Source organism: Cornus florida, unplaced genomic scaffold (assembly GCF_030987335.1).
Source record: "Cornus florida cultivar Cherokee Brave unplaced genomic scaffold, ASM3098733v1 CherokeeBrave_3.0.0_Hap2_Chr01, whole genome shotgun sequence".
In the NCBI taxonomy this organism is placed as follows: domain Eukaryota; kingdom Viridiplantae; phylum Streptophyta; class Magnoliopsida; order Cornales; family Cornaceae; genus Cornus; species Cornus florida.
In genome coordinates this window covers 59,147,167-59,219,255 of record NW_026775571.1, presented here as the reverse complement: position 1 = coordinate 59,219,255, position 72,089 = coordinate 59,147,167, and the positions used below count along the sequence as shown (strand labels likewise).

Here is a 72,089-nt window from a genome sequence, read left to right as displayed (position 1 = left end):
ACACTTGCGTGCATGCTCACATGATTACACATTAGCATATAATGTATATTGATCATGTCATAGGGGATGCAAATGAGACTTCAGCATTCTTTTCAGCCTTAGTGCATAACAGGTGATTTTTGCACTTTCCCGAGTCATTTCGGCCGACCGAAATGTCACTTCAGTCGACCGAAGCCTTTTGGACTTCATTTGCATAGTAAAACATGCATTCCAATAGCCAAAATCTAGTTTCAGGTCCATTTCAGTCGACCTAAGTGATTTTTCTTCGCTTCCAGGAGTTTTGGAGTTTTTTTGGTCATTTCGGTCGACCGAAATGGCTATTTTGGTCGACCTAAATAGCTTGCATTCAGCTGTCTTCCAGTTTTGTATCAACATTGTTGTTCTGACTTCAAACGGTCATATCTCCTTCATTTCTAACCCAAATGGGGTGATTCTTGAGCCTAAATTCATGGATTTTGAGTCAGCTTTCCAATGGTATTAATGCCATTCTTAGATTCAAATCTTAGTGGGAGTTATTCAAGTTTTAGTGAAGTAGTGTCAGTTTTCTCTTAAACCGGGAAAGGACATTTTGTGGGATTCTTGTCCAAAGTTCTTAGAACCTCTTGGAATGTTGTCAAATGATTCGTATAGGTTGTGTGGACCTTATTTGACTTGGTTGGAGTCAAATTTCCCTTCTTAGTTGCAAATTGACCATTTTGCCTTTGATTAACGGGTTTTACTCGTCTTTCTTCATCTTGTCATTTCTCCTTCGTTCGGACTCCGAATCATGTGATTCTTGAGTCCATCTTGATTTATTTTTTTCATTGTCTTTCCAATGGTGTGTTCGGTAGCACCCATTTTCATTTTGGCAAAATGACTACTTTGCCTCTGAGGGCTTAATTGTTACTTTTCTGATCTTTTACCTTCACACTTTGTTCCTTTGGGTTCCGTGACCTCATGGAAAGTCATCTCAGGGTCTTAGAGGTGTGTTGTGCCTTGGGAGACCATTGTCTTATTTCTTGCTTCCGCATCTGGACCCGTTATCGGGTCAATCTTCGAGTCATCACAGGACACACTGGGTTTTATAAAATCCAAGGTCGTTACAATTAGGGTAGTTGACTCTAAGTTAGTGTGTTAGTGTGCTTGGAGTATACTAAACTAGATAACCATAAGATCACACCATACAAATTACTGTCTTTATTTTGGTGTGATTCTTATCTACTAAATTCATTAAGCTTTAAATCCTGAGGGGTTTAATGGACTCAAGTTTCAGTGGTGGTCAATTTAACTTACTAATGTGTGAGATCTTTAAGGTTAATACCATGATATAAGGGTGTATAATGGGCTGGGCTGGGCTAGCATGGCCAGCAACTTTGGGAACCCGAGCCCGAGCCCACAGGTTTGGACTTTTCAACGAGCCGGGCCTAAATGCATTTGAAAAAGCCCAAGCCTAGCCCTTAGGCTTTGGATAGCAGCCTGTGGGCTTGAAATGGCTTGGGATATGGGCTTTTTCTTTTCTTTTTCTTTTTTTAACTATTGATTACATGAGTTTAAAACTTAAGCTAACAAACCAATAACTTAGTCAACTTAAGTTTCAAACAAGTTACAGGGCAATAACTAAGTTTGAATATAAACATGAAAAAAAGAACAATAAAAAGAAAAGTAAGTATAGATAAGTTTAAAATTTAAACATAAAAATAAAATACAATAAAAAGAAGAATAAGTAACCTAAACAAGTTACTAGAAGTTTAAACATAAAAAGAAACTTAACAGTAGCTAAGTTTGAAATTTAAACATAAAAAAGGAAAAAAAAAGCCAATGAAAAGAAAAATAAGTAACTTATTTTATATAATCACAAGAAAAAAAAATGAATAACTTAATTATATATAAATATATATAAAGATAGATATATTTTAAAAGTGTCATAAGCTTCGGTGGGCAAGCTAACGGACCTTTGATGGGCAGGCTCATGGGCCGAGCCGCAGGCCAATACCTGTACCCAAGCCCATCCCACTATCTTATAGGGCAGGGTTGGGCCATCCCTCCACGAGCTCAAGCCCGTAGGGCTCGGGATGCGGGCCATTTTCGCACCCTTACCATGGTATCTTGGGTGGCTAATGTTGGAGCTGTGGGAATATAAATGTTTAACATGGAATCCACACTATTTATAAGAGTTAGAATATCCCATTTATGTAATTTAATAAGTTTGATCAATGGAACCTAGCCAGAGAATTTTAGTAACATATTTACTAAATTATTTTTCTATTATTTATTTAGAAAAATATTTATTTTAAAAAATTCTTTTAAATAATAATTTAATTCAGTTTTCATATGGATTAAATTGGTTACTCAAGGAATATAAGATATAAATAAGCATTAGGTGGGACGTTATATTTTTTCCTAGGGTTACTTACGAATATTTTGTAGTAGAGGGGCTTATATGTAATTATTTAGTAGAATGTGGCCTTTATGTAATTTTTGAATCCTACAGTGCAATTACAATAATATTGTAGTGTTTATTGTAATTAATTGAATAGGATAGAGTAATGACTCTATCTCTATCCAATTAGAGATAAGAGAAGAATCATTTCTGATCCTAATTTCTTGCCCTATCTATTACATATGTATATCTCAGGTTATTATTTTTTTACACTGATACAGATCGTATAACATAGAATAACAAGAGTAAGAAAGAGGGTTCCACAAACTTGTATATTTTGGAGTCATAGAGGTGAAGATTCATGTGATGTTCAAGGATAAAGGATTGTGTACCTTTCACTGCCAAAGGAGAAAAAACATTCTTGTATTCAGTGATTTTTCAATCGTCCAAAGGTATAAATTTCTTTTAGACATTCTTGATCTGATGAAATATCACGTGGTTACAATCTAGATTTTTTTTCTAAATTGCTTCCATTTCGCCTTCAAGTGGTATCAGAGCTGTCCACATGCTTTTCATCAAATCATGGGTGCTATATGTGCTTTTAAGTGGTATTGGAGCCATCCATTACATACACGAAATATCAAATAACATCAAGATGCATGAATTTAACACAACTCACTCAATGCCCTTCTTAAAGCAAGATGTGTTAACTCACCCATATTGGAATCACATTCTAAATCACGATCAAATGGTGCTACCTGCACCCAGGGAATAGGAGGACGTCACTCCATGTTCCACCCTTGCTTTTTGGGCTACTGGCCCACTGATATACTACACCCGATTGGTGAGCTTTAGGCCCTTCATTTTTCCTTTTCTTCACAATGTTCATGCAAATATTCTACTGGATGCAAATGCTTTACCCATCTCATGCATTTATGCTGTGAAATGATCAACTCAACACACACATAGTACTAATGGGCCAGTGGCCTAGCGGTATCAATCTCTTACTTTCCAAAGGGAGGTTAGAGGTTCAAGTCTTAGAAGAGACAAGTGTGTGTGAGTACGAAATAGGGAAAAAACACACACACACACACACACACATGGTCAATGTGACACTCACACTGCAATCCACGTATGTTAACCACCAACTTGATGCCACACATTGCAAACTCCAATACAAATACCTTATGCAAACATTTCATCAAACACATAGTGTGCACATCATGATTTACATATGTATAAACTTAAATTCGTCATGAAAACATATAGTGCATTGATCGGTAGCCATATAGCATTACTCTGAGCCATTTCCCTTCCTTGTTATCATGTTTGTCAATTCTAAACCCATCCTAAAGGGAAGTATGCCATACACAACTCGAGTCCTATCTTTAAAGGGTCATTTTAAACAATAAGAATTACACTTAATCACATAAAGCATGGCATATCACACATATACAAAACATATCACTTAAGGCACACACAAACATATAACAAATGAGGTGCTAGTGTTTCGATAGAATTTTGGTTGAATTTGGAATTTTGTTTTAGTTGGGGTTTGGACCTAATTGAATATAGGGTAAGTTGCACTAACTTCTCCTGAGATTTGGGCAAATTACACACATATAGAGTGTTTGACCTTTATTACTTTGACAACCCCTAAGATTTTGTGCATGTGCTCAACGACACCTACTAACGTTAATGAAAATCCTAAAAATGACTAAGTTGTCATTTCCTTTTGTTAAAAGACCGAAGTAACCTTATGTTTTGACATGAAATGACCAAAGTATCATCAAATGCCATTAAAATACAAATATCAATTTTTATATCAATTTTATATTTTTAAATTTTACAATTTTTTTAATGACATTTGATTAGGTTACTTTTTTTAAAAGAAAATAAAAAATTAGGTAGGGTAATATAGTGTTTACAAGATGAGAGAAAAATAAAACGGTAATAGAGTCTTTTGATTTGATAATTTATTTATTTATTAATTATTAAATTAGATAAGAATATGAAAGAAATTTTAGTTAAAATAATAAAGGCCAAACCATCTGTATAATTTACTCAAAACTTAAGGAGGTAAGGACTACTTTGGTAGGTGGGAATGGAAGGAAATAAAGTGGAATGTAATGCTTTTAATTCTATTGTTTGGAAAGTAATTTTAAAGATGGAATGCCCATTCTCCACCTTTCTCGGAGAATGGTCGTTCCATCATAATCATTCCACTTTCCAACAAGAGGAATGAGCATTCCATTCCAACTTTAAAAAATAGTGAGTAAAAATAATACCAAAAATTGCTTTACTTAAACGATGTGATTGCTAACACATTTTTCTCAAACAACTCAAGCCCTATCAGTTTTCCATCAGAAATCGACATTGAAGGTGATCAACCATTGAAGATGGTCAACAACGAATCCGAAATCGGCGCAAAATTAGTAATTGAAGTCAATCGACGACCAATCCAAAATCTGCCAGAAATCAACCATTAAAGTAGATCGACGACTGATCTGATATCAACCAACAATTTGATCCATTGAAATTGATCGACGACGTCCAATCTGATATCAACTGGCGATTTGCATCCATTGAAGTCGATTGACGACAAACAAGCCGGCGATTTGTAGCCATATACAGTGATCGGTGATGAAGCACGTGGCAATTTTTTCTTGATATTCCCTCCTCAGTTTCAAAAATATATATTTACGCATATATATATATATATATATATATATATATTTGGTTTACATATATATATTAGTTTTCCTTTTTAAGCCATGCATTACCAAACGAAATAATGGGAATGGTCATTCCATTCATACCTTATTTCATTCCTCCGTACCAAACTAGCCTAATGCTCTATTCGGTAGGAAGAAAGGAAAAGGGGTGAAAGGAAAATAGGAGGAAACGAACAAAATTCCTTCGTTCGGTAGGATGGAGACATGGAGAGAAAGGATAATAGGAGGGATAGGCTTATCCCTCCTTCTTTACAAATTTTCATCCGCCCAAATTTTGACGGAAGACACGAGAGAAAACAAGTGGAGTTATTATAAAAATACTAAATTACAATATAATCTTTCCCAAATATTTTGTTTAAAAGACACGGAAGATTTTGTTTTTTGTTTAATATCGTTGACATCATCATCCTCGCCTTCTATCTCTGCTTGCCGAAAAGTATTACCTTATAGTCCTCTTTACTTCTATAGCTATAAGGAAGCAGAAGCACCATTTCCTTACATTTTCCCCCCTTTATTATATTTGTAGAGTTTCTGGGACTACGTTGAAAGGACCAGACATATTTTTGAGTTGCAGAGACTGATCAGTCTGAAGTCCGGAATCCTAGTTTGAAGCTGAAAATACGCGGTTTGCTTAACTTATATCAAATTAATTTGACTGCTAGGAGTGGCATCAAGTTTTACAAACCAGAAAAATAATTCCAGACCGTTTAACTAAGGACTTGTCTCTGAGTCCCTTCAATTTAGTGCCCCTAGTCAGTGTATAGTGGGGTACCTTTTTTTTATATTATTATTATTTATGATGAAATATGATTATACATACATACATACATACATATATATGTGTGTGTGTGTGTGTGTGTGTGTGTGTGTGTGTGTATAAATAAAACAAACAACAAATTAGAGTGAAATTAATGGTACTGTTCAAATGAATAGTAAAGAAAAAAAAATAATGAAGGGTATAATGATAAAAATAATTTTAAATTCTCTCTTTCCTTCTCTCATAACGACCAAAGGAATTTGGTATGTTCTTCTCTTCATTTCCATCCAACTGAACAAAACGAGGGAAGTTCATAGTCTCTTCCCTAGGAATGTCTCATATTCCCTTCTTCTCTCCCTTCCATCCAATTTTCTTCTTTCCTAACGAACGGGGCCTAAGTGTAATTATTGGGAAACGTGCAAGTTTTAAAAACTTTTTGAGGGATTTTCATGCATAGATCTTGATTCATCACATAGAGACAAGTTTTATACAAAAATAAAATATGATGTATCATTTAATTAATAGATCGATACTTACATTAAAGGTTTGAGAAAACATTTAAATCTTTCCACTAAAGTGAATGTTCTCACTTATTGTAGATCCCTTTGCTAGATGCCTCCTCCTTAGATCTCCATCTTCTTGGTAATGATCTTGCCTTTAGGAATCACCCATAAGCCTCCATGAATGACCTTGGAAAGCTAAGCTTGTGGGAGCCTCCATTAGATGAGAACATGAACCCTAGAATTCTAGAGAGAGAAAATATATTCATCTTTCTTCCAAAAGTATCCATTAGATATACATGGACCATGTATATATAGGTAACATAAAGATAAGAAAAGGAAACAATAAATCCTTCTCAATCTCTAATTCACATATCTCAAATCTAATAGGATTCCAATATCAAGTTGGGTTATGATTAAGAATCATTTATGCTTATTATTTTCTTGGTTACAATGAATTCATAATTGGCCCGATCCATGGACCCAATTCAATTAATTCATAAATTAATTTCTACTCCACTAAAAGAAATTAATTGAACTCCAATTAAATAATAAATAACCTCTAAGTCAATGTTTCACTTTGACCCCTCTATGCATAATTATTTATCGGATTATAAAGCCATCAATCTGACAACATAATTAATATAATTATTTTGTTACCTTTCATTATTTCTGGCTTGATTACAATAAAATATTTGTTTAACAAAAATAATAATTTACTAAATAAATATATAGAAAACATTTTGCCTAAAACATACGAAGACATTCGAATTTAATTTGTGATCAACCATAATCAATACAAAATAAATACAAGTAACACTGATGCAAATATTGAGAATATAACCTTCTAACTATTAATTACATAACTACCCAAAGTGTCAATCTAAGGATCTCGAAGTATCCGCCGAACAAATCAAAATAATTATTAATTAATAAAATAGTCTATATCCTTCTCATGCTTGAGAGTCAAATGACATAACAGTGATAGGGAGCAATTGCATACGACGGCTCTCACAATATATCTCAACCTAATGCGGATCCAGTTTAAGTCTTAATTAATAATGAGTCCATCCATAATTACCGACTATGAACAATTTATGATTACTATTTATATTTATGTATTGATCGCCATCACATGCATATATAAATATCTCTTGTAATCAAGTGGACACTATCAATTTTATAATGAATCGAAACATAATACATTAAATTCGCCAATTATATAAATCATAAATATTTCAGATCTGTCAAGAACATATGTCACTATAATCCAAATAGAAATTTGTTATGCCAGGGCATATAAATCCCAACAGCTCCCACTTGCCCTCATAGCCAATTCAAATTGCATCTAACTCCAATGTTATCCAGGTAACGATCAAAATTATTGATCGATGACACCTTTGTTAGTGGATCAACAAAGTTGTGTTCCAATGCAATGTTCTAGCCATGAGTACATTTTTTTGCCGAAAAATATCATGTAAGACATGATAATTCCTCTCAATGTACCTTGTTCCTCTATGGAGCTTTGGGTCATTGGTTTGGACTACTTCTGCACTATTGTCGCAATATAGCTTAATAGGCAAGCTAGTATGCTCCACAACCTGAAAATCATTGAGATCAAACCAAAAGACTTCATTTACTACCTTTAAGGCTGCAATGTACTCCACCTTCAGGTTTGAGTCAGTAGTTAAAATCTGCTTAACAATCTACCAACTGATTTTCCTTCTATTGAGTGAACATATACCAAGTCATGAACCTTATAATATCTACATCTGATTTAAAATCAGAACTAACATACCCGACTGGAACCATATCATCACATCCATAAATGAGTATGAGATTATTGGTTCTCCTAAGGTACTTTATAATATTTTTCACAAGAGACCAATTATCAAGTTCGGGATTGGATTGATATCTACTGACTATCCCTACAATGTAGCGGATGTCCTATTTGGTATAGACCATGGCATTTATGAGACTCCTACATGCTGAAGCATATTATTCCAGTCTCATTTGCTCAATCTCCTCTGCTAGTCTTGAAAACTACTTATTAGAAAGAACAATTCATATCAATAAAACAAGAACTCATTCTTTGAGTTTTGCATACCAAACCTAGTCTAAACTTTATCAATGTAGAATTGTTAAGATAAGCCTATTTTTCTTTTAATCCGATCTTGCAAAAGCTTGATCCTAGGAATATAGGTTACATCTTAAAGATTATTCATTTCAAAGTAATTGAACAACTACCTCTTTACTGATGACGAAACTTTCCATGTCATTCTAAATGAGTAGGATGCCATCAATATATATAGAATTAGAAAAATAATGACATTCCCTTTAACACTCATGATTTATTCACAAAGAAATCTTTGGGTATCCTTTTGTAGATTAACTTGCCTTCCATGGGTATCACCCTACTAAAAAGTTCTACAAGATCCCAGATTTTATTAGAATAAATAGATTTCAACTCTGATTTCATAGCAACTTGCCAAAACGATCTGTATCCATATCGGTTCACGCTTCCGTGTAGCTTACTGGGTTCAACTCATGTTTAACAGGGATGTCCATAAAGGTCTCACCTAAAAACATGATTTTGTCAAATTGGATGATAATCCTTCCATTACAACAATGTACCGATGCAGGAATCTGTGTACTAGATGATGCTGACGCATCAATAGGGAATTCACTTATAACTCTTAATTTCTATAATAAGTGTGTTCATTTGTGGTACAACTGATACTCTGACCATATTCTCTAACATTATGTTACTAGGTATGTGATTCATAATATAATCCTCCTATAGATACACAGTGAGTGTAAACAATCAACTTTTATTATTGAGATCATAAAAATAATCCATCCTAGTGCCTTTTGAGTAGCTTTCAAATCTATCATGCATATGATCTGCTTCCAACTTACTTGTCCATATCAAGCGCATATGTGCAAGACTACCCCATATGTGCATGTGATTCAAACTAAGATTTAGTCAAAAACACAACTCAAAAGATATCCTTGAGATAGACTAAGATGGAATGCAGTTCATAATGTGCATCGATATCATTATGGCTAAACTCTAAAATGAAAGAGATGATGTAGCTTAACTGATCATACATCTAACCATGTTAAGCAGAATTCTATTATTCCTATTTGACACCTCAATTCATTGAGTGTCAATTGCGAAAAACTGGTTCACAACACCCTCATTGACCATATAGTCTTTGTATTATCCCAAGAAATACTCATATCCACAATCAGATCGAATTTTTTTGATAAGTTTACCTAATATGTGCTCCACGTCAGTCTTGACACTTTCGGAATATACCAAAAGTTTAAGACTATCCAAAATGTGAGTAATCTTGCTTGGATGTTCATTAGATTACACGTGTCAGTGTGTACCTACTCCAATTGTTCTTTATGTCTATTTTATTTTGCTAATTAAAGACCTTAGGGTTATCTATCATTCAAAACAGGATTCACAAGTTGATTTAGGCTCCCCTATCTCACAAGGTAATAAACCTTCTTTGACTAATCTTTGAATTTCATTTTGGCTGATTATAACCCAATAATAGACACTAAAAAAAAAAAACAATGAGTCTGGAGTAACAGATATTCTCTTAACATTCAATCTAGAAGATGCAACATTAGTTTTTACATCCTGCAAATATTAAGAGCTTGTGGTTATAGTATATTAACCATCTTTCAATGCACCAGAAGCAATCACACATCTATTCAATTTTATAAAAGTAGTTTACCAAAAGTAACAGTACAATTTTTATAAACCAAAAGTGAAACAAGAATAAGATTGCATCTAACATCTGTGTATAAAGATAGTTATTTAATACTAATATCCCCATCTTCTCTAATTTCAGATGTAATACTCCCACTGACTTAGCTACAACCTTGGCATCAAGTCAAAAGACAAACATATATCCATATCATCAAGACTTCTAGATTCCTGAAATCCTTATAGCGAATTGCAAACATGTTTAGTGGCTCTAGAATCTATCCATCAGGAATTAATAGATACAACCATATAACATGGCTCAATGATTAAATATACATTTTCTTATGCCATGTCGTTGCTTGGACAGTTCGTCATTGAGTGTCTTAGTTGGCCGCAAAAGAACCAGTTTCATTCGCCCTCAACATACACCGCCTTATTTCCTTTAACCTTTTGGATCCCCATGTTTTGTGCTAGCCTGGTCCTATTATCATCCTTCTTGTTTTCCTTTGTCCATCCACTTGGGCCTAGAAGAAGATAGTATAGACTAGGTTAAATTGATAGGAACGCTTATACTCTTGATTATCCCTTCATATGTTACCAACTCTATAAGAATATCAGCGAATGCGAACTCAAACTGATTCCTTATTAAGTTCACTCTAAAAGATTTGAAAGAGTTTGGTAACAAGGCAATAATCATGTCAACTTGAAATTTACCACCTAAGTCAGCCCCATTGATCTCCAGTTAATTTTTAAATAATAAACAATCATTTTCATAATACGATCTTTTACTGGGGTTCCTTAGGTTATCTCAATGGTATTCAAGTCTGACACAGTATTAAGGCATACACTCTATCTAATCTCACCAAAACATCTCATTGACATTTAACATAATACTTGAAGAAAATGAAATAATGCAAATGTTAGCTTTGGAGCGTATTCGAGATAAACTCTAGAATATTGGACCAAGTCATATAATTTGCCTTATTTCACTTATTAAAAACATTAATGTCAAATTGGGTATCTTAAAGTAAAAGGATTAGGTATAGGAATAGTAAACACATTTTATATCCTTACGTTGTGAGTAAAATATCTAAGTTCCTTTTTCAGTCGTATAAATGAGGTCCAGTTGCATTGAATATATTTAGCAAGCAGATTAAATAGATTAGACACAAAATCTGAATATAAATGCATTCATACAATAAATAAGGTGAATTATTAATACTATCATGCATATTTAAAATTAAAATGAGTTTGTCAACCACATAGTATAATAAATCTCAAAAGTATAGGAATTCATTATCACTATTGGTAAACAATCCCTTTTAATTAATGTGGGTCCCTCAACTTCGTAGCATAATAAATCACACAATCAATATATCAATAACTTATCTTGATGGAGGAGTTCATTATTGCTATTGTTGAGATTCATTTGCTATTAGACGAGCACTTCCATTAAAATAATAATATGTGGGTCTCTTAACCACTTTGCATGAAAAATTGGATAACCAATACGCTAATAACTTATTTGGTTAGCGAAGTTCATTATTGCTATTGGCGGGCAAATCCCATCATTTCCATATCTCTTAAGACAATACTTTGCCTATATATATGAAATGATTTCCGATTATGTTTAGCCTTTCTAAAATCACCTAGTGTAAACCACTTCATTGGGGAGCTAACACTATTGATTTTAGATTGAGTGTATAACGTTATTAATGCTCCAACGAAAAATAAAACATTAAATATCTTGTCATTATAATCTAGACTCTTTAAATCATGTGTAGGGCCTTATTTTTAAAGATTTAATTACAATGAACATTTAATATTTTTATTTTCATGAGACAACCATTTTTGTAATTTTTAGACTCTTCAAATCATGCGTGGGACCTTATTTTTAAAGATCTAATTACAATGGTTATAATAACGAAGGCCATGGGGTAATTTATAAAAATCTCCGCTCCCACTCAATTTTTAATTATTTATAATTAGCGTTTTCAATTCATGATATAATGCATGCAAAACGCTTTGATTTTAATCCAATTCTATTTAGAAAATATCTAAACTTTTAAATGATTCACTAATATTTAATTTGAGGCACACTTTAAAAATAATTTTCAAAAATAATTTTTCGTTTCCCCTTGAGTACCCTCTAATTAATTAGTAATCAAATCCAATTAATTTTCATAATTTAATTAATATATATCAAGTCATTTAAATAAATATCATGGATCCAATGCATGAACAATAATTAATTAAAAATTATTTATTCCATGCATTTCATACATCAAATAAATAAATAAATGACAGATAAAGCAAATAAAATGGCCAATGGATTTAGCTTTTCACATTTAATTGCTCTAAGTATTGCGTGAGGGTCAATTATAGGTTTGTGTACACTTGCAGGCTACTGTAACCCGACCCCATGCGCTATCAGACACCATCGGACCCCCTTACGCACCTGTACGCGCCAGGGAAAGTTTCCAGCGCGTGCCATGTGCTCCCACGCGCCTGCAAGCGCTGGTGGGAAGTTGTTGAGCGTGTCACGCACTCCCACGCGCTTGTGGGAGTTGCCAGCGCGTGTCACGCGCTAGCACGTGCCTTGTGGCGCCTACTACATTGGCGCGTGCAGCTCACACGCCTCTGGATTGGGTGAGCCTTTAGCGCTCCATGGGCTGCGCTACACCTTATCATCTCTCCTCTGTTGACTGATCCTATGGCTGGGAATCCAGTTGCATCATATAATGGTGCACTGTGAAGCATGGGATCGGCCGTCCTCCTTTCTGGCGCCGATTTCGTCGGCGGCGGCACTCCAGCCGCCAAAAAAACGTCGGAAATTCCAAAAAAAAATAAAATAAAATAAAATAATTCTAGAAAATTAAATTAAGTTCAAAAATTCCCGAAAAATTCCAAAAAAGTTCCAGAAAATTCCCGAAGCCTAATTTAACTCTTTTGGACCTTCTTGAAGCTTCATAGCATCCTTTAATGACGATTACATGGCTTTAAATAAATTTTATAATTTGAAATACAATGGAAAAAATTAAATTACATCATTGAACTTTCAAATATCTAAATCAAAGCCTTAATTACATTTATCCAAAGATAGAATCATATTTATTTAACCTATAAGATTTATCCATGGCCCAAACATACATCAACATCATCCAATCACAAATATACATACATTATGATCATAGATTCAAATATACATATGCATATATAAATTTGGATCCTTGAATGATGATTTTTAGAAAAACATGATCTCTAGTAATGAATCAAACCATGCTCTCATACCACTGTTGGGAAACGTGCAAGTTTTAAAAACTTTTTGAGGAATATTCATACATAAATCTTGATTCATCATATAGAGACAAGTTTTATGCAAAAATAAAATATGATTTATCATTCAATTAACAGATTGAATACTTACATCAAATGTAACGACCCGGTCATTTGCCTCCCTTTCCTTTTTCTTGAAATTTTACGAATGAATTTTTTTTCGTTTAATTTTCTTTTCTAAGCCCTATTTCGTGTCGCTTAGTGTCATCTCGAGTGCTCGGAATTGGTTCTTGAGACTCTTTTCTGTGGATTGACAACTTCCTTTGAGGACCGAGTCATTTTCACGTTTTTCGTTTTTCGACACTATGCTTTATTTCGTCCTTTTCCCTATTTCGTCTTATTTCCGTTTGTTAGTTTTTGGCACAACCTCACTTTTCAAGCTCGAAGTTGGTTTTTGACTTCACGTATCCTTATCATGAGTGGTTTCCACGAAATACGTATCTTTACTTTTGCAAGAAAGTACTCTGGTTGCTCCCGGTGCCCATAGGGGCATAGATGCATAAATCTTTGAAATTAATTTCATTTCTTGGGGTGTTTTTCATAAATATCTTTTGAAAATATTTTATTTTAGGGGCATCTAAGAAAATATCTTTTGGAAGATATTTTCATTCTGGGGCAGTTTCGCAGTTAACCCTTTTTGTAGGCGCCATTGTGCAATTAACGAAAGTTATTGCAAAATGTCTTGTTTGGAGCCTGGATCCTCGTACGGGATTCATTTTCACTTTTTGTTGACTTGTAAATTCATAGAATTTCCTCCTGGTCGATGTTTTCCAGTTTCGGTTTCTGGCCCCAGTTTTTGCCAAACTTGTTTTGGGCATAACTTTCTGCTCGGGACTCGGTTTTTGATGCCGTTTCTTCCGTTGTTCATATTTTATCATTTTAAATCTTTTTCATTCACAAAGTTTTTCCATTTGAGTGCGTCTACTCAAATTTTACTTTTTCGGACCCGTTCGGGGCACTTTTTGAGATTTCTATAAAAAGGGGGTGAGATATTTAATTTTTTCATCTTCTCCCCTCTTCATGCACGACCTGGAGCTCCCATGGCAGCCCAAGGGGTGCTGCCATCTTCTCTCTCCTCTTTTGGTTCACTTTTCCTTGATGGAAAGTCTTCGGCCTTAACGTTTGTTGTTCCCCTCGCTGTGCTCTACCTTTCCCTCTTATTATAATTCAGTTTTGACCATTTCTTGAGTTTGGTTTTGAGGTCAAGTTATAATTTTGATGGGGCTTTCATGGGGGTTATGTTCACGGCGTTGTCCCCGACAAAACCTAGTAGTTTCGTCGGATTCGGAGCCATTCCATTTTGATGGCTTTTGAGATTTTCATCTCAAATTGAGGTAGGAGATGTTTTAGGTTTAAATTCTTGTTATATAGCATGCTTGTGATGCTTATACTACTTGTTTGCATGATTAAATATAAAATTTAGAGATTTTATTATTTATTTTTCTTGTACGGGATCTAATTTTCCCGGTTGCTCATGACTTGGTTTAAACATGTAGCATGATTTTAAATTGCCCCTTGATATGCTCATTGTCGTATATTAAAATTGGAACATTTGAATAAGTATTAAAGATTTTATTTAATATTTATCTTAGGTGAAAGATTAATTCACATGGCTTTAACTAGCTTAAAATCAATATGTGTTAGCATATTAAATTAGGCCTTTGCATGCTCTCCAACATAGTTGAATTTGAAAGGAATTGGAGGTGTTTTGAAAATTAGTAATTATTAATTAATTTGATTAATTAATTTGCTTCGAGTGCACTATTCACTCCATTTAAATTCCGACTTGATATTCTTGACTTACATGCCATATAGCTTCACATATGTTTGATTTAGAATATTCGGTTAGGTTTTCAAATCTTTCATTTAATTAAATTCCTTGTTTAAGATTTAATCCTCATGGTGATATACAACTTGGAATTGAATTGTGGCATGCTAAAAAATTAAGTTTTGGTGTGGTTGTTCACATATATTAAATTGGGATTAATTGCATGAGAATTGCAACTTTTAATTTATATTTAACTTTAGTGAAAGGTTAAGTCACATGGTATTAAATTGAATGAAATAAACTTGTAATGTGATATTACATTAGTCCTTGGCATATTCTCTAAGATATGTTAAATTGAGAGCATTTGGTTAAGTTTGAAAATCTAGAGATTTTAATTAAAAGAATTAATTAAAATCTATTTTGTGGTCCTATTAGCTTAATTAAGATTTTAACTTGATATTTGTATTGGCCATGACTTATTTACTAGTATATATTAATTGTGGACCATTTGAAGTTGCTTTAGAACCTTGGTAATTAAATTAGCATGATTTAATTAGAGTTCTACTTTGTTGTTCTAATAACCTAATTGAGTTTTAGAATGGATATAGGTGATGACCATGCCATATTCTTTAATATGTATTAATTTGAGGTTATTTGGAATTGAATTAGAATCTAGGGGATTTAATTATTTTTATTTAATTAAATTCTATCGAATTAAGCCATGGATTTAATTGTGTTTGAAAGTCGTTTCCATATCAAAATCATAGACTTGGACTTGTTGTATATTCATTTGGTTATGTTTTGAACATTGGATAACATAGTTGCTATGTTTGTATTCATGATAATATGTTTTCCTTATTGAATATATTGTTGCCTTGTGTAATGATTTGCACACTTCGTGTTTAACATCTTTCATGCATAACGTGTAACGAATCGCACACTCAAGATTCGACATTCATCATATCATATTAGTTGTGGATTTAGAGCATGTATTGTATAGGTTTCCAAATTTGGTTGTGCTTAGTAGATAGTTGATTATCTTGCATATTCCTGTTGATATATGCGTTGTTGTACAACTTGTTGATTTTGGAAACTTGGGGATGTCGTTGACTATGGCTAGGACGTGGTTCTAGTACGGGGGATAATCCCTCTATATATAGTCTAGTGCGCACATAGGGAGGTTACCCATGGGCTAGTAACCCTAAAGTAACTATGTTGTCGGTCTGATCCGGCGTGACGTCCGAGTATCCACTTTATTTGATTTCGCATTTCATTTTCAAGTTGATAACTAGATGATGTTGTAACTTGTTGTTTCTTATTTGTCGTTCCATTTTAAGTTACAGGATGTTAACTTTGCGAAATTATGCTTTATGCGTTGTATTGGAAGTTCCAATGTTGGTTAAATTGCATCGATATTGAAAATCGTGTTTTAACGTTCTAATAAAGCTTAGGATTGATCCTATTGATTCATTTATAACATAGACGTTAGGTGGCATGAACCACTACTGTTATTTTGTGCTTTAGATTCTAAGTTGATGGCTTTGAGAACTTAAACCTTGTTGCATTGTATAACATGCTCTTTTGTTGTTGAATTGCATGGATAATGTGATTCTTGTTAACTTGTATTCAAATATGCTTTTGTCATGTTGTATGAATTACTCTAGACCTAGTTCAATTGTATTGAAAATGCAATTCATGTTAATCTATGCTCAAGCATTCTTCTTGTCGTGTTCTTTGGATTATCCCAACCATGATTCGTTTCATACACGTATGTATATCATGATTCTTGTTGCTTAGACTCTAAGGTAGCTTAGGATGCTCCCCGAGTCTCACTTGGACATAGACGTTAGGTGGCATGAGCCCCTTTAACATGTTTCACCTTAAGGTAATAAATTTGTAAAATGCTAGGTCGATGCATGCTCATCTCCTACGAGTAGCTTTATGTTACTCACCCCTACGATACTGGGGCATATTTCAGGTACGAAGACTTGGTTCGTGAAGCCTGGCATTCCTTGGATGTCGTGTAGCTTTCAAGTTTCCATTTCATGCAAATGTTAGCATGAAATGTCATTTTGTAGACTTATATGTCAAAATATGTATATTTGATTCCATGTATGTAATGTGTACTTAAGTACACTCCTTTCAATGTATTTGATATGTATGAGATGAGGCCGGAGGCCAATGACATGTGTATTGTATTTTATACAACTTTTTAACTTCATGAAATATTATGAAAATCTTAAAAAATCGCAAGTCATTACTTCACCATGGTTGCATCGGGTATGGGAATTCCATTTTCATTCTTTCATAGGGTCTTATTAATCTTGTATGAAGTGTGGCCAAGGGCCAAACGGTTATTTGATCCCGTTTTGCATTTTTGGATTCCATGTTTTCCATTCCAAGTCCATTTTTGCCTTTTTGCCCGTTGGGGGGTCGGATTTTGCATCAGCTATATTTTTAAGCCATGGACCATTATAGCGCATCTAAATAGGTAAGTTACGTTTGCGTGCATAGTCGTTTCCGGGCAAAACCTCATCGTTTGTCTTTTGAGCCTCGTGTGAATTCATTTCGCATTTTTTTTGCATATTCTGATCTAGGGGCATTATGGACCTTTTACCTCAGTTTTATTTTCTTCTTTCGACATGGTTACTTAGAAAACGTGATTTTAGGGGGGGGGGGGTTTCTTTTTCGTGTTTTTCCAGAAAATGTCGTCTTGGTATCAGAAATTCCTCGTGAAGTTTCAGCTTCCAGTTTTCATTTAGCAGCTTTATGACCCTCATGTTCAGTTCTGATCTAGGGGCATTTTGGGGATTTCACAGTGAGTTTTTTTCGATTTTGTCCCGACAATAGAAAACTCGATTTTAGGGGGGGTTTCTTCTTCGTGTTTTTTTAGAAAAACTCGTCTTGGTCTCCGTTTCAAGCCTCAGTTCTGGGCAGATCAAAAAAAATGTAGCAGCAGCCAAGGGCTACCACCAGCCATGTTTTTGGGCTCCGGCATGCATGCCAATGGGCTCGCGCATGGGCGCTGTGTGTGCCATGGCCCCCTCGTCGGGCCGCCGCGACGTCAACTCTTCATTTGGGCTTTTCTCCTTCGTCCGGACTCCGATTCAAGTGAATTATTTTTTGAACTTGACTAATTTTTCGCTGTCTTCGAAACGGTGTGCTCGGTTGTACCCGGTTCTTCCTGGACAATTACCAGTTTACCCTTTTTGCCTTAAGTGCTTGTTTTTCTTCATTATGTCGTTTCTCCTTCGTCCAGACTACGAATCATGCGATTCTTGAGTCTATCTTGATTAGTTTTTCGTTGTCCTTCCAGCGGTGTGCTCAGTGGCACTGGAATCCACAGTTTTTAAAAATGACTATTTTACCCCTGGGGGCTTATTTGTCATATTTTCGATCTTTTGCTTCCGCATCAGTTCTTGTTGAGTTCCACGACCTCATGGAAGGTCACTTTGACTTCTTAGAGTTTTGTTTTCTGTTTTCGCTTCCGCATTCGGATCCGTTATCGGATCATCCTTACGGTTCATCACAGGACACGCTGGCCTAAAAACTAGGGTCGTCACATCAAAGGTTTGAGAAAACCTTTAAATCTTTCTTCTAAAGTGAATGTTCTCACTTATTATAGATCTCTTTGTTAGATGCCTCCTCCTTAGATCTCCATCTTCTTGGTAATGATCTTGCCTTTAGGAATCACCCATAAGCTTCCATGAATAACCTTGGAGAGTTAAGCTTGTGGGAGCCTCCATTAGAAGAGAACATGAACCCTAGAATTCTAGAAAGAGAAAATATATTCCTCTTTCTTCCAAAAGTCTCCATTAGTATACATGGACTATATATATATAGGCAACATAAAGATAAGAAAAGAAAATAATAAATCCTTCTCAATCTCTAATTCACATATCTCAAATCTAATAGGATTCCAATATCAAGTTGGATTATAAGTGAGAATCATTTGGGCTTATTATTTTCTTGGCTACAATGAATTAATAATTGGCCCGATCCATGGACCCAATTCAATTAATTCATAAATTAATTTTTACCCCACTAAAAGAAATTAATTGAATTCCAATTAAATAATAAATAACCTCTAAGTCAATGTTGCACTTTGACCCTACTATGCATAATTATTTATCGGATTATAAAGACATCAATCCGACAACATAATTAATATAATTATTTTGTTACCTTTGATTATTTCCGGCTTGATTACAATAAAATATTTGTTTGACAAAATTAAAAATTTACTAAATAAATATATAGAAAACATTTTGTTTAAAACATACGAAGGCCTTCGAATTTAATTTATGATTAACCATAATCAATACAAAATAAAAACAAGTAGCACTGATGTAAATATTAAGAATATAACCTTCTAACTATTAATTACATAACTGTAATGAGCCAATCATTTTCCTTCCTTTCCTTTTTTCTTAAATTTTACGGATAAATTTTTTTCCATTGTCTTTTCCTTTCTTAGTTCTGTTTCTCATAACTTAGTGTCGTCTCGAGTGCTTGGAAATGGTTTTCGAGACTCTTTTGTTCGGATTGACAACTTCCTTTGAGGACTGAGTCATTTCCGCATTTTTACTTTTTCTACACTATTCACTTTTCGTCTTTTTCTCGGTTGTCACATTGTTGGCATAACCTCACTTTTCATATTCGGATTTGATTCCGGTTTTTGCATGCATCCACGATATTTAAATTCCATGCTATGTGCATTTTACTTTTGTAGAAAAGCATGTTAGTTATGTACTTTCTTCCTTAGGGGTGTGGATGCACACTTCTTTGGAATTTTTCTTTCTTTTGGGGTCATTTGTGTAATTACTGTAAAGTAATTATTTTTTGTCTTGAGGACCATTTTATAATTTAATTTGGAAGCTATTTTCATAAAGGACCTTTTTGTAATTCTCAAAAAGTGTGACAAATGTCACATTCTCATTGGTCCACTTGTTGACATTTGTGTGGAAACACTTTGATACGTTGGATGATGACATGTAGAGGGTGGAGATTCACCCATTTGTTGGCTTAGGATTGGTGCACTTATTCGCTTGGATGGTTGACAAGTGCAGGCTTAAGATTAAGCCTAAGAAAGAGCCATTGATTTGTGACAACTGTAAGCTTACAATTTAGTCTTGCAATGATTTTTGGGCCACTTTGGAATTATGTTGTTAAGGAGGGTTTTTGTGCAATTAACCAATACTTGTGTGTATTGACCTTGGTGTAAGACCACATATTGAATAGAGGATTTATATTTCCTCCACTCACATTCTTTCACACTTAATTTTTATCTCTTCCCTCTCTTGTAAAGAAAACCCTAGCCACCATTAGAGAAGCTTAAAGCCTTAAGCTTTGACCTTGATTTTGAGGGCTTTCCACTCACCTTAGACCATGAAGCTTGGAATACTTTTTCTTCCCCTCATCTTCCTCTACAAAACCCTTAAAGGGTTTACCATTTTGTGTTGATTTGCCTTGAATTCTAGAGAGACTCTTCTCTAGTGAGGTAGGGGGTGTTATAATTTATTTTTTCCAAGTGATTTTACTTGCTTTTATATGAAATATAAGTCGTATGGATGTTTAATATCAATTTGAGAAATCAATGATTTATAATGGCTTGCTTGTAACTCACTTTAGATTTGGTACATGGCATGGCCATGACTTGATCTTTGTTATAGAATTATTTGGAACCATTTAAATGAGTTTTCAAATTTAGAGATTAAATGGATTTAATTTGATTTAAATTATAGTAAATTGTATTTTGCTTGTATTCCATTTTAGACTTGATATATGGTATGACCATGACTTAGTGCTTGGTATATATTAATTTGGAATCATTTGAACAACTTTTGAAAATTAGAGATTTAATTAATTTAAATTAATTAAATTCAACATGATGATGTCTTGCTCATTTTGCCCTTTTGATTTGATATATGTAATAAGCATGCTATGTTGTCTAACATATAATAATTTGAGGTTGTTTGAAATTGATTTGAAATCTAGAGAATTTAATTATTTTGTGTAATTAAATTCTATCTATTGGCTCCATAGACCTAGTTGCGTTTTAGAAGTTGTTTCTATATTAAAATCATGGACTTGGACTTGTTGTATATTTACTTGGTTATGTTTTGAGCATAGGATTACATTGTGGTTATATTTATATTCATGAGAGCATATTTTCTTTATGAATTATATTGTTGCCTTGTGTAATGAATTGCACACCTTGTATTTGACATCTTTCATGCCATAGTAATTATGGACTTAGAGCATGTATTGTATGTGTTTCCAAATTCGGTTGTGCATGGTAGATAGTTGATTATCTTGTATATACATGTTGATATATATACGTTGTTGCATGACTTGTTGATTTTGAAAACTTGGGGATGTCGTTATTTGACTACGGCTAGGGCTTGGTTCTAGTATGGGGGATTGTCCCTCTACAGTCTAGTGCGCACATAGAGAGGTTACCCATGAGCTAGTAACCCTAAAGTAACCATGGTGTCTGCCTGATCCGGCGTGACGTCCAAGTATCCACCTTGTTTGATTTCGCATTTCATTTCAAGTTGATAACTATATGATGTTGTAACTTGTTGTTCCTTATTTCATTTCCCATTTTAAGTTACAAGATGTTAACTTTAAGAATACGTGCTTGATGTGTTATGTTAGAAGTTCCAATGTTGGTTAAATTGCATCGATATGATGAATTGTGTTTTAAATGTTCAAATGTAGCTTAGGAATGAACCTATAGATTCATTTGGAACATAGACGTTAGGTAGCATGACCCACTTTGTTGTTTTCATATTTCAGATTTCAAGTGGATGGCTTTGAGAATCTATATCTTGTTACTTTGTATAACATGCTTTTATGTAGTTTGAATTGCATGAGGGATGTGAATTATGCTAGAAATGATGTAAGGTGGCTTAGGATGCTCCCTGAGTCTCACCTTTGACATAGACGTTAGGTGGTATGATTCTTTTGAATTGTTTCAAGTTAATGTAAAAATCTTTAAAGAAATCGAGTCTATGCATGCTCATTCTCTACGAGTAAACTTGTTTACTCACCCTGAAGTTACTGGGGGATTTGTTCAGGTACGAAGAATTGGTGCATGATGTTCATCATTGCTTGGATAGTTGTAGAATTGAAGGTTTTAATTCTTGTAAAGGTTAGCTTGAAATGCCACTTGTAGTCTTAATTGTCAAAATGTGTATTTTCGATTCGATATATGTAATGTGTACATAAGTACACCTTTTGTATTGTATTTGACATATATAAGATGAGGCCGGAGGCCAATGACATGTATTTTGTATCCAATGTAAATTTTGACTTCATGAAATATTATGAAAATATTGAAAAATCACAAATTATTGTTTCACCATGGGTGCATCGGGTGTGGGAATTCCGTTTTCATTCTTTTATAGAGTCTTATTAATCATGTATGAAGTGTGGCCAAGGGCCAAACTATCATTTGAAGTCATTTGTTGATTTTGATCTTCAAAGTTTCCATTTTAGGTCCATTTTCGCTTTTTTGGCTGTTGGTTTTTGACTCGGCCATTTTCGGGAGCCACTGAACATTCCTGCGTGCTCAAAATCACTATTTACGTTTGCGTGCATGATCGTTTTTCATGAGCACTGAAAAGTGCGTATTTAAACCCCTTAAGCTTAGGCATTCTAATACCTTCATCTTTCTTACTTTACCGCTTTAGATTGATTTCGTATTATTTCCATTTTCAGGCACTTGTCCCGAAAATAAGCTAACTCAGCCAAATAAGAGATTAATTGAAGCAATTCTGGGATTAAACAAAGAAAGGAGCAAAGTGGAGAAAGAAGGAAGCAAATGAAGCCAAAGGTGGAAAGCAGCAAAGTTCGATCGATCCAAGTCCAAGATTCGATCGATCGAACACTAATCGATCTCAGTACTTCAAGATAGATCCAAGCCTTGACCCAAAGCAGAAAGTCCAAAGTTCGATCGATCCAACACCACCCTTCGATCAATCGAACACTTTTGTCCTTATCCAAATGATTGATCCTATCCACAGCTGTACCACCCACTAACTACTTTTATCCTTTTTCCAAAAATATCTCGGATTTGTCTTTTCCCAAAAAGCTCAACCAGTTGGATCTATCCAGCCTCAGTTCGATGGATCTCAGCCAGTTCGATTGATCCAAGTTCAAGGTTTGATCGATCGAACTTCCTCTAGTGCAAAAAAGTTAAAAAGCCAGCTTATTCAGTTCGTCCTCTATCCAATCATTAGAGAATATTCTTTGCATGACCCTAGCTCATTTAGTGTGTCACTTAACCTACCTATAAAAGGAATATGATGCACTTTTTGAGGGGAGACTTAGCATTTGGTAGATACAACTTTAGAGGCTATTCTTAGTGTAGAAGAAAAGAGGAGGAGGCTAGAGACACCATTGGAGACTTTTCACCAACTAAGGAGCAAATCTCTTCTATGGAGTTAGCCCTTAAGGGTTGGAGTAACATCACCATGAGTGGCTAGACATCCTCTTGGGGTTAGAGTTAGCCCCAAGCATGCTTTCTATATCTTAATCTTGTGTATTATTGGGGATTAATGTTGTAGTTAATGTTTTGACACTTTGATATATATAGATCTTGTTTATTCAATGATTTATGTGGTTTAATGCTTCCAATTGATTATTTCATTATATCCATATGTCTATGTATGCTAAAATAGATGTTCATGTGTTTGCCTCTATTTCTTGTGTTATTGATGCATGTCTATGTGTATTAATGTTATAGATTTAGAGATTGTCAAAACATTGTACTTAAAAGAATGCTTTTGTGATTCTCTAGATGGTCCATGCTCATTTCTTGATGGATTATGCCTCTACCTTAGCTTAATTAGTTTAATTTTATATTATTAGCTTAATTGTAGTGTAGTGGTACCATAGTTGTTAGATGAGAGGACAATCCATGCTAGTTGTTTTGATGTTTCATACTTTTGAATGCAAGTAGCATATATCTCTAACCTTTTGGTCTATTTGGCTTGTGAGCTTAATGAAAGGATTAATGACTTACTAGATATGTTGTGCTTTTCACATGCTATTTAGACAATATATACTTAATTGCTAGATATATTGTGCTTTTCACATGTTGATTAGACAATGTATGCTTAATTGGTCACCCTTGCTAATTGAATCAACCAAACACACACACACACACCAATATTGAAACACACATTACCCTCATTAGTCACTAGTTAGAGGCGTAGAAAACATTGCTTGGTGGTGACCTCTAAACCCCAAGATTTTTCTCTCTCTTACTTACTCTTTATTGCATTCAATTATTTAGTTTAATTTGCTCTCTAGTTTAATCAATCAACCAACCAATTGTTTGATCACTCGACTTACTAACCCTAATTGTGATTCCACAACCAAGTACGACTCCAATCCCTTGGGACGATCCCTACTCACCCTAACTATATTTTTAGTGAAGGTAGTAGTGGCTTTTATAAATGTAAAACTTGGCCCTCACCTTAATGCACACTCTTTAAGCTTATGATAGGATGACACAACCATCAGTTTTTGGCGCTGTTGCCGGGGATTAGGCAACGTCGTATTTGTGGAATCAATTAGGAATTAGTACTCTTTTGATCGTGTCTTTACTTTGTTTTTATTTTTCTTTAGATTACTTATTGTGTTTGTTCATCTTTGACAAGGAGCATTAAGCTAGTGGGCAAGTAAAGGAGCATCTAAGCAAAGGAGCTAAGCAAGCAAGGAAAAATGCTAAAAATTTAAAAAAAAATTGCTAAGCTAAGCTTTAAATTTGGAGTTGAAGTGCTAAAGGACCTTTGTGAGACTTTCTTACTCAATCCCTTAGTTAAATCATCGGCCCGCGTGGAGGCTTGTTTTTAATTTCTTAGATAAATCGTGAGCCCGCGTGGTGGCAATTTACTTTTCTTTACATTGTTATCAAAGCATGGGAGTATGGGAACATTGTATGTGGAGGAAGTTTGTTGATTGTTGATTTGTTGCGAAGGAGAAGTGCTTGCTTGTTTTGTTGTGATTTGTGTGTCATTTGTAGTCTTGTATAGACCTTGTCATATCATACATTCTAGGCATTCACATGGAAAATCTAGAGGGTAATCTTGGCTACTTAGGCCCACGCTTCATGCAAAACCTACCTCTTAATTAACATGACCCCGGAGTTCAAGCTCCAATTCCTCCAATGGTCCTTCGTGATCATTATAATCTCCATGCATACCATGCACCTACTTGCATTGTGTTGCCTAATTTTGAGGCTAATCAATATGAAATCAAGCCTGAGACCATTCAAATGTGTTTACTCTTTTATGGCTTGGATGAAGAGGAACCATATAGGCATCTTAATGAATTTCTTGAACTATGTTCCACCGTAGGGTACATGGATGTCCCAAAGGAAGTTCTTAAATTACTCATCTTCCCTTTCACACTTAAAAATAAAGCAAAGTATTGGTTCAATACTTTAGGGGTAAATTCCATAACATCTTGGGCACAAATGCAAAATGAGTTTTTAAAAAAAATTTACCTCGTAAGTTTGACCAATGTAATGTGCGCTTCAATTAGAGAATTTTCTCAAAGGGAAGGAGAGTTGTTGCATGAGGCTTGGGAGAGATTGAATAACTTGCTAAGAAAGTGTCCACATCATGGTATTCCAAAATGGCAAGTTGTCCAATACTTCTATGAAAGCCTATCCGACATGCAAAAGGACATAGTTGATACCTCATGTGGAGGTTCGTATTTTGGAAAACATAAAGATGACATTTGGCACCTCTTTGAAAAAATGAGTGAAAACTCTTTGCACAAATATTACACTTTTCGGCTTGATCATGGTTTTAATTAACAGGAGAAAAGTGTAACAGTGTGTCAAATTGAAAGTTCAAGGGAAATTGTAGCCGAGGTTAAAACTTTTTCTCAAAAACTTGATCAATTCTTGTTGAATCAAAAACCGGCTATCAATGCATCTCTTTTTCATCATACAACTCATCTTTGTGAGCCTTGCATGACATGTTCAAGTGTTTTGCATACTACTTTCAATTGTCCCCATGGACATGTTGTTAATGAACACTTTGAACAAGTTAATGCTACATTTGCGCACCCTTATTCAAATGCATATGTTCCATTGTGGAATGAAAGCCCTTATCAAGCTAAAAATCTCCAAAGAAAATACATTCCACCTCATAAAAGAAATAGAGGTTCTCAAGGGTTTGTCTCTTCTTCTTTCCATCATCAAAGGATGAATGACCTCTCACCTTCTCAAATGTGTAATTCCCAAGTTGGCTTCCATTATCCTCAAGCACTATCTAGTAATTCTACATTTGAAGATAAGATTTTGATGGCCTTGGGTAGCTTAGAAAAGGATACCAACTTGTTACATTCCCACTCTCAATCCATATCAAAGCTTGAATCCCAAATCAGGACCATAGCTAATGCATTGAATACAAGAGAAATTGGGAAATTACCTAGTCAACCCGAGAGGAATCCAAAGGCCCAATTTTGTGTGGAAGCAAACCCTACATCGGGGTGTTCTTCCCAAGCTCAAGCGCAAGCCATCACCACCTTGAGAAGTGGTAAGCAAGTGGATAATAGGGTTGAACTACCAAAGGAAGATAGTGAATCAGTGCAACCTAAAGTTGTCACCTATCCAATTTCCAATTCCACTCTTACTCCTTTGAATAAAAATGTTCCTAACTAGAATTCTCAATCTTCTCCATCATCCTCTCAAATTGCAAAGTCTTGTGAGCCAAAAGCTCCATTTCCTTATGCTTTAAAAGAAACTTCGCCTTATGGGAGGCAAGAAGGGAAAACACATGACATGATGGAAGTTTTTAAGCAAGTCAACATCAATCTTCCTCTTTTGGATGCTATTAAGCAAATTCCACCTTATGCAAAATTCTTGAAAGATCTTTGCATACAAAAAAGGAAGAGCAAGGGACCAAGCCCTAAAAAAGTGTTCCTCACGGAGCAAGTGAGCTCCATTCTTCAACAAAACACCCCACTTAAGTTCAAAGATCCCGGTGCTCCAACTATTTCTTGTGTAATTGGAACCCATGAAATTCGTAGAGCTCTTCTTGACTTAGGTGCAAGTGTCAATTTGATTCCTTACTCCGTATATGTTCAATTAGGGTTGAATGAATTGAAGCCAACCTCGGTGGTGCTTCAAATGGCTAATAGATCCGTCAAAACACCTAGGGGCATGGTTGAGGACATTCTTGTCAAGGTGGATAAATTCTACTTTCCGGTGGATTTTGTAGTTCTTGATACCGAACCGATTGCTAATCCCTCCAACCACATCCCAATCATCTTGGGAAGACCATTCCTTGCCACCGCAAATGCAACAATTAATTGTAGATCCAAGATTTTGGACCTCTCTTTTGGCAATATGATGATTAAACTTAATGTTTTCCATGTAAGTCGACATCCCATAGATGAAGATGAGTGTTGCCTTGTAGATGTGTTAGATGAGATTGTTGAGGAATCGATTCCAACGATGCTAATGAAATAACTAATTGAGGATAATCTTTCATCTCTTTTATCCGATGATCCTCTAGCTTCTTGCCTTCTTGAAATGTATGGAAGTTGTGGATTTGATGATGAAAAATCAATGGATGAAATGAGCAATCTTATGGAATCTGTTGCAAGCTTGGATTTTCCATCTTGGAAAACCCCAATAGAACCTCTTCCTCCACTTTCTAGCACTCCACCGGTCTCATCTTTAGTCTCTCCACCAATTCTTGAGTTTAAAACTCTACCTTCCAATCTCAAGTATGCATTCTTAGGACCAAAAGAGACTCTTCCAGTTATCATTTCTTCAAGTCTTGAAAAAGACCAAGAAGATGCTCTCTTAAGTGTGCTTAAAAAAAAAAAGGAAACCATAGGATGGAGTGTGGCGGATCTTAAGGGAATTGACCCTTCTATTTATATGCATCGTATACTTATGGAAGATGATACAAAACCCTTTAGGGATGCCCAAAGAAGACTTAATCCAACCATGAAGGAGGTAGTTAAGAAGGAAGTTGTCAAACTCTTGGATGCCGGAATCATTTACCCAATCTCCGATAGCAAATGGGTGAGTCCAACTCAAATAGTTCCCAAAAAATCGGGGATTACAGTGGTTGAAAATGTAAAGGGTGAGGAAATCTCTAAGCGTACCGCCAATTCATGGCGTGAATGCATTGATTACCGCAAATTAAATGCCGCCACTAGAAAGGATCACTTCCCTTTGCCATTCATTGATCAAATTCTAGAGAGATTGGCCGGGCAACAATATTATTGCTTCCTTGATGGCTATTCGGGGTACAATCAAGTAGCCCTCGACCCATTAGACCAAGAGAAAACCACCTTTACATGTCCATTCGGCACATTTTCTTATAGACGGATGCCTTTTGGTTTGTGTAATGCACCTTTCACATTCCAAAGGTGTATGATGTCAATTTTCTCGGATATGGTGGAAGAGTATGTAGAGGTTTTCATGGATGATTTTTCTGTTTTTGGGTCTTCATTTAATGCATGCCTCAAAAATTTAGATCTAGTGTTTAAGAGATGTCGTGAAACCAACCTTGTACTTAGCTGGGAAAAGAGCCATTTCATGGTTTAATAGGGTATTGTGTTGGGTCACGTTATCTTAAGGAGAGGAATAGAGGTAGATAAAGCAAAGGTCGAGCTTATTTCTGAATTGCCTCCACCTTCAACGGTGAGAGAGGTTCGCTCCTTTCTAGGTCATGCTGGCTTTTACCGTCGTTTTATCAAAGACTTTAGCAAAACCCTTGTGCAATCTTCTTGACAAGGAAACTCATTTTGTCTTTGACCAAGCATGCCTAAACGCTTTTCATAAATTACGTGAATTATTATCATCTGCTCCTATCATGCAACCTCCCAATTAGTCATTGCTATTTGAAATCATGTGTGATGCTTCTGATTATGCCATGGGGGCAGTTTTGGGACAAAGAGTGGGTAAGCTTCCTTGTGCCATATACTATGCAAGTAAAACTTTCTCGGGAGCTCAATTGAATTACTCCACTACTGAGAAAGAATTACTTGTCGTAGTGTATGCTCTTGATAAATTTCGTTCCTATCTCTTAGGGTCCAAGGTTGTTGTTTATTCTGACCATGCCGCCTTGAGACATCTATTAACAAAAAGGGAAACAAAACCTAGGCTAATTAGATCGATTTTGCTTCTTCAGGAATTCAATTTTGAAATCAAGGACAAGAAAGGCACTGAAAATGTGGTTGCCGATCATCTTTCTAGGTTATCGATAGAGCCTTTCCCTAGTCTACCAATCTGTGACTCTTTTCTGGATGACCAACTCTTTCAAATTTCTAATGGAAAAATGCCTTGGTTTGCCGACATTGTGAATTATTTGGCAGTAGGCAAGCTACCAACTTCTTGGTCGAAGAACGAAAAGAATCGTTTCTTTTCCTACATCCGAAATTACTATTGGGAAGACCCTGTCTTATACCGATATTGTCCGGATCAAATTGTGAGAAGATTCCAAGCGTCCTAGTGTTTTGTCACACTCTTGCATGTGGTGGGCATTTTAGTGCTAAGAAGACCGCCTTGAAGGTTCTTCAAAGTGGGCTCTTTTGGCCTACTATTCATAGAGATGGCTACAATTTTTGCAAATCATGTGAGAGATGTCAAAAGATAGGGACAATGTCTAGAAAAGATATGATGCCCTTGACCAATATACTTGTTGTCGAGATCTTTGATATATGGGGCATTGATTTTATGGGTCTATTTCCTATGTCCTATGGTTTTCAATACATTCTTCTTGCCGTTGATTATGTTTCCAAGTGGGTGGAAGCATGTGCTACCAAAACAAATGACCACTCTGTGGTCATTCAATTCATTAAATCCAATATCTTTGCTCGTTTTAGTATGCCAAGGGCTATAATAAGTGATGAAGGAAAACATTTTTGCAATCAATTCTTGAGGCACTTATTTCTTAAGTACTCAGTTACTCATAAGGTAGCCACACCCTACCATCCTCAAACAAGTGGGCAAGTTGAAGTGTCTAACCGGGAAATTAAGTATATTCTTGAGAAAACGGTTAACACTACCTGGAAGGATTGGTCAAGGAAGCTAAATGATGTTTTATGGGCTTATCGGACGGCATACAAGACTCCCATTGGCATGTCTCCTTATAGACTTATATATGAAAAGCCTTGCCATCTTCCGGTTGAGCTAGAGCATAAAGCCTTGTGGGCGGTTAAAAAGCTCAATTTTGACCTTGATAAAGCCGAAAAGAATAGGCTACTTTAATTGAGTGAGTTAGAAGAGTTGAGACATAATGCTTATGATAATGCCAAAATCTACAAAGAACGAACCAAAGTCTTTCATGATAAGCATATTATGAAAAAGTCTTTGGAACCCGGTCAAAAAGCCTGGCTTTTCAACTCTAGATTGAAACTCTTTCGTGGGAAATTAAGAACCAAATAGGAGGGTCCTTATGAAATCATCTCTGTTGCACCTCATGGGGCTGTTGAAATCAAAAACTTGAAGAAGGGGAACATTTTCAAAGTTAATGGTTAAAGGTTAAAACCTTACATAGAGGGTCAAGTCTTTCAAAGACATTTGAAAGCTGCACATCTAGTTCACCCGGTGTATAAGCACATAGAAGATTGCATTGACAAGGAACCAAAAGCTCCTTTTGAGCTTAATCCAACAAGTTCTTCAAAGAACCATTTGTTGGGTGGAGTTCAAAGCATCTATCACCCCAAAAAGGAGGGGACGCATTATAAGATCTTTGATCCGGGCTAAAAGAGTCCAATGTCTTGCTAGAGACGTTAAAGACAAGCAAAAGCATTCGTAGGGTGTCAAAACCCTATTCCTCCCCCATTTCTATCTTACATTTCATTTCTTGCGAAGTCTAGATATTTTTTTTTGGTTCTCATATGCATTGAAAGGAACTTTGGTGAGGATTGCATGAGCTTTCATGTCATTATTGAGCATTCTGCATAGTTCGATCGAGCTCAAACCTGAATTTGATCGATCGAACTCCATTCTGCATCCAACACTAATTTTCGACCTGCAGAAACTTGCATCCAAATCACCTCTTATTCCCATCGTTCGAACTTATTCTTAGATCGATCAAGAGACCTTCGATCGATCCAACTTCAAAGTTCGATCGATCTCATGATTCAACACTCAGAAAATTTTTGAGCCTGCATCAACCTGCATATTTCACCTCTTTGTCTCATCGATCGAAACATCTCAAGATCGATCTGAAGTTCTTCGATCGATCAAACTTCCAAGTTCGATCGATCTCCAAGTTCCAACACTTAGCCAATTTTCTAAGCCAAAAACCTTCATATTTTTGCTCTCTGTCTGATCGATCGAACTCGTTCCGATCGATCTCAATTCTCCATTTCATTGTTTAACTTTATTTTGACTTTTTCAATTTTTAAAATCCAAAAATATTTTTATTTTTATTCTCATTTTACTTTATTTTATGTTATTTTATTTTATTTTATTTTATTTTATTTCTCAAAAATATTTCAAAAATACAAAAAGATTTTGTTTTATTTTATTTGTTTAATAATTAAAAAAAAAAAACTTTGTGAAGAGATCATTCAAAGTTCAATTGATCTGCAATTCTAGTTCGATCGATCGAACTTAAGAGCGACAGTTTTTAAATAGAGGATAAGATCTCATTCTCCCTCATTTCCAAACCCTAGTTCTTACGCCGCTGTAACCTCATCCATTTTCTCCATCTCTGGCGAGATCTCCAGAGTGAACCAGATGTCGATTTCTCCATCTTCTCGGATCTTCTTCCTCTTCCCATTTTATCTTTCCTCTCTTTGATTCAAGGTAAGATCCGAGACCCTATTATTGATGTCACACCTCCATTTGTTAAGAGTATGCTTTAAGTGTTTGATCCGTTCCAATATTCATGATGATTGTTAGCCATGGATGAAGTTTTAAGCTTTTCATGTCTATATGTCTATATTCGTCTTTATGCCGTGTCCATTGTAATGAGTTACTTTGATTTTCAGGAGTGTGAGCCATTCTAGGTGATTGGGATTAATGTTTGTTGTGTTAATGGACCCACGAACATGTTCATGTGAGTCCCGTGCTTCCACAGTCACAGATTTATGACTTTTCGTTTTTCACAGACCACAGTTCGATCGATCAAACTTGTGTCGCAGATCAATCGAAGTTGTGAGATCGATCTCACTTATTTTCGATTAATCCAACTTTTGTGATCGATCTCACTTCTTTTTCTGATCGATCGAATTTCACAGATCTCACATACACAAATCATTCATCTTGTGTTCACTTCATACTATCATATTTATGCCCAATGCATATGATATTCCACATTGGATGCATTTCATACTTATATTGCTTAGCATGCTTCACATCCTGCCACTTGCATAGGTTCATGTCGTATCTGTTTTGTCTATTTTACTTGACATACATGTTTCTATATTGTGCTTAAAATTTCTTATTCTGGCACTAACTCCCATTGCAAGATTTCCTTTCTGCAAACCATGACTAAGAATGACAGTTCTTCTACTTCAGCCACACCTGAGGCTCATAATCAGATATGTCGCTTAGAAGCGCACCTTCAGAGTTTGGAGGATATGCTGGTTGCCCTTAGAGCTGACATTGCTACCCTTCGTTTGAATATGATGGCTGCTATTCGAGCTGACATTGCTCGCCTCTGTACGGAGATCTTGACTGCCATTAATGACTTAGCCAGGGAGATCCGGGGAGTTCCCTCTGCCTGAGACTCCCAGTCTTTTTATCTTTTTATGCTCCTATCTATGTTGCGTGTCTACTACACTTCTGATACTATTATTTTTGCAGCCAGGTCTGTCGGCTTTAACACTTGATGTGTTGCACTTTATTTTTGTTTTTATCTATGATAGATGTCGTATGCTTTAATTGATACATTTGTCCTTTTAACTCCATCAGGTACATCATATTGACTTCAGTGAGAGAGTGCCACCCAATTTTCAGGACCACCCTTATACCTCTCTCATCTCTTTATCTATTTATCCCATTTACACTTGCATGTCCACAGTGCACTACTTATCCCATTTTGTTATCTGATGAGTTGATCCAAGTGCCAATTTTCAGGACCACAGTTCATCCCAAGTTTGGGGGGGGGGCCATGCCACCCACTTCGGATACTTCAGTCCCGATCATTCTTACTTAGTTGCACTGGTGTACTCTTTCCCTTGTTCTCTTTGCACATTGAGAACATTGTGCCATTTAAGTTTGGGGGGAATGGTGCTTTGCAGTGTTAACTTTAAATTTTGAAATAATTTTGAGCATGAATTGTGTATTTGAGGGATATTTCTATGATTGGTCCATATCTAGCTATGATTTTGATCTTTTGAGGACTATATTGCTTAAAATTTAAAAATCGCTTAACTTGAGTGTCCAATACTCCTTATATACCTTGTGGATGCCATTTAGGAGTAAATTTTTCGAAAGATTGATATCTTGCTTGCACTCGTGGTCCACATCATCTTGATTTTGTGATTGTTTTGAGATTCACTCTAGTATTTTACACTAGCACAGGCGCACACTAGCATTCATTTGTGGGGTACATGCTTTGTTGATTATTGAATTGGTTATATCCCAATTGGGCTAGTAGTGCATTGAAAGCTTTCATTCTTGATAAAGGTGGATAACAACCCCTTTTCACTAAGTAGCCGGGATTCTAGCCTCATCAAGCACTAAACTTCTAGCGCCGAAAGGTAGAGGGCCCAAACTCTAGGTTAATAATTAAAAAAAAAAATGTGAGGACTTCTCCCAAATGTTAAGAAGTGGGAAATGATTAGATGGTTATTGTCTTAATTTGTAGCCTAGTTGATTTGAGCTTGTAAGTCCGTAGGGGTATTTGAATGTCTAATGCCCTAAAGCCGTCTGGTTTGGGAGTCATTGACCTAACGCTCGACCTCATGAATCGCTAGAAAGCTTAATAGATTAACACATTGCACCATACTTCCATCTTTGATCCTTTTAAAAAATAAAAAATAAATAAAAAATAAGCGCACGTAGAACAATAAAGCTTTAATAAAAGGTCCACTTTTTGTCTTGATGATCGGTACTAGATTTGTGTGCTAGTTTGAGGGTAAGGATGTTATCATTTCTTTAGTTGGCTTAGATAGCAACATATTTGATGCCGGTCCACTCAAAAGGATTCTAGAGTTGTTTTGATTTGCATGATCATTTTCTTGATGTGTGGAGGACCATACTTACTTGCTTGATGTTGAGATTTTGGGAGATTGCTTAGAAATGTTTGAAAAATTGCATACTTGAGGTAGTTTTCTCCCAATGTTTGTTTGCAATATTGGTGCCTCTTTTGAAAGAATGAGCTTAATGTTTGTGGGTACCATTTCTGGAAACCCTCACGAGACTTCACTCATCCACTAGGGGTAACCTAGGGGTTTAAAAGGATTGTTGCATATGCTAAGTGCAATCGTGTTCTCTACGAAAGTGGTGTTATCCATTTATTATTTTCCAGATTCATACTTGTATAGTTGTTCATTTCATTCATTTACTTTCTAGTTCATTGCTAGGGACTAGCAATATTTAAGTTTGGGGGTGTGATGAGCGCTGAAAAGTGCGTATTTAAACCCCTTAAACTTAGGCATTCTAGTACCTTTATCTATCTTACTTTACCATTTTAGATTCATTTCGTATTATTTCCATTTTCAGGCACTTATCACGAAAATAAGCTAACTCAGCCAAATAAGAGCTTAATTGAAGCAATTTTGGGATTAAACAAAGAAATGAGCAAAGTGGAGAAAGAAGAAAGCAAATGAAGCCAAAATGTGGGAAGCAGCAAAGTTCGATCGATCAAAGTCCAAGGTTCGATCGATCGAACACTGATCGATCTCAGTACTTCAAGATAGATCCAAGCCTTGACCCAAAGTAGAAAGTCCGAAGTTCGATCGATCCAACACCACCCTTCGATCGATCAAACACTTTTGTCCTTATCCAAATGATTGATCCTATTCACAGCTGTACCACCCACTAACCACTTTTATCCTTTTCCCAAAAATATCTCCCAAAATATCTCATATTTGTCTTTTCCCAAAAAGCTCAACCAGTTGGATCGATCCAAGTTCAAGGTTCGATCGATCGAACTTCCTCTAGTGCAAAAAAGTTAAAAAGCCAGCTTATTCAATCCGTCCTCTATCCAATCATTAGAGAATATTCTTTGCACGACCCTAGCTCATTTGGTGTGTTACTTGACCTACCTATAAAAGGAATATGATGCACTTTTTGAGGGGAGACTTAGCATTTGGTAGATACAACTTTAGAGGCTATCCTTAGTGTAGAAGAAAAGAGGAGGAGGCTAGAGACACCATTGGAGACTCTTCACCAACTAACGAGCAAATCTCTTCCATGGAGTTAGCCCTTGAGGGTTGGAGCAACATCACCATGAGTGGCTAGACATCCTCTTGGGACTAAAGTTAGCCCCAAGCATGCTTTTTATATCTTAATCTTGTGTATTATTGGGGGATTAGTGTTGTAATTAATGTTTTGACACTTTGATATATATATATATCTTGTTTATTCAATGATTTATGTGGTTTAATGCTTCCAATTGATCATTTCATTCTATCCATATGTCTATATATGCTAAAATAGATGTTCATGTGTTTGCCTCTATTTCTTGTGTTATTGATGCATGTCTATGTGTATTAATGCTATAGATTTAGAGATTGTCAAAATATTGTGCTTAAAATAATGCTTTTGTGATTCTCTAGATGGTCCATGTTCATTTCTGATGGATTATGCCTCTCCCTTATCTTAATTAGTTTAATTTCATGTCATTAGCTTAATTGTAGTGTAGTGGTAGCATGGTTGTTAGATGAGAGGACAATCCATACTAGTTGTTTGATATTCCATACTTTTGAATGCAAGTAGCATATGTCTCTAACCTTGTGGTGTATTTGGCTTACGAGCTTAATGAAAGGATTAATGACTTGCTAAATATGTTGTGCTTTTCACATGCTATTTAGACAATATATACTTAATTGCTAGATATATTGTGCTTTTCACATGTTGATTAGACAATGTATACTTAATTGGTCACCCTTACTAATTAAATCAACCAAACACACACACACACCAATATTGCAACACACAGTACCCTCATTAGTCACTAGTTAGAGGTGTAGAAAAACATTGCTTGGTGGTGACCTCTAAACCCCAAGATCTCTCTCTCTCTTACTTACTCTTTATTGCATTCAATTATTTAGTTTAATTTGAGCTCTAGTTTAATCAATCAACCAAACCCTAATTATGATTCTACAACCAAGTACGACTCCAATCCCTTGGGATGATCCCTACTCACCCTAACTATATTTTTAGTGAAGGTAGTAGTGGCTTTTATAAATGTAAAACTTGGCCCTCGCCTTAATGCACACTCTTTAAGCTTATGGTAGGACGACATAACCATCAGTTTTCATGAAAAACCCTTTCGTTTGTGTTTTGAGCCCCTTATAGACTCATTTCACCTTTTTGTTGAAAAATTCGACTTAAGGGCATTTTAAGGATTTCCTTTGGGAAATAAATTCCGGTATTGACTCGGTCACGTAGAAAATGTGATTTAGGGGGTAGTTTTTCAAGACATTTTTCAAAAAATGTCATCTTGGTCTCGAAAACCGTGCTCTAATATCATTTTTTTACTTTTTCTGCAATTTTACTGTTTAAGTTCAACTCTGGTCAAGTTGAACCGGTTCAAGAAGGTTGAACCGGTTCAAGATGTCATTTTGGTCCAGCATGGGCGTACTACCCATGTTGAACCGGTTCAAGGAGGTTGAACCGGTTCAAGTCATGCAGAACTGTTTTGCAGGTTCAGCTTTGGTCTTCCAACTTTAAACTGATGTAACTTTTTCGTTTTAACTCCGAATTGGTCCGTTCTTGAGTCTAAATTGACCACGTCAAAGTAAGCTTTCCAATGGTACCAATTTAAGATTCCAATTCTTCTCTTAGCTCAAGATGTACTTGTTTTAGTGCGAAGATGTCAGTTTTGGTTCAAACCGGGATAGGGTTCATTTGGGATTTCTTTTCCTTTGGCCTTGGGACTTCATGTGAAGTACCAAAGGATGTTTTTGGATGTTTTTTATATCATTTGACTTGGAAGTCAAATTCCTTCCTCTTAGGGTAAAATGACCATTTTACCCTTGGTCCTTCTTTTGATAGGGTTTTGATACCCTTATCTTCGTTTTGCTTCCGCTGAGTCTCGAAATTCCTTGAAGGGCTATTCTTGTGTCTTAGGGATGATGTACATCTCTAAGGACTTTGTTTTGTTTTGCTTCCGCATTTTGGATCCGCTTCGGGTCATCATAGGACACACTGGGTTGAAAAATCCAGGGTCGTCACAGGTGGTATCAGAGCTCCTAGGTTCAAAAACCTTAGGACGACAGATTTTGGGTGCATATCATGCTTGTGTTGCCATGCTCTTTGTGTTTATATGCTTTATGATAACATGTTTTGGTTTGATAACATGTTTATGTGCTTATATGCTATATGTGGCATGTCATTGTTTAACATGATCTTATTCGAATGTAAAGAGCATGACATATGATGTATGCTAAATTAGAATTGTATATGCATGATTGTTTTGCATATTTGACAGGACTTGAGATTAGTCATGGGATATTTGAGTTGAGGTTGAGTTGCTTGGTGAGTTGGCACTTAGTGCGATGGTTGGTGTGTCTAGTTTTGTTTAGGCACTCTTCTTAGATGCTGTTAGCAGTCGTTAGTTTGGTTTCGTAGTAGAATAGGTTGTGTCGACCTAGCATTGGTTTTGAGGTAGGTGGTGAGACACCTTTTGTTTAGGCTCTCGTGAGGTGATTCATTTGGCGATGCTGTAGTGCTGGATTTGTTAGTTATGGACCTCTTAGGATCCTTGGTTGTTCGGGATCGTTCCTCTGAGATTGCAATTTTCGTGGGCAGGTACATTTGTGGGCTAGTGCATGGCATTGTCATGCAACCGTACTGGCTAGCTACGAGCGCAGTCCAAGTGGGATTAGCGTTGGTTTTGTTCCGATAGGTGTAGTCCTTTTGGTCAGTGATTGATGATCATTTTTAGGATGATTCTTAAGATTTATTTGGTTGTTGATGGTATGGCTATAGTTGCCATTTTCTTTGAGTTCTTCTTGCATGATGACGCTTTTATGGTCGAGTCGATTGATCGATGTTTCGGGTTGGTGAGAGCATTACATTGTTAGTGTCACTCATAGTGTCACCTCTAGATTTAGAGATGGATTGTTAGAGTCTTACTATTATGGTAAGGGCTCATGTTTGTTTTAAAACAGGTTGTTGTCGCCTTGGGTTTTGGAGTCAGATTATGGCTAGGACTGGTTTTTTTTTTTACCTAGACACTCTAGGACACGATGTCCATAGGGTTCATTGTTGCATCATTTTTATCTTCTGCAATTTCGTTTACTACCATGTTAGTAGCATGACTTATGATATTGTGATGCATGAGTAGGTGGAAGTGTGTCCACATTTGCTTTCTTGTTGTGTGGTATTAGCATGCCTTCTTTATATGCTTAGAGATGCCATGTTGTTGTTGTGCTTTAGTGACATGCTTTTGTGTTTACGTGGAGACGTGCCGCATGTACCCTTGATTTTATCTATATGAGTAGATTTATTAACTTGGTAGTTGCATTCCTTGTCATATGCAAGACGTCCATGTTAGTTCTCCCTTTTTGTTCCTTTTTCATATTTGTCATGTTGACACTTGTGGGAGAATAGGGTTCCTCTTCCTTTCTTGGTTCGAGTAAGGGACTTGACAAGGAGTGAGTCTTTTCGCTCCGTTACATTGCGCACAATTTTGGGATTGGCTGGTCCGTGAAGATAACCATTGTTGTCTTGAGTCCTTGGTGAGGATTTGGTTGATTTTGGTCAACGTACTTCCATGTAAGGGGTGAAGTCTTTGACCTTATTATCTTTCATTTTTGAGGCAGAATCGTGGTGTTGTCCTTCTTAGAACTGGTAGTTTCCTTTCTTTCGTGTTTTCCCTTAGGGAGTTTTGTCGTGGTTGTTGACGGAGTTTGCTGTACTCAGAGTGAGTTGATTAGTGTGAGATCATTTTATGGAGACTTGTGTCCATTTGATTGAGGATTTAGTTAACTCATTGTGTGAGTTTGACACTGTTTAGGGATGCCTTTTGGAGACTCGTTTCATTTTTGGAGACCTTGATGTGGTTGACTCTTAGGAGAAGTTTTTGGAGGATCGCCGTTGGATTTGGCTTGTTTGTGGAGTTTTTCTCGTCCTAGTTATGACTAGGCATAGTCTTGAGGAATTGTAGTTCCAATGGTTATTTATGGATCGATGGAAATTGAGGAATTTTGATTTAGCTTGGTGATGCCAAGCACGATTTTGAGAGACTTGTTTTGTGACCTTAGTTGTTAGGATTTTAATGTGTGTGCTACGTGGTGGACTTGTTTTTCGAGGAACTAGTTATTAGTGATAGGGATGTGGATCTGATGTTTGATCATAGTGATTGGTCTTATAGTTGATCTGTTTTAGGGAGATATGTGGGACTTTCGATGAAATGTCTTATAGTGAAGTTTGTTTTAATTCCTGGCAGTTTTGATTTGCTTTTCGAGCTTTGGATTCTTGATTGATGTTGTTAATAGGAGTGCTTGGAGACACTGAAGTTGTTGTTTTTTTTTTTTTGTACTGAGGATTGAGACCTTAAGCTGGAAGGTACCTGTAACATTGCCGTTAGGATTTTGAGAATGGCCAGGACATCGACGTCTTTGGACCATGTCTCAACTCTTGCGGAATGCAGGGTTACCAGATTGCTTTTGGTAATGATGATTTACGACATTGATGTCATTTGTATTGAGAGGTTTCATGGGTAGACCTAGTGGGGGCAGGTTATGAATTAGTGCCTTATACTGTCATGCTACCGTACAAAGTTGTGTGTTATGGGCGAATGCTAGTTGCCGTCGATGCTACCTTACTGACGAGTAAGTGTGGGCAAGCGCTAGGTACTGTCATTGTTACCACACATTTGAGTACGTCGTGGGTGGGTTCTGGACGCTATTCGTACTGCCATGTCGTCTTTGTTTTATACCCTGATTTTATATGTGGTTATTTTAGAGCTCTTTTGGTGGTTGTCTTTGGTTGATTACGATGGTTCTTCAGGAGGGATACTTTTGATTGTTGTCTTCCGTTCCCTCGTCTGACCTTAGTTTCTGTGTGTGTGTTCTGACTTGTTGTGTGGCTGCGTGATCACTTTCCTTTTGAGTGGTTGTCTTGTCGTGAACATATGGGTGCGCATGACATTGGTTTGTACATTGTCTTTCAGTTTTGGTATTGCTTTTATAGCCTGTTGCGTGGGACACCCGGAGATGTACTCTATAGTTACCCTAGTTTCGCCTTTTGTTTTGTTGGGGCTAGATTTCGGGGACGAAATCCCTTTAAGGTGGGAAGGTTGTAATGACCCGATCATTTTCCTTCCTTTACTTTTTCCTCAAATTTTACGGATAAATTTTTTTCCGTTGTCTTTTCCTTTGCTAAGTTCTATTTCTCGTCACTTAATGTCGTCTCGAGTGCTTGGAAATGGTTTCCAAGACTCTTTTGTTCTGATTGACAACTTCCTTTGAGGACGAGTCATTTCCGCGTTTTCACTTTTCGACACTATTCACTTTTCGTCTTTTTCTCGGTTGTCACATTGTTGGCACAACCTCACTTTTCATGTTCGGATTTGATTCCTTTTTTTGCATGCATCCACGATATTTAAATTCCATGCTATATGCATTTTTACTTTTGTAGAGAAGCATACTAGTTGTGTACTTTCTTCCTTAGGAGTGTGGATGCACACTTCTTTGGAATTTCTCTTTCTTTTGGGGTCATTTGTGTAATTACTGTAAAGTAATTATTTTTCATCTTGAGGACTATTTTGTAATTTAATTTGGAAGATATTTTCATAAATGACCTTTTTGCAATTTTCAGAAAGTGTGACAAGTGTCATGCTCTCATTGGTCCACTTGTTGACATTTGTGTGGAAACACTTTGATACCTTGGATGATGACATGTGGAGGGTGGAGATTCACCCACTTGTTGGCTTAGAATTGGTGCACTTGTTGGCTTGGATGGTTGACAAGTGTAGGCTTAAGATTAAGTCTAAGAATGAGCAATTGATTTGTGACAAGTGTAAGCTCACAATTTATTTTTGCAATTATTTTTGGGCCACTTTGAAATTATGTTGTTAAGAAGGGTTTTTATGCAATTGACCAAGACTTGTGTGTGTGACCTTGGTGTAAGACCACATAGTGAGTGGAGGATTTCTATTTCCTCCACTCCTCCACTCACATTCTTTCACACTTAATTTCTATCTCTTCCCTCTCTTGTAAAGAAAACCTTAGCCACCATTAGAGAAGCTTAAAGCCTTAAGCTTTAACCTTGATTTTCAGGGCCTTCCACTGACCTTAGACTATGAAGTTTGGAACACTTTTTGTTCCCCTCATCTTCCTCTACATAATCCTTGAAGGGTTTGCCATTTTGTATTAATTTGCCTTGGATTCTAGAGAGACTCTTCTCTAGTGAGGTAGGGGGTGTTATAATTTATTTTTTCCAAGTGATTTTACTTGCTTTTATATGAAATACAAGTTGTATGGATGTTTAATATCAATTTGAGAAATTAATGATTTATAATGGCTTACTTGTAACTAACTTTAGACTTGATATATGGCATGGTCATGACTTGATCTTTGTTATAATTATTTGGAATCATTTAAATGAGTTTTCAAATCTAGAGATTAAATTGATTTAATTTGATTTAAATTATAGTAAATTGTATTTTGCTTGTATTCCATTTTAGACTTGATATATGGTATGACCATGACTTAGTGCTTGGTATATATTAATTTGGGATCATTTGAACAACTTTTGAAAATTAGAGATTTAATTAATTTAAATTAATTAAATTCAACATGATGATGTCTTGCTCATTTTGCCCTTTTGATTTGATATATGTAATGAGCATGCTATGTTGTCTAACATATAATAATTTGAGGTTATTTGAAATTGATTTGAAATCTAGATAATTTAATTATTTTGTGTAATTAAATCTATCTAATTGTTTAAATAGAATATAGAAACATGCTCTCATGAAGTTGTTTCTATATTAAAATCGTAGACTTGGACTTGTTGTATATTCACTTGGTTATGTTTTGAGCATATGATAACATTGTGGTTATATTTATATTCATGAGAGCATGTTTTCTTTATAGATTATATTGTTGCCTTGTGTAATGAGTTGCACACCTTGTATTTGACAGCTTTCATGTCATAGTAGTTGTGGACTTAAAGCATGTATTGTATGTGTTTTCATATTCAGTTGTGCATGGTAGATAGTTGATTATCTTGTATATACATGTTGATTTATATACGTTGTTGCATAACTTGTTGATTTTGGAAACTTGGGGATGTCGTTATTTGACTACGGCTAGGGCTTGGTTCTAGTACGGGGGATTGTCCCTCTACAGTCTAATGCGCACATAGGGAGGTTAACCATAGGCTAGTAACCCTAAAGTAACCATGGTGTCGGCCTGATCCGGCGTGACTTCCAAGCATCCTCCTTGTTTGATTTCCCATTTCATTTCAAGTTGATAACTATATGATGTTGTAACTTGTTGTTCCTTATTTGATTTCCCATTTTAAGTTACAAGATGTTAACTTTGAGAATTTGTCCTTGATGTGTTGTGTTGGAAGTTCTAATGTTGGTTAAATTGCATCGATATGATGAATTGTGATTTAAATGTTCAAATGTAGCTTAGGAATTAACCTATAGATTCATTTGGAACATAGACGTTAGGTGGCATGACCCACTTTGTTGTTTTCGTATTTTAGATTTCAAGTGGATGGCTTTGAGAATCTATATCTTGTTGCTTTGTATAACATGCTTCTATATTGTTTGAATTGCATGAGAGCTATGAATTATGCTAGAAATGATCTAAGGTAGCTTAGGATGCTCTCTGAGTTTCACCTTTGACATAGACGTTAGGTGGCATGATCCTTTTGAATTGTTTCAAGTTAATGTAAAAATCTTTAAAGAAATCGAGTCTATGCATGCTCATTCTCTACGAGTAAACTTGTTTACTCACCCCGAAGTTACTAGGGGATTTGTTCAGGTACGAAGACTTGGTGCGTGGTGTTCATCATTGCTTGGATGGTTGTAGACTTAAAGGTTTTAATTCTTGTAAAGGTTAGCTTGAAATGCCACTTGTCGTCGTAATTGTCAAAATGTGTATTTTCGATTCGATATATGTAATTATACATTAGAGGCTTTGACTTTCAGGCTGGGTCTGGGTTCGTACTAAGGGAGTGAGAAGCATCTCCGAGCCTACTTAATGAAAGTACACATTTTGTATTGTATTTGACATATATAAGATGAGGCCGGAGGCCAATGACATGTATTTTGTATCCAATGTAAATTTTGACTTCATGAAATATTATGAAAATATTGAAAAATCACAAGTTATTGTTTCACCATGGGTGCATCGGGTGTGGGAATTCCATTTTCATTCTTTTATAGGGTCTTTTTAATCGTGTATGAAGTGTGGCCAAGGGCCAAACGATCATTTGAAGTCATTTGTTAATTTTGATCTTCAAAGTTTCCATTTTAGGTCAATTTTCTCCTTTTTGGCCGTTGGGGGGGGGAGTCGGATTTTGACTCAACCATTTCCGGGAGCCGCGAACTATTCCTGCGCGCTCAAAATCACTATTTACGTTTGCATGCATGATCGTTTTCATGAAAAACCCTTTCGTTTGTGTTTTGAGCCTCCTATGGACTCTTTCACATTTTTGTTGAAAAATTCGGCTTAAGGGCATTTTAGGAATTTCCTTTGGGAAATAAATTCCGGTCTTGACTCTGTCACATCGAAAATGTGATTTCGGGGATAGTTTCTTCACGACATTTTTCCAAAAAATGTCATCTTGGTCTCGAAAACCGTGCTCCAATCTCATTTTTCTATTTTTTCTGCAATTTTACTGTTTAAGTTCAACTCTGGTCAAGTTGAACCGGTTCAAGAAGGTTGAACCGGGTCAAGATGTCATTTTGGTCCAGCATGGGCGTACTGCCCATGTTGAACCGGTTCAAGTCATGCAGAACTATTTTGCAGGTTCAGCTTTGGTCTTCCAACTTTGAACTGATGTAACTTCTTCGTTTTAACTCCGAATTAGTCCATTCTTAAGTCTAAATTGACCGCGTCAAAGTAAACTTTCCAATGGTACCGATTTCCGATTCAGATTCTTCTTCTAGCTTAAGATATACTTGTTTTAGTGAGAGGATGTCATTTTGGTTCGAACCGGGATAGGGTTCATTTGGGATTTCTTTTCCTTTGGCCTTGGAACTTCATGTGAAGTTACCAAATGATATTTTTGGATGTTTTTGATTTCATTTGACTTATTGGAAGTCAAATTCCTTCCTCTATACCCTTGGTCCTTCTTTTAGTAGGGTTTTGATACCTTTGTTTTCGTTTTGCTTCCGCTGAGTCTCAAAATTCCTTGAAGGGTCATTCTTGTGTCTTAGGGATGATGTACATCTCTAAGGACTTGGTTTTGTTTTGCTTCCGCATTTTGGATCCGCTTCGAGTCATCACAGGACACACTGGGTTGAAAAATCTAGAGTCGTCACAATAACTATCCAAAGTGTCGGTCTAAGGATCCCAAAGTATCTGCCGAACAAATCAAAGTAATTATTAATTAATAAAAGAGTCTATACCTCTCTCATGCTTGAGAGTCAAATGACCTGACAGCGATAGAGAGCAATTGCATACGACGGCTTTCGTAATATATCTCAACCTAATGCGGATCCAGTCCAAATCTTAGTTAATAATGAGTACATCCATAATTACCGATTATGAACAATTTAAGATTACTATTTATATTCATGTATGAATCACTATCACATACATATATAAATATTTCTTATAATTAAATGGACACTATAAATTATATAAGGAATTAAAACATAATACATTAAATTCACCCATTATATACCCTAATTAATCACTTGCGTTTTGAAAAGAAATAAAAAAGGAATTTTAATCGAATTAGACTAGTCCTGTTCTCTTACGACTCTATCAACTACCAATCACGGAAAGTCCTTTTCCCGTTGACGTTGTTGTTTTGGGTTCTATTAAGATGTTAAGGAAACACAATTCCACACTCTCACAGCTCTGGTTTCGATGCTGTTCGACGATTGCTAGATACCCATCAAGAAGAGTAGTTTCTAACCGAACCTACGAGTTCGATCGACTTCAGATAATCAGGTAATCATACATGTGTGTGTTTGAATTTGTTTATGTGTGTGGTTTGTCCTTGTGATAAATGCCTCTTGATGCCTCTTGTTCAATGTCAACTGTATTTTTAATATTTTTGGTTGGACGCTGTTGGATGGGTATCTGCCCATTATCGTATGCATATTCAATTGTTGATTAACATCAAACTTTTTTCAAGTGGGTTGAGTGAATTTATTTATCTATTGAATAAAAGAAATTGATTTTTGCATTTGAAGCTATCTAATCAACAATTTTATACGCTATATCTGTTTTCCTATTTTTCTCATTGTTCCACGGAGGTGTACAGTTGTCGTTTTCGTTTTCTTTTTCGTTTTCGTTTTCGTTTTCTTTTTCGTTTTCGTTTTCGTTTTCTTTTTCGTTATTATTATTATTTGTCTAAGGGAGGCCACTTTCTTGAAAATATGCTAAACCCTAAACCCACAAGGCTTTTATTTTTATTTTATTTTATTATTATTGATATTTTTTTGGTGCTATACATAATTCTTTGGCATGTTATCTTTGCCAATAGTACAATCGAAATATATGTACAGTCGCATCAAATGCAATGGATCTGCATTGGTCTATTTCATTCAATTCTTCATCACCTAGTAAAACAAAAACAGTACTAATTCTGTTTGACAAGAGAGAAAAAAGAAAAAGTAATGGGATATGGGTTGATTTTATTTAGTACGTGATGTCGGTATTGCTCCCAAACTCCCAATTATGGTTTGCCTATTGTCCAATACGCGACCCTTTTTTAAGATTGATATGGGATCCTTTTTCAAATCCATGAGACTTTATTTAACGTCCCATACGTTATCCATATTGACCAATTTATACTGACTTTGTCAGGGTGTATCGCGACCGTGACCGATACTGCAAACTACGGTCCCAATACGCGTTTGTTAGATATTGCTGGCACAAGTTTATCAGGTGGGTCACCATGGTCCCAATACGTGTTTGTTAGATGTTGCTGGCACAAGTTTATTAGGTGGTGAGTTTGACTTTTTTCCAACTTGCTGCATGAATAGTGTCCACATGCTCTGTGGTTTCAGTACTCTTACCTTAGGTGTGCATTTAATAATATTAGAAAAGAATCTAAGAAACTGAAGTGAGTTTTTTTTTTTTTTTTCATCGGGTTTGTTGATCTGTATGGTGTTTCTCATATTGTTTACTCTTTTGTTATTGAATTTCTGGAATTTATGAGTCCAATTTGTTGTTTTTCAGGCAATGGCTGCCAATGGTACTGTGGGACATACATGTCCATCTCCAATGAAGCCTACATCTAATGGGATATTTCAGGGGGATAATCCTCTTGATTTTGCACTACCTCTTGCCATTTTACAGATATGTCTAGTGGTTGTAGTCACACGAGGTCTTGCTGTTCTGCTGAGGCCACTAAGGCAGCCTCGGGTGATTGCAGAGATTATTGTAAGTTCCTTTCTTCTTCAATTATGCTTATAAATTCAACAGATTGCTTGGTTTACTTTGTGTATTATGATATTTGTTAATCAGATGTGAATTCTTGTGTTGTTTAATGTTTTTCCCATTTGTTCTTTGCTTCTTTTTGAAATTAGATTTCATTTAGCTAATTAAAGTCAAAATGGTCAAGTGACCCATTAACTCAGCTACCAGGACTTGATTGGTCATTGGTCATTGGTATGTTGTGTTTACTAAAAAATCAGTTTGATTCACATTGTTAATATTTGATTTGTAGCTAATTTCTTGGAAGTTGGACAGTGGAAAAACGTTTGAGAATGTTATGGAAAAAGGATAAAATTTTCAAATTATTAGAACTCATCCAAACTTGCTGGTTGTGGTATACTTGGTTTACTCCCAACTCATCTTCTGTAGGGAATACAAGAACAGAAGAGAGTAGTGGTACTTCCTTTATTTTTTATTTTTGTTCTTAACATTCTTTGTCAAAAATGCTAAAAAAATGATGAGGCTGTATCAAGTATTCTCATTTTTTTACAGATCATTTCTCTTTTTCTCCTTTCTTTCCATCTTTCTCAGGTTGTTAATGTAATGACAGTTCTAATCAGATGAAGTTAACATATTGCAATCTATCACTAGTACTAGTTGGCAACTAATCCGGACCATTTTAGTTGGTCAATGGGATCCCAAAGATCATAACGGCATAAAGCAATGATGATGTTTTGTGATGCATGTCTTGTTTCATTTCGTTACTTTACACTAGTTTTTATCTCTGCCTTAGTGTTGGCACTTAGGCTGTACTCCATAACCTTATCACTACATTGTAATGATGATGGTGGAATTATCCTCATTTTCTACAATGATTTACTCGGATTTCTGAACTGTATTAATTGCCATTCTACTTCTTTGCACTTCTATTATTTGATAATAGATGTTTGTTTTTCCTGTGAAAATTAATTTTTGTTGATATTTTATTGGTGTTTGTGTATTTATCCTTAGGTTCATCAATTTTGATCCTTTTCCTTTGCTATTCTATGGGCTTGGAAAAATCTGTCTATCTAGTTTTTGATTTCTGTTTGTGTGTGTGTGTGTGTGTGTGTATATATATATATATATATATATATTTTTTTTTCTTTTTGTATGCTTTTTATGTGTGTTGTTGAGCCCCTTGGTTGGTTGTAATCCTGCAATTGTGTTTTGCATTCGAAATTCCGCAGGCATCCTTAAAAGAAAGAAAAACAACTTATTGAAATTTTGATTTAGGTGGTGATCTAATGGAAGAATTTTTCATCACTTGAGAATTCTGACACGATTTCCATTAACTTTACAATTATTTATTTATTTCATAGTACTTGCTGTAGATGGCAGTAGACACCATCATTTATTTTATGTTGCTAAATAGTTTACCTTGTGTTGCTGATTTGGCAGGGAGGAATATTACTTGGGCCATCTGTTCTAGGCCGAAATAAGAGCTATTTGCAGGCAATTTTTCCACCCAAAAGCATTACAGTTTTAGATACTTTGGCAAACCTTGGTCTTCTGTTCTTTTTATTCCTCACAGGTCTAGAATTAGACCCTAAAAGCCTGCGTCAGACTGGAAAAAGGGCCCTTGTTATTGCCATCGCTGGAATTACCGTTCCTTTTGCATTAGGAATTGGTTCATCGTTTATCCTACGAGCAACCATTGCAAAAGGTGTAAATGGGATCGCATTTCTTGTATTTATGGGTGTAGCCCTTTCCATAACTGCCTTCCCCGTCTTAGCCCGAATATTGGCTGAGCTGAAACTTCTAACCACTGAAGTTGGGAGATTGGCCATGTCAGCTGCAGCAGTCAATGATGTAGCTGCATGGATTCTACTTGCTCTTGGCATTGCTCTATCTGGAAATAACCTCTCTCCCCTTGTCTCATTGTGGGTCTTCCTCTGTGGTTGTGTTTTTGTCATTTGTTCAATTCTCGTTGTCCCACCAATTTTCAAGTGGATGGCCCATCGTTGTCATGAAGGTGAGCCAGTGGGAGAGATGTACGTATGTGCGACATTAGCCACAGTACTAGCAGCCGGGTTTATAACTGATGCTATTGGAATTCATGCTATGTTTGGTGCATTTGTGGTTGGGGTTCTCATCCCAAAGGAAGGGCCATTTGCGGGTGCACTTGTGGAAAAAGTTGAGGATCTCGTATCTGGCCTCCTCCTTCCTTTGTACTTTGTTTCAAGTGGATTGAAGACTAATGTAGCCACAATCCACGGTCTTCAATCATGGGGTCTCCTGGTTCTGATCATATTTACAGCCTGTTTCGGAAAGATATTTGGCACTGTTGTAGTTTCCCTTCTTTGCAAAATGCCTCTGAGCGAGGCTCTGGCATTGGGATTTCTAATGAACAGTAAAGGCTTGGTGGAACTAATTGTCCTCAACATTGGTAAAGATAGAAAGGTAATGCTTGTCTTACTGGTATTTGTTTGAGATCATAATCTTAATTTTGAAGTCGTAGTTCATGATCATTTTTTTAAGTGATCCAGTGTGTTTTACCTTATTGCATCTGTAGGTGCTGAATGATCAGACATTCGCTATCATGGTTCTGATGGCTCTCTTCACAACCTTCATGACCACCCCTCTTGTGATGGCTGTGTACAAGCCAGCAAAAAGGGCACGTAGAGCTGATTACAAGCACAGAACAATCGAACGAAAAAATTATAATACTCAGCTTAGAGTTTTAGCCTGTTTTCATAGTTCTAGAAACATCCCATCGACGTTAAATCTCCTTGAGGCCTCACGAGGGGTTGGGAGGCCTGAAGGACTTTCTGTATACGCACTGCACCTCATGGAACTCTCTGAGAGGTCTTCAGCTCTACTGATGGTACAGAAGGCAAGAAGGAATGGGCTACCCTTTTGGAATAAGAGCCAAAAATCAGATTCTAATTGTGTTGTGGTGGCTTTTGAAGCTTTCCGACAATTGAGCCAGGTGTCTGTTCGACCAATGACATCAATCTCTTCGTTCTCTGACATGCATGAAGACATTTGCACTACTGCTGATAGGAAGAGGGCAGCAATCATAATTCTACCTTTCCATAAGCACCAGAGATTAGATGGCTCGTTCGAGACAACTCGAAGTGACTTCCGCTGGGTTAACCACAGAGTTCTTGAACACGCACCATGTTCAGTTGGAATACTTGTTGACCGTGGACTTGGTGGAAATACTCATATACGTGCCAGTAATGTTTCTTATATGATCACAGTCCTCTTCTTTGGGGGTTGTGATGATCGTGAAGCCCTCACTTATGGGGCTCGCATGGCTGAGCATCCAGGTATCTATTTAAAAGTTGTTCGCTTCTTAGTGGAACCTGAAGCTGCAGGGGAAATTGTCAGAGTTGACACGGATGCCAATTCTGGCACCAAATTATGTTCAGCAGATGAGGAGTTCCTTGCTGACTTCAAGGATAAAATATCAACACACCACTCCAAGTATGAAGAGAGAACTATCAGAAATGCCACAGAAACCATCGATGTAGTCCGTGAGTTCAGTCGCTGCAATCTGTTTTTGGTTGGTCGTAATCCTGATGGTGAACTAGCACTAGCATTAAATGGGAGGAGCGAGTGCCCGGAACTGGGTCCCGTGGGAAGTTTGTTGATTTCACCAGATTTTCCGACAACAGCATCAGTTCTGGTTGTGCAACAGTATCATAGTCAGGTATCTCCGGATTTGACCATGCAGATGGTAGAAGAGTCATCTGAGGACACTCACGACTAATCCGCTTCTCTTAGGTGGTGTTTGTGAAGGGCCAGAACTGGTTTTGGCGGTATTGTTCCAAGTAGCTTGGTAAAATCTCACACTGAGAACATACATTTCTTTTCCCTTCTTTCTGGACATTACGGAATAGGAAAAGAGGCTGACAAATCCGTTTTCAAAGCGATATTACGCTTCTATTGTTTTGGAATTTGGATGATAAGGCAGAATTCTCTGACATGTTTGAGAAGTTGGGTGATTTGTATATCTATTGAATTATTAACCTGTTAAAATAATGTACTTTTCCTAGACTGTTGAGGAAAAATGATTGACTGTTTTAAACACTTTTGATGGTGGTACAAGCCTCTTGAGCTTTCCCTAATTCATTACCAGACACATGCAGTCGCCCTTTCCACATGGACTGAGCAATTACCGAGAAAATTATGTGAGGCTCTATTTTGCAAAAATGAAACTGAAAATCTACCATTTTCAGTTGCACCAATGCCATCAAATTGATGACAGTAATTCATCTTTAGCAACAATAAGCAAAAATGTAAACCTTAGGTCATCTTTAGCAACAGTAAGAAAAAATGTAAAACTTAGGTGTTAGCTGCATACATATGGGATTATCCTGATTCCTGGATTTGCTTTGAAACAGTCAAGGGGAAGCACCAAGTCAATATATATATCTGTTTATATATATATTGACTTGGTATATATATTGACTTGGTGCTTCCCCTTGCCTGTTTCAAAGCAAATCCAGGAATCAGGATAATCCCATATGACAATACCTAATGAGATTGTAAGACCATAACCAAACATTCTAGTCTTTAGAAACTTATATTATAATGGAAAAACAAAAACAAAAAAATCATCAAGTTATATGATATTACATTCTGACTGCCATTTATCTACATAAAGGATCTTCCAGTCACCTTAAACTCATAATGCATCAAAATTCAAGTATCAATATCTGTTGAATTATTCATCCATTCCACATTATACTAACAATTCTGGTGCTGCACACTACACAGGATGGATTATTACCTGAACTCCGAGCTGTGGGCATACTGTCACAATCGGAACTGGTGAGTGAATATAAGTCGGGGAGAGGGTGAAGCTATAGCGCTGCAGAATCATCGACAGAGCAATCTTGGCTTCATTGATGGCAAAATTCATTCCTACACAATTCCGAGGTCCCATACTGAAGGGAAGAAACGCGGTTGGGTTGTTATTGGTGGCTTTCGCAACCCCTTCAGAAAACCTCTCTGGGTTGAAAAGAAGCACATCTTCTCCCCATATTTGAGGGTCGTGATGGAAAGCCAGAGTCGGAATCTGCAGGCTTGTATTGGCTGGGATAATAAACTTCCCCAATTTGACCTCGCGTCTAGCTTTTCTCACAGCTGACATCACTGGAGGATATAGTCTTAGAGACTCATTGATGATCATGTTCATCTACATAAAGAAGAAAAGGACACATTAGCAAATCATTCTTGAATTGGATAATGCTCTTCAATGCAAACAAGAAATGCAACGATGTCTGCTTGGTTTGTCACTTAGAAAACTGCTTTCAAAGAACTATAAACGACAGTTCTTTGAAAACAGACATTTCTTTCAACTGACTTTTCAGAAACTGTCAACTAGACAGATTTTTGTACGGTTTTCTGAGTTTTAGCTTAGAAAACAGGAAACTGTTCTCGGGTACGTACTATTTTCAACCTTCCAATGCCTTCTGAATTGGGATGTTGGTTGCCAAATAACTCGAGCACCTCCTGCCTCACTTTCTCTTGCCAATCTGTGTGAATTGCTAGGAGAAGAATAGTCCATACAAGCAAGGTTGCTGTAGTTTCCTGTCCAGCAAGGTAAAAGGTCTTGCATTCATCAATTACATTTTCTACTGTAATCCTATTCTTTTCATCAGCATCATGATAAGCCTTCACCAGTAATCCAAGATAATCAGTCCCGAAGCTGTCTACTTCTTCAGTCATCCCCTCCTCTCTTTTCTTTATAATCCTTATAATGGAATCTCGTATTCCCTGTTCAAGTTTATCTGCTTCTATATCATCAGCAGTTTTGAAGAACTTGCTGCAAAATTGGTCAAATTAAAAATCAAAAGAAGGATGAGAAAGAAAATCAATTAATCTGGCTTTTAGTGGAGGGAAATATTCAAAGCTAGGAGTCTGAGACACTCTGAGGAGAGTTGAAATAGATCAATCAGTCATTCATATAAACATAGGTGTAATGGATACTCATTTCTGGCAATTCTTCTAAGGTCCATTGAATGAATTAGGAATAAGCAATGAGGATAACAACTTAATAAGCATCATTAAATTAAAATAAACAATATATATATATATATATATATATATATATATATATATATATATATATATCTGTGCTGAAGGAACGCGTAGCGCCACATTTCATGAGCAATACTGATTGTGTTAACTGAAAAGTTTACCATCCCATGTTTCTCTCTCTCCCCCTAAATAGAGGTGTACTTTTTTTATTTTTTTTTTTTTGGCTCATATATTTTTCTTATATATATAGTCAAGTGTAATGAAGGATGAAAATAGTTTTTCAAGTTTATAGAGTAGATTTTTTTGAAATAAATGGTATGTTAGTTCAATTGTTAGCAGAGGGAAAAATATTTGGTTAATATATGTATGAATGGAGTACTTACAACAACAAACACACACACACCACACAGAAAATTGGATCCCTGTAAAGTTTGTTCATGTCTGCTGTTTCTTATTCCTAAATTATTGAATTAACCTGAGCCCAAAACTTGAATGTATCTGAGGATGAATTTACCTGAGGCCAGGAAGCTTAATTTTGAAAGTATTTCTGGCAGTTAAGACGGACAACCTCATCAACATCTGAAAAATGTCCTTCCCCTGTAAATAGCTGCTCCCAAAAGCTGTTCTGGAAATCACTTCTGATGTTAATATCCTCAACTCTGCATACACCTCCACCTCTTTTCCTTCATACTGTTTCCACCTCTCTAGCATCATCTCCACGCTCGCAATCATTTCCGGAATCATATTCTACACACATACACACACCAAAATTCACATAGTTAGTAGAAAACCATTAGCATTTTTTTTCATAATTTTTTTATTTTTTTAGGATGATTTTGTATTCAAAAGATAAAAATATAGAACTTACTTTCAACCTATCTGCATGGAAAGCATGATTGGCCAGTTTTCGTACTTTCACCCATTTTTCACCTTCAGAAGTTACGAGACCATCTCCTAACAGCTTTTTCAAATACCCTTCAGCTTCGAACTTTGTATAAGCTCTATCTTTATTGTTCAGTACATCTTTAGCCAATTCTGATTCCGAAACAACTAATCGAGCTTTTACACCATACCAGTTAAGATAATTCTTCCCTGTGATCGAATTAAAACAAATAAATACTAGGATTCAGAAGATTCAGATCATAGTCATAAATCAAAATACTAGGTGTTACCATATATGTTGAACCATAAGTAAATGTCTGGGAGGATTCTGGGAAACAAGTGATGTGATAGTTCCATAGGTTTGCTGGTGGATTCCTTCCTCAGTCTGAGTATTTCTTTCGTGTTTCCATGGAAGAATCTGTAGGAAGGGCCTTTGATTCCCTGTGACCTCAACGCGCGTTGCACGCGAATCGGAGTCCACCATACCTTGTGAAGGAACTTGATGAGTGTTAAGAGGATGAACAGACACAGAGAGCTTGATAGAAGGACTACCAAGGTTCCCACAAAACTCATGTTTCTTTAAACTCACCCTTTGACACTCTCTACTCCAAATGGTTGATCTCCAGTTTTTTTAAGGTCTTTCTATACTTTTTACTTTTGTTTATTGGATATATGGGGTTGCTTTGATCATGGAAGACGTCACACACCATAAGATATTTATTTACTCACAAGTTTACACTCCGAGAACAGAGAAGTCCTTGTAAATTACAGAAATACCTCCTGAATTAGGTCATATTTAAAGTCGATAAAGACTTTAGTTTTTAACTTTTCCTTGAACTCTGATTTAATGTTTTTTTGGTTTTGGCTTTGACATATGTGAATTGATCTTTTTATCTTTAATTTTTTAAAATGTAATCTTAAATGACAAAAATACCCTATCCCTACCGCCACACCAACGCCACCATCTCTGGCTTTCCGACCACATTCATCATTACCACTCCTAACTCCACATCCACCACCACATACCCGCCTACATCCACCACCACATATCCCAAACCACTGCCACCATCTCCATCCCGACAACCACCCCTGTATTCCGACATGATCTACCACCCGTCCACCACCATCCCAAACCACTGCCACCATCCCCACCACCACGCTCACAACCACCACCATTAACCCATCACCCAAAATCGATTCCGAATCAAACCCAATCTCTGACGTTTCCATAAACGATCGATTCCGGTTTGGTTCGACAAATTGTCCTCATCGGCGAATTGATCTGCAGTGTCCACAAATCGTGACCACAGATGCAACGGTGTCCACAGACCAAGCGGGCGGCGGAGGCGTCAACATCCTCACCGTCAACGCCAGCATCCTCTCCGACTCCGGTGCTCATGATATGAAAAAAAGAAAAAGAAAAAAGGGAAGTAGACTGAAATTGTAGAACATAACTTTGACCGGTGAGTTGAGCAATTAGACTTGAGGAATACAAGCACAGGCTAGCCCGCTACGCCGTCGCACTTAGCAATCACACTACCATCTAATCGTCTCAACCCTCCATCGGCTCGCTGAACCCACTCAAATCCACACCGAGTCGAACTCACTCGTTCAGGAGAGAGTCGCCGACCAGATCTCCGCCGTGATCGACCGCCGCGACAATCCCTACAGAGAAGCACCGCTCTATCTCGCCGTCCACCTTAACGACGATGAGCCGCCTGTACGAGGTGGTTTGTCGCCGCTGCTATGAAATCTCAGTGATTCTCCTCCAGCAGCACCACTTCTCTTCCTGGTCAAAGTGGCGCCGCCGACTCCCTCACCTCGTCGACGCTCTTCGCAAATTGAGAGATCTCTATACGGAGATTTCATTTCACTTCGCCTGGCCACCGCCACCTCCAATCCACAACCAAAACCCCCATCATCGATCCGGCCGACCTCTGTTAGGCTGTTTTGTATGTGTGTATATATCTATTTAATTTTGTGTATAGATATATATATATATACATATATATATATATGTATATATCTTTATATGTTTGGCTGTTTTATATATCTATTTATGGATATATATGTGTGTAATTTTGAAGAGTTGGGTTTTGTGTGAGGGTGGTAGTCGGCGAATCTGGTTCTGTCTAGGGAAGAAGAGGAAGGTACATGTTGGGGGTACTTTGGTAACAAAAATAGTCGATAAAGGTTAAAAGGTGACATAGTTATTTAACACTTTACCAGTACTATGATTTCATTAAAAATTAATATTTAAAGTGTAAGTAAACTATTAAACCACCAATTCAAATATACATTAAATTTAAACTCAAAATGTTAATCAAGCTAAAAGTAATTTATCCTATTTTTATTATCATCATTAGTGATTTTTGGGAGTTTGACCAAGAATGGAATGATTAGCATAGAGAGTTATGGCTATGCTGTGTTCGGATGTTCAAAAAAATTAAAATTATTTTTTGCTGCATTTTACATAAAAAAAAATAATAATAAAATAAAGACTGACAACTTAATTTGATGCGCTTTCGGGACTTGACTGTGATGGTAAGAGCTTGGCACTTGCACTCACTTGGCCAGTGTTCGACTCATTTCAAGTCATCCATATCCTCCAACTCACTCGGTATATTCTTGAGGCGAGACTCTACACTTCCAGGTTTGTAGTCTATGGTGGGTTCCGAAGGAACCCTGCCTATGGGAGTTACTGGTGCTAACTAAAAAAAAAAAAAAACAAAACAAAAAACAAACAAACAAACTTAATTTGATGCCAGTGCTACTTTTCGGCATTATTGTCCAAGAACTTTGCCCTTGTAGACTAACTGTTGGGTTTATTGACTGATCCGACATCAAACCCATAATCACTTAATAAGACTACATATTATTGTTCTTAAAAAGTTTTTAATATATTTTTATTATAGCAGTAGAGAATGAGTTTTCAAATATACCATTTTATGGTGACGAGATTACGTATTTTTATAACTTTAAAATAAGAAGAATAAACTTTTGTGAGACATATAAAGTAATTATGTATCGGGCAGGTCGGGTGCTTCACGATCTTATTTAAAAACTTAAATGGTTAGGTGGGAAAATTCACAATGCTCTTGTTTCGGTCGGGCCATCATACCTATCCAAACCGGGCGCTTAGTATGGTATCAGATTAATGACTGAGTCTGATTCTAACACCAATTATAAGGGGTCGAGTACTTCACTAAAACTTAAACTGTTAAGTGGAACTAATATTTGACCCATACATACACGTCTACTTTTCTCGAATCCGATCATGTGATACAAGTATCATTTGTAACAACCTACTTACTACTACATCGGTCACCACCTCATCTCCTCTCTTCTGCATCAACACCTAGCTTCTTGGTGCTGCCATGCCATCTCCAAGTTCCATAGCACAGTAACATTTACTTCTCTCATCAGTCAAATATGTCTGATTCCTCTGCTCTGCAGTACAGCATATCGCATCCGATCTATAACCTACAAGCTTCACACATAATGTTTGAAGGTCATAGCGAAAGGTATGTTAAAAACATTAAGGTCAATCTTTTCCCCATAGACACAGATATATATGATCTGTTCAAATGTCACAATCGGCTGAGATATTGCATGGCGTCGCATGCTCGTTAAATCCTTGTCAATCCAATATCATTGACTTAGGAAAAAGCGGGGATGGTTCGTGGTCATGCGTGACACAATTGCGCTTGTCTGCTTCTGTGTTATTTTATTATTATTATTATTATCAATATTTTTTTGGAGGGGTAAAATATGTGGAACTGGTCTCGAAGGGGTCATAGTATGTAATTAGCGTCACTGAAATCCCTAGTGGCATACATTTAATTCATTTAAGAATTGGAGGGAGTATAGTATATAACAGAATTCAATTTTGATCCTTTTCCTTTGCTATTCTATGGGCTTGGAAAAATCTGTTCGATTTCTGTTTATATATATATATATATATAGAGAGAGAGAGAGAGAGAGAGAATGTGTGTGTGTCTTGATCTCTTGTTTTCGTAGAATAAGAAAATTAATTCACATTTTTTATATAGAACATTAGATTAAATCTAATGGTTATTTTCCAAACCCACCTATATCATTTTTCTTTTCTTTTTTTAACACAAAATCATTCTCACCTTACTTTTAGTTTTTATATTTAATTTTATCATTACCACCTACTGTAGCAATAAAAGGTAATTATCAAAATAAAAATAAAAAAATCTTTGCTATTGCATTATCCAATTTTTATATCTTTGAACACAAGTGCCAGCAAATTCAACAAGAGAATATCGTTCGAAAAAAAAATTCAACAAGAGAATTTTTGCCAAACTCAACTCTTCAAAATCTAGTTAAGCTAGTTTGAGAACACGGAGACATCTTAAAATTGAAATAGAAAGATATTTTGTGATCTAAACATTCTAGTCTTTAGAAACTTCAATGAAGATCATATTATAATGGAAAAACAAAAACAAAAAATCATCAAGTTATATGATATTACATTCTAACTGCCATTTATCTACATAATGGATCTTGCAGTCACCTTAAACTCATAATGCATCAAAATTCAAGTTTCAATATCTGTCGAATTATTCATCCATTCCACATTATACTAGCAATTCTGGTACTGCACACTACAGAGGATGGATTATTACCTGAACTCCGAGCTGTGGGCATACTGTCATAATCGGAACTGGTGAGTGAATATAAGTAGGGGAGAGGGTGAAGCTATAGCGCTGCAGAATCATTGACAGAGCAATCTTGGCTTCATTGATTGCAAAATTCATTCCTACACAAATCCGAGGTCCCATACTGAAGGGAAGAAACGCAGTTGGGTTGTTGTGGAGGGAAAAAAACTCCCTCTAATAAAAAGCGCACACGTCACCACTACACATATCTACATTCCAAGGACATATAAGGCTCATCATGCTCAAGCCCAAATTGAGGGTATTTACAGCCCAAGACCATCGTTATTTGTCCTCCGACCTCCATCAAGGCCGAATCAAGAGGTCATTGATCGGTTGATCTACTATACATCAACCTTCGCAATAGCACGAATCATTGTAAAATAGGGCTATTGGTCGGGTAAGTCGAACCACTGGGACTGCGCTAGTCTATGGCAACCTAAGAGTCTAGAATTGTTCTTAGAATGATAAGGGGTAATAAGGGTTTGTTTGATTGGTTTGTCACTAAGCTAGTAATTGAAGTGCATAAAACAATAAATTGCAAGGAAATTAAAGGAGTGAGATACAAGTAGAAAAGACTAGGGAGATGAATCCACCACACACCTCATAAACATGCTAGCTTGCAATTAACTTGGGGAGCTACTTATGTAAATGACCATGATATGTAGAGATGCATGATAACTACACTATCTCCAAGAAGTTCATATAATCAAGAGCTAAGTATAAACCATCTAAGTATAATCCCCTAGGAATGGCCTATCAAATCCCTTACTTTGTATGGTAAATGCACATGTAATCAAAGACTAAGTATAATCCATCCACGGTTGGTGTGAACCATCTACTTAATTACATTAAACTAGGGGTGTAGTGTGATTCATCGTTCCTAGGAATGGACTATCAAAACCTTCACAAGACATGCCAAGAAAACCATTTCATAAACTCATCTCCATTCCCACTATGAAGATGCAAGCTATAAAATCATGAAAGAATATAACCTAAAACAAGATGATAAAACTCAACATAATCATTATTAGAATTTAAGATCCATTACAACATGTGTAGAGCTCTAGCTTATGAAAAATACCACATACATACTTCATTCCCCAAATTAAGAACAAACTAGAGTATGCTTACAAGAGAGGCTTCATCACCTCCCTAGAAGAAGAGTTAGTTACCCATTGGAGCCTCAGAATGAAGAAGAAGCTTGAACTCCATCTCCAATTTTCGAGCTTCCCTTTGTTAGCTTGAAGAACTCCCCTTTCTTGCTCTCCTCTCTCTCCTCTATCTTGTAGAAAATGTAGGATAGCCAATGTGTGGCCTTTGGTAGCTTTTTATTCTCCAACAAAACCCTCTCTCTCCTCCAAGGAACACCTCCAACCACTTCATAAAGAAGGAAGATGGCATTGAGGAAACCAATGTGCAAGTGGCTGAAATTGAGCCATTTCCGAGTGCAATCTGCCTGATTTTCGAGCACTCGAAAAGTGGTCTCGAGCACTCTAAATTAGTGCAATGTGCAACATGCTCTTCTTGCTCAGCGCTGACCTACTTTGGTAAAACTGCTATAACTTTGTGTCCCGAACTCCGAATGATGATCTGTTTGAAGATTTGGAGAGCTGATTCAGTGTTTTAAAAACTTCATGTTTTGATGAAGACCCAATTCTCAGGTCTGGTTGGTCGAAAATGGGGAGAAAGGCAGTACTTCAGTGCTGCCAGGCAGTTCTGCGCACCTCTGTTACGAAGATCATAACTCTCTGCTCCGAACTCCGAATGATGAACCACTTGAAGATTTGGAAAGCTGATTCAGAGATCTAAATCTTTCATGTTATGATGGAAGTCTAGTTCTTGAGTTTGCTAGGTCGAAAATGGCGACAAAAGTCAGGATCACTGCTGCCAGAAATTCAGAAATGGCATCCTTTTTGTTCAAAATTCCACAAGGCATCATTTTTGCTTCCTTTTTGCACTTTAACCTGAAAATTCATAAAAACATGCAAATGGAGTTAATCTACATAAAATAATTAATAACTGGACTTTGTTAATGTAATTTAGGGCGCTTGAATATACAGTATTCAGCGCTTATCACACCCCCAAACTTACATTTTGCTAGTCCCTTAGCAAAACCAAAATGCAAAGCTCAATGGAAAGAAAACATGGGAATGCTATTACAAAAATATTCACCATGGCAAAGATAAACATAAACATAGCTCAAATACAACTTGAAACAGAAAAAGAGCTAGAGACGAGATCATTGGGAAGACTACCTTGCATATATGAAGCATTGATACAAAAAAATGGGAAAAACCATTTCAACATGCATGCATCAACATCATAGTCCATATAAATAATTCAATTGTCATCTCTTAAATGGAAATAACTCAAACTCCAGTGAAAGTGAATTGGATTCTCAACATGCGGCTTTTACTTTCTTTTCCAATTCCAAAGCACAAGTTTTCAAATCATTGAATTCCCCTTTAAATGAGGTCCCTAAGGCATGATTTTATTTACAAGACAACTTTTGTTGCTTGTTAACAATTTATTGCAACTCATAAGCGAAACATAGAATGGTTGTGCAATGCTAACGTGTCTTAAGCTTTCTAACCAACCTATGTAGCAAGCGTTAGGCCAACAACTCCCAAACCAGACGGCTTTAGGGTGTTAAGTGTAGAGACACTCCAAAGGACTTAATAGCTCAAGTTGGAAAGGCTACGAACTCTAGCTAACCATGTTTATTACAATTTTTTTTGAATGACCGTGCAATGTTTAAGTCCTTTAAGCTTTCTAACCAACCCTTGTAGCAAGCGTTAGGCCAACAACTCCCAAACTAGATGGCTTTAGGGTGTTAAGTGTAGAGACACTCCAAAGGGCTTAATAGCTCGAGTTGAAAAGGCTACGAACGTCAACTGGTCATTTTTCATTTTTTTTTTTTTTTTTTTTTTTTTTTTAAAACTCAACATACCAAAGATATTCATCTATCAGGTTCATCAAATCAGATTAACTAGGCCAAGGTCAAGGTTGATCAAGCTGCATGCCTCACAGTTAAGTTTCCAATGTGCATCTGTGCATTGTGAAGCTTATAAGAGTGTAAATCCAGCAAGAATCTAATTGAAACATTTATACAGACTAATTTGAATCTACATGATCATTTCAACTCAAATTTTTCTTTATTTTCAAAAATTTCAATTGCTTCTATACACAAGGTATTAAACGAATGTTTCATCTCCGACAAGTGTCAAGTTATACTATCATTGCTTAGCGAAAATTATGAAACCAAAAATATGCCAAGAATGCTTTGATGCACCCCCAAACTTAAACTACACAGTGTCCTCAATGTGGGACATGGATGTAAGTTAGAGACAAAAATGACAAAGAGTATAAAAATGAACAACAATACCCAGGGGGAGGAAACGGCATTTTGATACAAAAACCCCCAAACTTGAATTGGACTGCGCAACCTGGAGAGCATCACGAAGAACAAAAAGAAACAACCACAAACAGTATTAATAGCACAAGCATAAATACAGATAAAGAATGTACCGAAAGTTAACAGAACAGAAAGAATTTGCATTGCAAAAAGAGTTTACATGATTACAAAAAGAGCTGTACAGGGATCATGTCTACTAGAGCAACCTATACATAGCAAATTCTTACAGTTCAAAAGGAAAACAAAAGATACAAGAGAAATAGTTACATATGAAACAAAAAGATAAGGTCCACACTGGCAACAAGCTATGGTCCAGAGGGTAAACGGGCGAGGATGGAATGGAGGAGAGATTGAGTCTTACGCCGTTCAGCGGAGGCCAAACGACGTTCCTCAGTGGCGACACGGCGGTCTTCAGCAGCAAGACGACGATCTTCTTCAGCACGTGAAGAAGTCTCACACAGAGTCCGAGTGTACGCGGACAAAGAATTCTCAAAACAATCCAGTCGCTCATGAATACCGGCAAAGCTAGCTCGGATGAAAGCCTGGTCCTGGTGAGAGTCGACCGGAGGCTCTACCCTTGCAGCGGCTGCGGCGGTGGAAGCATCCTCAGAAGGAGGAGGAGGTGAAGCGTGGATGAACAGGGGGGCAGCAGGCTGAGGGGTACTAGAATGGCTAAGAACATTGATCCATCGGCGCTGAGTAAAAATTTTAATCTTTTCACCTTTTGGTTCATGGGGAGGAACAATGAAACCCTTATGCTGAAGGAGCCGAGTGATGAAAAACGGCAAAGGCAATTTCCGATTTTCAACTCGCGGAACCCGTGCATTATGAGCATCATGCCAAAACTTCATAAATGTGGTCCAAATGAGCTCTGGGATGGAGAACCATTGGCCTTGGTCCATGGCATATAAGGCTTGCAAAAGGAGGCCCCGACGCTCGGTGCTATGCACCAAAGGGCAGACATTGTGCTTGAAGACAGTGTCAATGAACCACAGGCGTTCCGGAAGATTGGTTTTGCGGATAAAAGACCGGGGCCTGGTAGGATCGTCAACAGGGCAAAGGGCAGCGGCAATCTGCTCCACAGTTAATGTATCCGGCTCCTCATATAAAGGGAGATTTTCACGATTGACAATGTCATCGGGGCACTCAATGGGGCAACCAGAAACCTGAATGATGTCAGTCATAGTGAAAGCATAGGTGGTGCCATCAATGGATGTAGTGAGAGAAATGGGTGGCTCTTCAGGGCATTAGAGATTCTGGTAGAAGAGGCGCACTACACGGGGGTAGGCAACCCTGGCAAGGGGTGCCCAAATGTGCTGCAGACGCCGGTTAGTCAATTCGGCTACAGCCCACGAAGTTGTGGGTAGAATGTCAAAGGCATCCGTGAGCGGAAATGAGAGTTCGTAGTTGAGTTGTTTGCGATCCCAAGGATCACGTGGTCGCTCACGAGTGACAGCACGGGCACCCGAAGAGGGTCTAGGAGGGCGAGAAGGACCGGCATGAGACATTTAGAGAGGTGGACTTGGTTGAGGAATTTCAGCGAACACCTGGCGTGCACCATAAAAGAGAGAATGTGAAGAGGAGTGGGATGGAGGATCAAAACCCAAAAATTTTGTGCACAACAAGGCTCTAGCATAGAGCAACATCAACAGCACCACAAAACCTCCTTAAAGGTATTTCCCATACTCCTCAATATGATCACAACAACTTAACTAAGAAAGTGAAAAGAAAAGATAGCAGAGGCATACCTTGAGTGAGAGTGTAGCCTAGAGCAAGAAGGACTCTATCCTAGGTGGGTGGGGTGGTGGTGATGGTGGGTTAAGGTGGTGTGGGGTTTGTGGCCGAGGGTGGTGGAAGAGGTGGGGAAGGAGAGTGGGGGCTTGGTTTGGCTTGCAGCCGAGAGGGGGAAGGTGGTTGGGTGGGGATTGGTTTGTGGTTGGGGTGAGAGGTGGTGTTTAAAAGAGGGGGGGCTTGGTTCGAGCACTCGAAGTTGGACTTCGAGTGCTCTAGAATGGGGCAGTGAGCTCGGTTGGGTTGAGTGAGAGAGCTCAGGCAATGGCGAGCACTCGAAGCTTGGCTTCGAGTGCTCTAGAAATTGGCAGAGATGGTTTGGTTTGGGTTGGTGTAGTGGGTTTGTTTTGTAGATGGTGTGCATGGTGTGTTACATGCATGGCTGCATGGTGGCTGAGAATGGAGGTGGTGATTGGGGTGGAAAGAAGGAGAAGGAAGGTTGGTGGATGGAAGTTGGTATTGGGTGAGGTGGCTTGAGGGGGTGAGGTGGTGTTTTGGTTTTGGAGTTGGTGTGGGTTGGGGTTGAGAGGGGGTTCGAGCATGGGAGGGTGGAAGTGGGTATGAGGGTTGGATGCCGAGATAGAGAGAGGTTTGGAGAAGTTGAGGAGGTTGGTTGCTGGAGGAAGAAAGGTGGTACATGTATGCATGGGGCTTGCATGCATGCATGCACCTCCATGGTGGCTGAGAGGTGAGGTGGCTTGAGGGGGTGAGGTTTGGAGGTGGTTTGCATGCATGCATGCATAGAGCTTGCAGGCATGCAGGGATGTCTTGGGTGGTGAAGGAGAGGTTGTTGGGATGGTTGGATGAGAGAGATGAGGATGGTGTGGTTGAAGTTGGTGGGGAGAAGGGGGAAACCGAGAGCATGGGAGTGGGAAGGTTGGTGTTGCTGGAGAGTGCATGGTGCACTCGGCAGGTGGTTGCATGGGAAGGGTTGTGAGAGAGAAATGGTTAGGTTGCTTGGTGGAAACTGAGAGGTGGGCATGCATGAGGTTGAGTGGGTGTTGGGGTGATAAAATGATGATGTTGGAAGGTTGGGGTTGAGGGAAATGAGGGAGGTAGAGTGGGAATGCCGAGAGGGTGATGTTTGGTGCATGGTGTGTGAGGTTTGCTTGGGTGAGGGGTTGCCGAGAGGAGAGGTTTGCATGGGTTGGGAGATGTGTGTGATGGTAGGTGGTTGCATGGTTAGATGCCGAGAGGAAGGGGGTGTGAGGTTGGTTGGTGTGTAAGGGGCATGGTGTTGAGGTTGGTTTGGGATTTCGAGCACTCGAATGGTGGCTTCGAGTGCTCCAAAAACAAGCAGAAGTCTCAGAATTGTGTTGTGGAAGTTTCGAGCATGCTGAAATTTTTGGTTGGAGGCTCAAGCACTCGAAATGGGAATTCGAGTGCTCGAGATGAGGACAGTAGCTTGGGATGAGGTTGAGAGGGGGTTCAAGCACTCGGAATGGGTTTGAGAGAGCTTGAAAATTGCAGCCAAATTAAAATGAAGCTTGAAAACTAAAGCACTCGGCATGGAGCTTGAATGTTGTTGCATGGCCATGCATGAGCTTGCATGGATGGTTCAAGGAATGAGATTATTAAGACATGGAGACATAAAGACTTTGAGCAGTGGGCTCGGATAGGAAAGAATGCATGCATCAGAGAAATGCATGCAACCATGCATGAAATATAGAAATGCATGAAATGCATGCAAGCAAGGAACTTTGCGGATCATGATAAAATTTTTGAGGAGCATGAAATTCCTATGCATGCAATGTTGATGGATTCAAGCCAATGTATGGGAAAAATTTAAACATTGCAACATCCTCTCATTCAAATGGATGGAAAATTTAAAAAGAACTCTCTCTCTCTTTTTTTTTTTTTTTTTTTTACTTTTCAAACTTTGCAATTTCTAAGGCATGGAAAAATTGCCAACTTTCAGAACATCACACAAAGCATGGGTGGATGTAAGAAAATTTTCAAACCTTTGCCACATCACACAATGCATGAATGAAATTTAGGGAGAAAATTTTAAACTTGCAAATTCATTCCATTCCAATGCATGGGAAATTTTGAAAGTTTTGTTTTGAAACCTTGCAATTTTTCAACCTTTTAATTATCTCAAATGCATGAACAATTTTGAGAAAATTTTCAGACTTTTCATTAAAAATGATAAAAGATGCACATGAGTCGCATTTGAAAAATCTAATGAAATTGCTAGAAAGTGATGGAGACTTCCGGGAATGAAAATTAGAGTTGAGAAGGTCTAAGAAGCCAGTATAAAAAATGTGGAACACAAGTTAAGATAATTCCAGAGAAAGTTAAATTTTGGCATTTCTACACCGTTTCCCAGGAAATTTGCAAGGCACGAGCAATTTCAAAGAAAAGGAAGCTTGGGAATTGAAAGAATTTCTTCCCTTGAGTTGCTAAATTTAATGTCGATAGCTAGACAAAGCTAGAGCAGGCACTAATCCTCATAAATTGGATCCGTCAATGCAAGGCTTAAGCCTTTGGCCATTTACCTTGAAGAGTGATCCACTTGCAGGATCATGAAGTTCGATTGCTCCATGAGGAAAGACGGTAGTGACAATGTATGGACCATCCCATCTTGACCGGAGTTTACCGGGAAAGAGTTTCAAGCGGGAATTGAAAAGCCAGACCTTTTGTCCCGGGGCAAAAGACTTTTTGACGATATGTTTGTCATGAAAATCTTTAGTCTTTGCCTTGTAAATTTTTGCGCTTTCATTCGCGTCATTACGCAATTCCTCAAGTTCATTTAATTGCAACGCACGATTAGAGCCGGCTTGTTTGAGATCAAAATTGAACCTTTTTATGGCCCAATAAGCACGGTGCTCTAATTCTACCGGGAGATGACATGCTTTGCCAAAGACAAGTTGATATGGTGACATGCCAATGGGTGTCTTATAAGCTGTCCGGTAAGCCCAAAGCGCATCGTTTAGCCTTACTGACCAATCTTTGCGGTCCGGTCTAACCGTTTTTTTTCCAAAATGTGCTTAATCTCCCGGTTAGAAATCTCTACTTGACCACTCGTTTGACGGTGGTAAGGTGTAGCAACCTTATGAATGACGGAATACTTAGCAAGGACGGATTTTAGATAACGATTTCAGAAATGAGATCCGTCATCACTAATGATTGCTCGGGGCGTACCAAAACGACTAAAGATGTGAGACTGAATGAAATGGATCACGACTTTATGATCATCGGTTTTGGTAGCCTCGGCTTCAACCCATTTAGACACATAATCCACCGCTACAAGGATGTACTCATAGCCATAAGAAGATGGAAATGGTCCCATGAAGTCAATCCCCCACACATCAAAAATTTCAACAATAAAAATGTTGGTGAGGGGCATCATGTCTCTTCGGGACATGGATCTAAGTTTTTGACATCGTTCACACGATTTGCAAAAATTGTATGCATCCCGGAACAAGGTAGGCCAAAAGAATCCGCTTTGAAGGACTTTGTTAGCGGTCTTTTTGGCACTGAAATGGCCTCCACAAGCAAGAGTATGGCAAAAATTTAAAATGCTTGTGGCCTCGGTTTCAAGAATACATCGCCGGATGATTTGGTCCGGGCAATACTTGAATAGTTCCGGATCTTCCCAAAAGAAATGCTTGACTTGGGAGAAAAACTGGTCCCTCTCTTGTTTGGACCAATGGGCTGAAATTTTGCCAACCGCAAGATAATTGACAATATCCGCAAACCATGGAAGAGTAGAATGTGAAACTTGAAGAAGTTGCTCATCTGGAAAGGAATCACGGATGGTTGCAAATTTTGAAGATTTCTCAATAAGTAAGCGAGAGAGATGATCGGCGACAACATTGTCGGTCCCTTTTTTGTCCCGGATGTCAATGTCAAACTCTTGAAGTAAGAGGATCCATCGAATTAAACGGGGTTTTGTCTCTTTTTTCGCTAACAAATGCCTAAGAGCGGCATGATCTGAAAAGACGATGACCTTGGAGCCAAGAAAATAAGAGCGAAATTTATCCAAGGCGTACACCATAGCTAGTAATTCTTTTTCAGTGGTGGTGTAGTTCAATTGGGCATCGCAGAGAGTTTTGCTAGCATAATAAATGACATGCGGAAGTTTATCCACACGTTGGCCTAAAACCGCCCCTAATGCATAGTCTGATGCATCACACATGATCTCAAAGGGAAGAGACCAATTAGGGGGTTTCATGATTGGGGCGGAGGAGAGGAGAATGCGAAGTTTGATGAAAGCTTCCATGCAAGCTTCATCAAAATTGAACGGAACATCCTTGGCTAAGAGATTACACAAGGGCCGTGAGATTTTGCTAAAATCTTTGATGAAGCGACGATAGAATCCGGCATGGCCAAGAAAAGAACGGATTTGACGGACGGAATGCGGAGGAGGAAGATTAGAGATTAACTCAACTTTTGCCTTGTCTACCTCGATTCCCCGCTTAGAAATGACATGTCCTAAAACAATGCCTTCTTGGACCATGAAGTGGCTTTTCTCCCAATTTAGAATGAGATTCGTCTCTTTGCATCTTTGGAGCACAAGAGATAAATTTTTGAGACACGAGTCAAAGGAGGAGCCAAATACGGAAAAATCGTCCATGAAAACTTCCAAGAACCTTTCAACCATATCGGAGAATATGGACATCATGCACCTTTGGAACGTTGCCGGTGCATTGCATAGACCAAAAGGCATGCGTCGATAGGCAAAAGTACCAAAGGGACATGTGAATGTTGTTTTCTCTTAATCTTGGGGGGCGATTGCCACTTGGTTATAGCCGGAATAACCATCAAGAAAACAATAGAAGCTTTGGCCGGCTAACCTTTCTAGGATTTGATCAATAAATGGGAGTGGGAAATGATCCTTCCTAGTTGATGAATTGAGTTTATGATAGTCAATGCACACACGCCACCCGGTGGTGGTTCGTTGTGGCACGAGCTCACCCGCTGAATTTTCAACAACGGTGAGCCCGGATTTCTTGGGGACAACTTGTGTGGGGCTCACCCACTTGCTATCAGAGATAGGATAGATGATTCCCGCATCTAGCAATTTGATCACCTCTTTCATGACCACTTCCTTCATATTTGGATTTAACCGGCGCTGGACCTCCCTAGTAGGCTTTGCGTCATCCTCCATATGAATGCGGTGCATACAAATGGAGGGGTCAATTCCTTTCAAATTTGCCACCGTCGAACCAATAGCTTCTTTATGCTCTTGGAGCACCGCTAAAAGGTTGGTCTCTTGGTCTTTTTGAAGGTCCGAGGCAATAATGACCGGAAGGGTTTGCTTTGGACCAAGGAACACATACTTGAGATGGGCCGGGAGTGGCTTAAGCTCAAGTTGTGGCGGAGATAACAATGATGGGACCGGAGGAGTGGTGGAAAGTTGGGGAAGTGGTTCTTTTGGAATTTTCCAAGGAGGTACATCCATGATAGCACTAATATCAAGGAAGGAATTGACTTCTTGAATGGCTTGATCAACATCAAAGTTTGAGAAGTCAAAATGGGACATGTAAGTTTCAAGAGGATCTTTGCTTAGGATGAAGGGGAGAGATTCTTCGACCACTTCATCGATGACATCCACAAGAAAACAATCATCCTCATTGGAGGGATGTTGAGTTGCATGAGAGATGTGGAGTTTGACTTGCATGTTTCCAAAAGCAATGTCCATCACCCCGGTTCGGCAATTAATTGATGCATTAGCCGTGGCTAAAAATGGCCTACCAAGGATCACGGGAATGTGCTTTTTTGGGTCATGGACCGGTTCCGTATCAAGAACCACAAAATCTACCGGGAAGTAGAATTTGTCCACTTTGATGATAACGTCCTCGAGAATACCTCGTGGATGCTTGACCGATCTATCAGCAAGTTGCAAAACCACGGAAGTCGGCTTAAGATCTCCCAAACCAAGTTGTAGGTAGACTGAGTATGGAATTAAATTCACACTAGCTCCTAAGTCAAGGAGGGCCCTCTCGATTTTGCTGTCACCAATGACACAAGAGATTGTGGGGGCACCCGGATCCTTATACTTCGGGGGAGTGCTGTGCTGAATGATAGCACTAACATTTTCAGTCAACCTCACTTTTTTTGACAAATGATTTTTAGAAGTGCGTTTTTGAGTGCACAAATCTTTGAGAAATTTTGCATAGGGAGGGATTTGCTTGATAGCATCCAAGAGGGGCAAGTTAATCTTCACTTGCTTGAAAACTTCCCACATGTCTTGAATTTTACAATTCTTGTTTCCAAAATGTGTCGACTCTTGAAGACGTTGAGGAAACGGAGCTTTTGGCTCATAAGTCGTGTCCACATTTGGGGTGACATGTGTGGGATTTTCGTGAATGGTATTTGGACAAGAATTTGGATTAGAAGAGATTGAATTTGGATTTTTCAAAGGAGAAACTTCCTCACTTTTGTCTCCATCGACCTTGTTGTCAACCACTCTACCACTCCGAAGGGTGGTGATAGCCTGAACTTGTTCATGAGTCGGCCCACTCGGAGGAGGGGTTTCGTCAATCACATGCATTCCTCTAGGATTTTCAAAAGGTTGAGAGGGAAGCTTGCCCTTGTCCTTTTGAAGCAATTGATTCACCGAGTTAGCTATTTGGCCCACTTGATTTTCGAGATTAGCTATGGATTGAGTATGAGAGTGAACCATTTGGAGAGTAGGCTGCAAGGATGTCAAGAGTTGCTTGTTGGCATCCATTATTTGCTTATTTAATGATTCCATCATTTGTTTGTTTGCAGCTACTATCTCGTCAGTTGGACACACAGGAGGTTGATTGGAGACATTTGGATTGTAAGGAGGACGGTAGCTTGAAGAGGCTTGGAAGGGTCTACCTTGATATTGAGAAGAGGGCTGATTTTGCCGCCCTTGGTTTTGGAATTGGGAATTTTGTGGGGCTTGTTGCCGCCACGAGAAATTCGGATGATCTCGCCAACCCGGATTGTAGGTGTTGGAATATGGATTGTTCCCGGGCCGCGAGAACATGGCATTAGCTTGCTCTTGGTTGGGATTGGGAAATTGCTCCGGTGTGGGGCAATCTTCCGAGAGATGGAATGGACTAGTGCATGAAGCACAAACTGAACTTGCCGAATTTTGAGACAATGAAGGAGGAAGATGTGGTGCCATCAATTGGTAGAATTTATGAGCGATGGCATCCACTTGAGTTGATTCCTCCCTTATTGACTTTGGTTGACAAGGGTTGGTGTTGTTTGGAGTGGTTGCGGTCGGAGCCCTACGAGAATTGTGTTGAAGTGAATTTTCACTCAAATTCTCAAGTAAGGTCCAAGCCTCATCCGCATTCTTGGATATGAACATCCCACCACAAGAAGAATCAACCATGAATCTATGGGTTTCGGTCAAGCCAGCATAGAAAGCTTGCACTAATTGCCATTTTGGGATCAAATGATGAGGGCATTTTCGAAGAAGATCTTGTAGCCTTTCCCAAGTATCGTGGAGTTGTTCTCCATCAACTTGAGAAAAACTTAGAATGGAACGCCTCATTTGGTTGGTTTTACTCACCGGATAATACTTCTTAAGAAATTCTTGTTGCAATTGAGCCCAAGAAGTAATAGAGTTGGGAGCGAGGGAGTTCAACCAATATTTTGCCCTATCCTTTAGGGAGAATGGGAAAAGATGGAGATGAAGTGCATTGTCCGAAAAACCTCTCAACCGGATGGTCGAACAGATTTCAAGGAACTCATCAAGATGCTTATATGGATCTTCATTATCAAAGCCATGAAATGATGGAAGCATTTGAATGGTACTAGACTTGATCCCATATTGAGTTGCATCGATGTTTGGCATCACTATACAAGAAGGAGAAACATAGGTGGTAGGAATGAAATGATCTCTAAGAGTCATTGGTTCTACATTAGGAATTTCAGCCCTTTCATTCCCCGGATTTCCTACGTTATCCCCCATTCTATTGAATTCAGTTTCAAGGTCCCTTGTAAGAGTGGGTTCCCTAAGGTTCCGTCTAAGAGTTCTTTCAAGTGAATTTATATCAATAGGCGAGTCAAGTGTGGGTAGAGAGAGTGACCTCCGGCCAAACATCAACAATTCACAACAACATCATCACAACAAATCTTTATCATCAACTCCACATACGATGTTCCCTTTCTCCTCAATTATCAAGACAGAAAATAAATGGCCACGACAAGGACCGATGCTTGGAATTGAAAATACACAATTAAAGTAGCCTCGACAAGGGCTTGCAATTTATCTACTTCTAAGCTTAACACATGCACGATATTCACAATTTGAAACTAGAAGTCACGAGACTTACCTGGGGTCCTCAAGACTTACAATTTGCTAGCAATCCCACGGCGAGCTTCGAGTCCCTGGAATCTTGCAACACGAAGATGATTAAAACACACAAGGAATATTCACAAGACACAATATGCACAATCAAACTAAATTTAACCCTAAACTTT

The 72,089-nt window shown here is 37.5% G+C and overlaps 2 protein-coding genes and 1 pseudogene across 5 annotated transcripts; 2 read left to right on the top strand and 1 right to left on the bottom strand.

Annotated features, from left to right (window-relative positions):
• Positions 1-28,536: 28,536 nt before the first annotated feature.
• LOC132273026 (uncharacterized) lies at positions 28,537-32,903 on the top strand (annotated as a pseudogene).
• A 12,392-nt stretch (positions 32,904-45,295) lies between these two features.
• On the top strand, positions 45,296-50,948 carry LOC132298288 (cation/H(+) antiporter 18-like). Of its 4 annotated transcripts, none has more exons than XM_059794967.1 (4): positions 45,296-45,437; positions 46,674-46,877; positions 48,312-49,313; positions 49,426-50,948. In XM_059794967.1, exons 2-4 carry the CDS (start codon positions 46,677-46,679, stop codon positions 50,626-50,628), a joined length of 2,406 nt encoding a protein of 801 aa, XP_059650950.1. In that variant the 5' UTR covers positions 45,296-45,437; positions 46,674-46,676; the 3' UTR covers positions 50,629-50,948. The 4 variants fall into 4 exon arrangements, with proteins under 4 accessions (XP_059650950.1, XP_059650953.1, XP_059650952.1 ...); XM_059794970.1 differs by lacking the exon at positions 45,296-45,437 and adding an exon at positions 46,423-46,440; XM_059794969.1 differs by lacking the exon at positions 45,296-45,437 and adding an exon at positions 46,466-46,515.
• Positions 50,949-51,415: 467 nt separating this feature from the next.
• On the bottom strand, positions 51,416-54,557 carry LOC132298272 (cytochrome P450 CYP749A22-like). The gene is made up of 5 exons (XM_059794966.1): positions 54,077-54,557; positions 53,773-53,996; positions 53,419-53,651; positions 52,314-52,689; positions 51,416-52,059 (listed from the first exon to the last, which is right to left on the bottom strand). Exons 1-5 carry the CDS (start codon positions 54,357-54,359, stop codon positions 51,631-51,633), a joined length of 1,545 nt encoding a protein of 514 aa, XP_059650949.1. The 5' UTR covers positions 54,360-54,557; the 3' UTR covers positions 51,416-51,630.
• Between the last annotated feature and the right edge of the window lie 17,532 nt (positions 54,558-72,089).

Bases quoted from the DNA above. Each gene is read 5' to 3' on its own strand.
- LOC132298288 (XM_059794967.1), top strand. From the start codon at position 46,677: ATGGCTGCCAATGGTACTGTGGGACATACATGTCCATCTCCAATGAAG. The intron at 46,878-48,311 runs GTAAGTTCCTTT...CTGATTTGGCAG, and splicing joins GGGTGATTGCAGAGATTATT to GGAGGAATATTACTTGGGCC. The intron at 49,314-49,425 runs GTAATGCTTGTC...TTGCATCTGTAG, and splicing joins ACATTGGTAAAGATAGAAAG to GTGCTGAATGATCAGACATT.
- LOC132298272 (XM_059794966.1), bottom strand. From the start codon at position 54,359: ATGAGTTTTGTGGGAACCTTGGTAGTCCTTCTATCAAGCTCTCTGTGT. The intron at 53,997-54,076 runs GTAACACCTAGT...ATTCGATCACAG, and splicing joins CTTATGGTTCAACATATATG to GGAAGAATTATCTTAACTGG. The intron at 52,690-53,418 runs GTAAATTCATCC...CCAATTTTGCAG, and splicing joins ATTAAGCTTCCTGGCCTCAG to CAAGTTCTTCAAAACTGCTG.